General features: G+C 51.8%; 1 pseudogene; it reads left to right on the forward strand.

Annotated features, from left to right (window-relative positions):
• Positions 1-8,726: 8,726 nt before the first annotated feature.
• LOC133354470 (paired box protein Pax-2a-like) lies at positions 8,727-59,911 on the forward strand (annotated as a pseudogene).
• Positions 59,912-60,948: the final 1,037 nt, after the last annotated feature.

The following is a 60,948-nucleotide window of genomic DNA, read 5'->3' on the forward strand; positions in this document are numbered from 1 at the left end:
CGTGGTACTAGCCACCCACCCAATCGTTTGCCGTGCCGGCCTTCATCGGTGCTAGATAACAACACTTGCTCCAACAGTCTGTTAAGGCTACACGGGGGGATCTTTGTCTTTGTATCCTTGTGTATAAATCGTGGGGAGCGGTGGAGCAGTGGTTAGCGCATTGCGCCACGAACCAGGCGACCCTAGTTTGATTCCCGGCTGACGGCCACCATGGGTGACGATTATCTGATCCGGGTAAATGAGTACCTGGTGCGGCGTTTAAATACATCTGAACTGCGGGGAGACAAAGGTGGTCCGGGCATGGTTCTGGCCACTAACAGAGCTCTCCTTTGTACCGATGGCCTGTAAAAGGCTACACGGGGGATCTTTGCGCGCGCGCGCGTGTGCGTGCGTAATTAAAATCAATGACAGCAATTTGATTTAATTTTGTTAAACATTGAAGCCACACGGGTTAATTTCCCAGACCCGATGAGCACACGGAGACCAGGAACACACCAGGTATCCCTACCAGCCCCCACACGGCTTTGGACAGGTACATCCGTTGTTACATTCATCCCGGGTCTGCCCCAGGTGGTGTCATCCTCGATATATTTTAGTTTATACACCCGACACACCGCATCCATCAGTCGCGTTCCGTGCTTCCGCGAGCGTGCACAGCGACCACGGGAGAAAGACACAAATAACACATTCGAGTGAGAAATTAATCGCCGAATGCCAAACCGAAGTTGGGGAGTTCCTATGGAGGTATAGCCACCGCTTGCTGTGTCACATCCGCATTCGTGCGCTCGATTTAGGCTGAGTTGACCTAAATAAGCACACATACACACACAAATACAACTCAGACTTGACTTTTAAACAACTTGTATTGCCGCCAGCAGCAACAGCACTGGATGCGATTCCGATATGAAATACACAAAGTCACCAGCAAACAAATAATCGCGATAAATCCACGCGCTGTGGCGCTAAATGCACCACGCACAACACTAAAGAAAAGACACGTGGTGGTGGTGGTCATCGCGCACGCCACAGTGACGAGCGAGCGCTTCAGAAGGTGAACACCACGAAGGTGCCGTCCACGCTGGTACAGAGAGGGGCTTGTCCGGCTCCCCAGCGTTCGAAGAAGACGTGCACATCACCAACATGTGTGTGGTACATGGCGTGCTCCTCCAGCCAGAGCCGCGCCTTGAGCAGGCCCCTGAACACTGGAAGCACAGAGCAGCCGTCAGTGTCACCTTCCAGAATTTTTTTCCTCGAGCGCCGTGGGAAGGTGCGGTTCGAGAGCACCCATTAAAGACATCGCAGGATGGCGAGAAGACGACTTAAATGGGGGGACCTTCATCCAGCAGTGGATTGACCATGGCTGATGATGACCATAACGATACGGAGGTGAACTCACATTGCGAGCTACGTTAATATAGAGCATATGCGCCCTTGTCATAGGAATGTGGAATTTCCAACAATATTCGTGGTTCTTTCGGTAAAGTGACTTTACCGAAAGAACCAAGAATTATGAATCCTTGCAGTCACGAAAGCTTCAAATCGAACATTTCCAACAATAGCTCTGGGCCATCGATGAGAACCACAGTGACGCGTTGGACCAGGAAGACACTTTGAGTTGACATTCAAATGTAATTTTTTTTAATTATAATAATAAATGGAAATAAAAAAATAATTTTATTATTTCCATTCTACGTGACTTTACCGAAAAAACCAAGAAGATGAATCCCTGCAGTCACGAAAGCGTTACATCGAAATATAATAATAAACTTTAAATACTTATGCGGCATATCCCCCCTGAGTCTCGCCACTCTTTTTCGGGAGGGTCTTGCCAAGGTTTTGCAGTAGGGGGCGATGGTTGTTTTGTAATTAGCGACGTGGTCGTTTGAATTTGTCAACTTTGGACGATGACGCCGGAACGTAGTGACGTCACTCTTGCGAATGACGTCACGGGGATTTTAAACATCCGCTGTGAAACAGATGGCACGTAGTTTTATTTTTATTTTTTACGGTTAATACACTGGTAGTATTCATCAGGGCGGCCGCATGATTCGAACCGTAAATCTTTCTGACAAGCAGTGAGCGCACTACCGGCTAGAGGCCATATCGTTCCTCTCGTGCGCGTGGTGGGTAGTGGTGGTGGTGGCGTTGTTCTTCGGATTCCTCCTCTTAAAGCTCGACTCTTCTCTCTTGCCCATTCCCTACCCCGCACCTCCCCCGCCCTTCCAATTTCCTTCCCCCCCACCCCCCACCTCGGATTAGCACGGTCGGCTACGTACGGTGCGAAAGAAGTTCAGAGTACATACAGATATACATCCTGATAATTGTCCGGGATAAACATGCTGCCTAATCAGCAAGAGTAGGATCGCGGGGAAAACCAGGACAGACGACATCCATAAGAGAATCATCATCATGACGATGATGATCATGATGATGATCATCATGATAATCATCATCATCATCATACACTATGAGATATCTTTTACCAGTGGTCTCATAGTGTAAATGCTTACCCCGAGCTCTCAATACTCTGATATTGCACTGTGTTTGAGTTGTACGCCTTCTGGTGGCATCTGGTCCAACACCAATGGGGACTAGGCTCTAAAGAAAGCTGTCTCGGGTGTGGACCAATCAACTTCAAGGACAGTGCATATCATTATCATCATCAGAGTTGTTTTCTTTTTGTTTGCATTTTGACTTCTTGTGTTGAGGTTATTGCAAACATGATGCCTTGAATAAATGTGTCAGTTTTGTACCAGTTTAAAAGGGTAAAAACCTACTACTATCATCATCATAGTCATGGCGAATGGTATGTGGATGACCGATTGTAGACCACCTCTCCGCTCGCAGTGAGGTCAGCGTATTGGTCCAACAATCGTCACGGCGTGAGCAGCACAGCATCCAGCAGTGGAGAGACAATGGACCGTAAATGAGTCGGTTACTTGAAAGAGGCAGTGGGTGTGTAACATTATTGGGCTGGGTCTTTGTTGAGTCCAATTAACAATCTTATCAAATCTCGCGTTCCCTGGCCAAATACTTCGGCGTAGGCAGCATTGGCACTGTGTGTGTGGTACAGGTGTTTATGGTGGTGGTGATAGTATTGATGATGGTACGAGTGGTGGGTGGTGGAAATGTAGCTGATAGCGTACTGCGCTATCAGCTACATATGTATTCAAACACAATCACACGTGATTTAGAATAAACTTGGCCTGTTATAAACTTTGATTGTGTACACGTGCGAGATACGTACACAATGTCGTCGTGGGACAATGCAGTCCACTGTAGACAGAATCAATACAACTCAAACAAGTACGACAATGACGCCTCCATGCAGATGCGGAGGAGAACATGTTTTCGTTACCGAGTGTGACTTCCATTGTGGCCTCAGCAGCTATAAGTACTGCGTATTACAGGGGACGTGTCGGGACATGGTCCTTCTTCATATCACATCGCGAGACCAGTGATGGGCAGATCAGTCACGACTAGTATTCACTCGCTCTCGACTTTTATCAGCTCCGACTATCTGCCGCCTCTCTAGTTGTGCTATGAATAAGGGTCATTGCCCGAAACGTCGCCTATCATACGCTTTACTTGTAAGGCCACGGTGCACTATGGAACCGATGTGTTGAGTTGTGTGTTTAATTGTGCCTGTGCACGACCGCCAAACGCAGCAAAAGCATCGTTTGGTCGACGGGAACACTGCCGGCGACGAGAGGTCCCATCGCGTGTTCGCCTGTCGCGAACGAAGGCCGTCAGAAGCGAGCCGAGCCGTATCCTGTCGGGGAGTCCTGTGCCAGGCTAGGTGCACTTTGAGACCACGTGAAGTGTCGAAGGCTCGCTGGCAGGAGGAGGTCTCGGGACAGACCCAGTAGGTGCCATGGGTTGGCTGACTGAGATGACTGGTCCATGCACCACCAGCTGTACCCCCTACTGTGCCAACTTGTTCTATTTTAGTCGCCAGGCGCTCCGGTCGTTGTTGTGAGCGTCGCTCCTCTGCCTTCAATTGTTGATAGAGGGCGACTGCCTCCAATTGTCCAGCAGCGTCCTTCACGAGCCTCCTCCATAGAGGCCGATCTTGACACCGCTGGTTACCAGTCTTCAGCAAGTCCACTCAGCTCCACATCCTCCCGTACCGCATCAGCTCCATCTCTTCTGCATGATAAGTAAATACACACACACATACATACACGCGGCCTGTCTCTCGCCTGTGACATCCAAAGGCGGGCGGTCGATGTACTACTTACACTTGGAAATACAGCCAGCGGACATGCACAGGCTGTTGGTTTTACAGCTGTCGCCGTTAGAGGTGGGAGCAGCCCCTTCCATTACACCGTGGCACACGGATTCATTAAACCACCGCCACTTGAACTGCGTGCAGGATAAAGCGCGTTCACCCTAACCGTAGTGGAACATTGGAACATTGCACAGGGTCCCCCCCCCCCCTTTCCTCCACAATCCACTGCTGGATGATAAGGGTCACCTCCACCCTTCACCTCCATCTCCACCCCCCGCCCCCACCTATGCATTGAGAAATGTATTTCAGCACGCCAGCATCATTATATATATTTTAGTTTTATGCATAGAGTCTCTTCGTCATCGTTCATACAAATAGCATCTCCCACAGTCGCCGAGGACACACGGACAACTCTGGAAGGGAGCAGCAGCAGCAGCCAGGCAGCGCTTTCAACAATTGCCCAAGCTCTGCAATCCTCCGTATTATGAAAATGTTTTCAGTCACTCAATGAGTGTTTATCATACACGTGGGAGAAAAGCGGAGCACCCGGAAAAAACCCCACCACGCGTGCGAGGGCGTAACACTCTATCCCATATGGGAGGGACGGATGAGCCACGGTGGCTAGGATATGTTAACTACCTCGGCTGGTCTACAGGAGGTCGTGGGTTCGATCCCGACTCTGACGATGCCTGCCGTTATATATTTGGAGTCTCCGTGGCTCTCTCATCATCTTCACGGTGGCTATGAGATGTTAACTACTTCGCTTGATATACAGGAGTTCGTGGGTTCGATGCCGACCCCTGACGCCTGCTGCTGTATATTTGGAGTTTGTGTGTCTCTCTCATCATCATCACAGTAGCTAGGAGATGTTAACTACCTCGCCTGGTATACAGGAGGGCGTGGATTCGATCCCGACCCCTGACGCCTGCTGCTGTATATTTGGTGTTTGCGTGTCTCTCTCTCTCCGTGGTCGCGTGGATTTATTTTCTCCAGGCCCCTCCGGTTTTTCCCTCCACATTTAGAAACGTGCGCTTCGGGCGTTTGGCTGCTGTACATTTTACGTGATAATCCACTTTGTTGAGCTATCATTTGTCGCTTCTGAATAAGACATATATAGCTCAGTGGGCCTTACCCGGTAAAATAATTTAATAGTTTTAATAGTACCGCCTTCTCCTGTCGAGCCATGGCAATGCCAGGGCCCTCCATGATAGGATTTGGGGGGGGGAGGCGACTCGCACCGCGTGCCCCCCCCCCCCAACGCCTTCAAACTAAACCGTCAGTATGACGCCATCGTCGTCGTCATCATCAGACACCGTGACGTCGACGGCGCGGGGCTCCCCAAAGCGCGGGGCCCAGGGGGGCGTCGCCCCGAGGATTCGCCGTGGCCTGGGGACGCCTCTGGCCGCGGGGTGATGCCACCTCCCCGACGCGCGCCCAGGAGAATGAGAGTTCCCCAGCATCTGCGCCGTGATCCACCAATCCCAGCCGCTGCCGCCTCCACGGTGCTGAACTGCAGGGCGCGTCCATAGCCGCCACCGCTTCGTTCAGAGCGAATCAGAATCGCTTCTGGTTGTTGGTTCGGGATAAGAATTCACATTTGTTTAGCGGGTAAATTGCAATCATCATCATCAGCAGCAGCAGCAGCAGCCATGATGAATCCGCTGCTAGATGAAGGCCCTCCCAAGTGGCCTCGTGACGCATTACGATGTAACAATCCACGCAACTCCTCCTGCAGTCCCCGCATCGCTGCACTTCTACCCCGGGCCGTGTTCCCTCGTTGTGCCTGACAGTCCGCCGTCCGTCTCGACCACGTGCATCATCGTCCCTTCGAAGCCATCTTCCGCAAGACCCGCTTACCTTTGCTAACCTACGCCTCGTTTGCGGTTGTCCTCTAAGGCGCGTCTTCCTCTCTCCGTGTTCACACGCGAGAGCGCGCGACTTGCAAGGCGCAACGATAACGATGATGATGGTGGTGGTGGCGGTGATGGAACGACAGCCGCGCGTGACACAACGCGACCGAGCGGACGGACAAATCGCGGAGACTGAGAGACACATTCGGCCATCATCGCCGCAACCTCGATCCGTGACGGCTTTCCTCGAGAGAGAGAGAGATCGATGGCGGGTGGTTGGGACGGAGACCACAACGGGAGCGAGTGGGGCAGCCCAGCAACAGAACGCGTCCGATGGGACGTGCACGGGGGTAGACGGAGCGATGAATCAGCTCGTCGCGTTGCAGGCGCACGCGGGATTTTTAGATTTCAAGCTTTCGTGACTGCAGGGATTCATCGTCTTGGTTCTTTCGGTAAAGTCACGTAGAAGGAAAATAATAAAATAATAAAAATAAAACATAATAAAATAATTCTCACGACGTTTCGGCCACAACGCAAGCAGCCGTCTTCAGGTGGAGAACAGGTCTGTCAAGTAGACAGAGAAAGAACCAAGACGATGCACGCGGGATTGTTTACTAGAAGCGAGATGGCGCGAGACGGTTTGTGCCTTTGCGGGATGCCTTCATCCAGCAGTGGATAGAACAGCTCCCGGACGCTGCTCATCTTGAACAAGGATCGCATCCCCTACAGCGCCTGCCTAATGGCTGTCACCGGACACATTAGGAGGCTAATTGCGTATCAGTTAGATACCGAAGTCGGGTTACCATTGGTCAGAGATCCCGTGACGCTTTGGCCCATTCCTCCTCCTCTCTCTCCCTCTCCTCATCGCTCTCTCTCTCTGTGCACAGATCCCTTCCCCCAGTGCGTCTCCCTCCTCCCCGTGCCTCTCCCTCTCTCTCTCGCCCCTCTTCCAGCTCATCCCACCCAGCCGTCTCACGTCGCTCGCATCCCCATTGACGCGCGCGCGAGCTGAGACCGCACGGGCGTCCCCATGCCCCGTTCGGATCGAGACGCGAGCGAGCAAACGACACCGTCGAGTGAACGTCAAAGAAGTTAGCGGTGGGGAAAAGCAAATACTTGTTAATCTCAGACTCGGGAGTGGAACGCAAGACGCGCGGAGGAATTTGGAAGAGGCTTCGCGGCTCGTCGTCGTCAGCATCATCTTCATCGCGCTCCTCTTCCTCCTTCTCCTCGGGATTCGCGACTCGAAGACGAGAAAGATTTTTTTTTTTTCAAATTCTCAAGTTGGACGATACATCCGTTGCTATTGATGTTGTTGGTGAAGGTCTTCGGGGTGTGATTTTGTAAAAAAATATTTTGTGAAATATTTCGCAGTTTTATAATGGACGAGATTAATAGCACGTGTTTAACTTAACGCAGTTCCACAGTTTTTTTTTACCATTATTATGAAGATTACGATGGCAGTGGTGGGTGGTTGCGATGGCAACGATCACGAACGCGGTCGTGCAACCTGTCAAGTAGCCGAATCGGCGGATGAGCTTTAAGGAACTCCATCGCAATCAGCGAGCAACCATCCAACTCAGACGCGACTTGTTCGAGTTGTAACAGCGTGGACTCGGAGCAAGGGGAGAAGTTAACTCGGGGGCTGCAGAACTCTCGCGATGTCTCCCTCGATTCAGACACGTCTCGACCGCCCGAGTTCGCGCCGAGGCGACGTAGTGGCGACGATGAGCAGAAGACGGGAACACGTGCGTCGGTGAGACACGGAGACAGAGAGAGAGACACGGAGACAGAGAGAGAGACACGGAGACAGAGAGACGGAGACACGCAGAGCCGCAAACAGAGTGGGAAGACATCGGAGGGAACGCACAGAGCGAGAGAGACACGGAGGGACAGACAAAGAGAGACACGCGGAGATTATCGGAAGACGGAGGGCACGAAAAGACGCGCAAAGCCACGGAGAGAGACACACGGTGCGAGGGAGACACGCGGTAGATAGACACGAAGAGACATGTAGAACTAGAGAGTTAGAGACACGCAGACACACGGCGAGTTGCAGACAGAAGCTGTAGAGCGGGGAAGACGTGGGGGGAGAGACGTGGGGGGAGAGACGTGGGGGGAGAGACGTGGGGGGAGAGACGTGGGAGAATAGACGTGGGGGGAGAGACGTGGGGGGAGAGACGTGGGGGAGAGACACGGGAGAAGTCTTCCCATCACGAAGACGCGGGTTGCCCAGCGGTGTTCCACGGCTGAGTTGGCGCAGTGGCGTGCGTGGCGAGGAAGGAACGGACGAGCTCTCGGCCTGGAAACGTTCCCCGGAACGAGAAAAAGGAGGGGGAGGCGTGTCGATTCGAAGAAGTGGCGGTTTAAGATTTTTGTTCAGCTTTCGCCGCAACTCAGCTAAGAGACCCACCACCACCACCCACCACCACCCACCACCACCACCCACCACCACCCACCACCACCACCCACCACCCACCACCACCACCCACCACCACCAAACCGCCTCGAGGCACGTCCTGGGTGCTCCCGATGTAACGGACCCGATGATGACCCCCGAGTCTCAAGACGCGGGTTTGGAGCGGAGCTGAGCGAGGAATCAAACTTGGCTCCTCTGCGGTTCGCGGCACCTCCCTCCACCGGTGCCCCCCCCCCCCCCGCCATTTACCCCACCACCACCAGCAGCATCATCTACCCACCCCGCGCCCCCCACAACGACTACGAGCCCGCCATTATGGACCTCCACTGTAAGGGGGACCCCTTCGTCAGCATGCACAGTGAGTACGCCCTGGGGTCGCGCGCGGATGGACGAGGTGGAGATGGAGGAGTGAGCTGGGGACGACGCATGTGTGTGTGTGTTGGTCTGAGTGTGTGTGTGCGTGTTGGTCTGAGTGTGTGTGCGTGTGTTGGTCTGAGTGTGTGTATGCGTGTTGGTCTGAGTGTGTGTGTGTGTTGGTCTGAGTGTGTGTGTGCGTGTTGGTCTGAGTGTGTGTGTGCGTGTTGGTCTGAGTGTGTGTATGCGTGTTGGTCTGAGTGTGTATGTGCTTGTTGGTCTGAGTGTGCGTGTGTGCGTGTTGGTCTGAGTGTGTGTGTGTGTGTGTTGGTCTGAGTGTGTATGTGCGTGTGGGTCTGAGTGTGCGTGTGTGTGCGTGTTGGTCTGAGTGTGTGCGTGTGTGTTGGTCTGTGTGTGTGTGTAGAGGATGAGCTGTTAGCGCTGTGCTGTGCTACGAACCACGGTTATCCCGAGTTCGATTCCCGCTCACGGCCAACACCAGTGACGATGATCTGAACGAGTGATGGGCCTCCCCTAGGTCGACTCAGTCTCAATGAGTAGCTTGTGCGGTGTGTAAACATCGCCACTGGGGAGACAAAAAGCGACCGGGCGTGGTGCTGGCCACCCACCCTCTCGTGCCCCGTCCCCACCTCCATACGTAGTCGCAAACAGCACTTGCCCGAATAGTATGTTCAGGCTATGCGGGGATCTTTGTTATTGTATCGAATGTGCGTTGGTAGTGTGGAGCGGTAGTGGCGTGGTTAGCGCACTGCGCTACGAACCCGCGTTCCATTGCCGCTCGTGTACCGTTCCGGCCTTCATAGGTGCTCGCGAACAGCACTTGTCCCAACGAGTCTCTGCAGGCTATAGAGGGGATCCTTGTCTTTGTTGCTGTAGGCACGTGTGCGTCTGAGTGCGTGTGTGTGTGTGTGCAAGTGAAGTTCGTGTGGATTGTGTGCGTACGTCTGACATATCGTGAGTGCGACTCTGCGTGCGTGTGTGCACACTTTGGTCTGTGATTGTAAGTTGTCCTACAAACGCGTGTGTGTGATGTGTGTTGATGTGAGTGTACGTATGTAGCGGTTAGCGCGCGGTCAATACCAGTGACGATTAGCTGAACTAGTCCTGGGCCTCCCCTAGGTCGACTCAGCCTGAATTAGTAAGTACCTGGTGGGGGCGTTTAAAATCATCGCCAATAGGGAGACAAAGGCGGTCGCGCGTGGTTCTGGCCACCCTCCCCCTCGTGTACTGTTCGGGCCTTCATAGGTGCTCCCTAATAGCAACAATCTGTTAAGGCTATACGGAGGATCTTTGTCTTTAAGACTAAAGTGCGAGTGAGTGGCGTGGGGTGTATTCGTTTGTTGGGGTGTGCGTGTTGTTGCGTGGTGTGAGTGTGAGTGTCTGTGTGCTATTCTGGATGACACGCGTGTGTGCACGTATTTCCATCGTTCTGCGCGCGTGTTGGTATACATGTGTGTACATGTCGGGAGCGGTGGCGTAGTGGTTAGCGCGCTGCGCTACGAACCCGCCTACTCGAGTTAGATTCCCGCTCATGGCCAACAGCGGTGACGATTATCTTGACCGGTCGTGGGCCTCTCCTAGGTCGACTCAGCCTCAAATGAGTACCTGGTGCCGTGTGTACACATCGGCCACGCAACCCCTCGTGTGCCGTGCGTGCCAGCCTTCACAAGTGCTCGCTAACAGCACTTTCCCATGTTAAGGCTATACGGGTGTCTTTGTCTTCGTTATGAACGTGTGTGTTTGCTGGTGTGTAAGTGTCTGTCGGTTACTGCTGTGTTATTTGTGAAATCGTGTTCATGGTCTGTGTGTGTTGTTGTTGTTGTCTTTGTGGGTAAGGTGGCATGCGTTCGGATGTACGTTGGTTTGCGTGTGCTTTTGTGTTGTGGCGTGTATGAAGGGCGTGTGTGCCTATATGTATCTGCGTGTGTGTGTGGTGTGTTCTTGGCGTGCCTGTGGTTATGACCATTAAGAACGTAAAATCGTTTCACCAACTCTCTATCATACTTAACTACAAAGACCACCGCCACATATATAGCCTTTAACAGACAGTTGTTAGCGAGCACTAAATACGATGCACATGTTTTTATTTTATTTTACACACCGCAACAGCTACTGATTTGAGGCCGAGTCGACCTAGGGGAGGCCCAGGACCATTTCATATATTCGCTGTCACTGCTATTGGCCATGAGCTGGAATCGAACTTGCGTCGCCACACTAACCACTACACTACCGCTCACCATGCACATTCGCATATGTAATACAATAATACCATTATAATAATGATACCGGCTGTCAATAGAGTAACACAAATATTGTCTTACATCTATCGAATTATAAGACGCACCCAGAACTTTTTTGGGAAAAACACTCGATAAAAATTCGTCTTACAATCCGGATAATATGACAGCAAGAATTATGTTAGTTTAACTCGTACGCTTTCGCGACCAATATTACCGTAAATGTTGTGGATTCACTCTTCAACACACCGGTGGGCTAAAGTAGTGAACTATTTGTCTTTTGTCAACGTGACACTTTTTTGCTGATTGGCCGTGTCGGGTGGTGGAGGGTTACGACACATTTATAAATAACGCGATCTAACCCAAAAAACTTGATTATGAAGAATTATGTTGTTTATTTTTCGAGGAAAGCCTCGCTGAGCAGAGGTTTATCTTAAGCTTAAATAATAAGTGATAACAATGTACATCCCGTCGTCAATGCACTGATGGATGAAGGCCTTCTCTGTGACGTGGTGGTCGTTGAGGTTGTTTGATCATACTTCACCACGCCGGTCAGAGTGTGGATGTTTTAGGGTTAAGTTTTAAGGTGTTAATTTGAGCAACGGTTTTAATGGACTATTTATGACTGTTATGAAGAAGGGCCGTTGCCAGAAACGTCAGCCATTATATATGTTTACTGATGAATGTGGTGTTGGTTTGTGTAGTTATTTCTGCTTTTGCATCACCGCCAACGCAGCAGCAGCAGCAGCGATCTCCAACACCGTAACTTTACGTAATTATGTTGGATATGTCAACTGTGCAAAAGTGTCGCTACATTGACAGATTTGCGTAACATCGTAACACACACATATCCTGCTCAACTATATATTTGTTTTACAATTCATGATTGCATACAAATATCAGTCTAAAGAGCGAGTATACAATTATGTTAGTGTTCTATTATCAGTAAAGTACTGGCTTTGGCTCTCAACATAATTCATTAACCTTCTCGTATGAAACACACACAACTGCGCATAACTGTATAACGTAACGGGTTGAGTGACGGGTGGAGCGGTGGCGCAATGGTTAGCGCACTGCGCTACGACCATCGGCGATTACGAGTTTGATTCCCGTCAACAGCCAACATCAGTGGCGAGTGATACCCCCCCATCCCCCACGGACCCCCCCAACAACCCGCCACTGTTAACCAACCCGCATTGACCAGCGTGGTGAAGTATGCCCAATGAATCCTCACCTATCGTGACGGCAGGGGGAGAGCTTCCGTGCAGAAAGTACATTGACAAATGGTTGTAAACGATTTGTAGTATCGTTAAGCGTGACGACAATGTATACATATAGACTTGTGATGACAAAACAATAACCGGTTCGCTAACACCACATGTTGAACACAGTAACAACAATTCAATGGGAATTTGACAAATAATGAAATTGGACAAACATCCAAATATCGGACCGTCGTAAATGCGAGTGGTGAGAATCCGTGAGATTTTCTTGCTGACAAATTATTTTTAAATAAAAATATCATCACTTTTAAATCATCATCTAGATTCATAACTAATTTCTTTAGAACCGATTTTTGTGCTTAGTTTGTTGTCCTTCCCCCAGGACCTTCGATTAGCACGGCTGGATACATACGGTGTGAAAGACGTTCAACATACATACATACATCATACATACATCATACATACATCACACATTCATCATAATCACGGGTTAATTCCAGCCGGAGTTGTTCGGGACTGAGCTTCGGAAAACATCCTTTGAGAAATGATGCCCTGATCTTAATCGAAATGTGTTATTTTTCTGCTACGATAAGATTTATGTAATTACGTTGGATAGGTTCAGTGAACGAGCGATTAATTCCCGTAAATTATTAATCAATAATTATCTCTCGTACTTAGACATAGGGCAAGTCAGATATAAAGACAAATATTGTAATTTATATGATACCCCTTAATATTAGTGACACCAACAAGCAAAACGAATATATTTGTACAACACGCATGTTATTTACGGTGTAAAATATTCGACTCGGTAAAACAATTTAATGTGTGCGTATACTATCCATATAAATATATACATTCATATATACTTGTGATAGCACGTTGGCAGTTTTACGCAAACAACTACAACTTAACACGTGACTTTTAACGCAATCTTCACTAAGACCGGCCTGGAAAACAAACATATAACGATATAAATTAGGCGACGTTTCTGGCAATTGCCCTTATTCATCGCTCTGCCATGAAGAAGGCCCATTCCCCCGAAACGTCGACTAATATACAATACATTGTTTTTATTTATTTTTTTGGATGAGTGAGAAATTCCGCTATTGCTCGCATCTTCATCCATTAACGCTCTTACAGCCAGCTGTATCTGTTGTACTGTCACGTGCTTAATGCACAGCTTGAAGCGCGTGTTACAACATTCAACATTCAGGCGGCACGCGCGATGCGTTAGTGTGCCTGCTTTGACGTGTGAATGCGTGTGAATGCGTGTGCAGTTGCGTGTCCGCACGTATATGTATATATGTAACAGAAAATAGAGCGGTGGGCCAGTGGTTAGCGCGCTGCGCTATGAACCAGCGACCCGAGTTCGATTTCCGCTCACGGCCAACACCGGTGACGATGATTTGAACCTGTCTGGGATCTCCACTCGGTCAACTCAGCCTCAAAAGAGTACCTGGTGTGGTGTGTAAACGTCGCACTGGGAAGACAAAGGCGGCCGGGCGTGGTGCTGGCCACCCACCCCTTCGTGTGCCGTGCGAGCCTTCATAGGCGCTCGCTAATAGCACTTGCCCCAACAGTCTGTTAAGGCTATAAGGGGGATCTTTGTCTTTGTGTGTTTTCGTGTTAATGTCCCCATGTGTATGTGTGCACTTGCTCCGTTAGGGGCCATCCATTTAGTAGGAACGCAAAAAATCTGTCAAAACTTGACCCCTCCCCCCCTCCCCCCCTCCCCCCCTCCCTGTACGCACGCGGACTTTTCATCCCCCCCCCACCTGCGTACGTACGCCTGACGCACCCCCCCCCCCCCCCCCCCCAGAATCCTATAGAGCGGCCGATATTTAATCCACGCAGAAACGATCAAGGATTAATCATATTAACGTGTTGAAGAAAACAGTCCACCGCCGGACGATCTAACTCATTTGAAGGCCAATGTAGACAAATTATTATCGAGGCTTCACCCCCCCCCCCCGTTTCCTATGCGTACATTGTCAGTAGACCCACCCCCCATACGCACGCGTACACATTTGGGTTACCCCCCCTCCTCCCTCCATGCGTACGCACTAAACGGATGGCCCCTAAACCTGTGGAAGATATACGGGGGGACGTTACAAACCGGCTGTTTTTATACGACATATATACTCGTAGATGCACACCAACACACACACGACACGAAGACAAAGATCCCCCGTATAGCCTTAAAAGACTGTTGGGACAAGTGCTGTTAGCGAGCATTAACGCCAAGATATGCACACGAGGTGATGGGTGGCAAACGCACCACGCCCGACCGCCTTTGTTTCCCCAATGCTGATGTTTACCCGCAGCACCCAATACTCATTTAAGGCTGAGTCAACCTAGAGGAGGCCTAGGAACAATTAAAATCGTCGCCACTGATGTTGGTGACCAAGAGTGAGAATTTAACATCGCTTCGCCCGTTTCGAAGCGCAGTGCGCTAACCACTACACCACCGCTCCGCACATATATATAATGCGCTCACATGTACACACACACATTGGTTCGTGTGTAGCCATGCACAACTCTTACAGACTACAGAGGCAAGTGCTGTCGACTTATGGAAGCTCGCAATGAGGCTGGTCTAGCCAGCATTTTGCCCACCAGCCCGCCGTTGTGTAGGCATTCAAGGCTGAGTCAGCCTAGCGGAGGCCCAGAACGGCTTCGTTTATCTGCCGTTTGCCACGGCTGGGAATCGAACTCAGGTGACCGGTTTCATCATTGCAGTGCGCTGCTAACCACTACTCCGCTAACTCTCCGCAAATAAAAAGATCCCCGTATAGCCTTGAACAGGCGTGTTGGGGCAAAAGCTCTTAGCGAGTCGCACCGAGGGGGTGGTGTGGAACAGCACCACGCCCGGCCGCCTTTGTCTCCCCAGTGCTGATGTTTACACATGTGCAAATATACATACACAAACAATGTGGATGTTATACAGCGTACACCATCAACAACTACACACACACACTCAATAAATCAACACACACTAAACGACACAATAACTCACACATACTCAATAACAAAGACAAAGATCCCCCGTGTAGCCTAAACAGACTGTTGGGGCAAGTGATGTTAGCGAACAACCTTTGAAGGCCGCCACGGCACACGAGGGGTGGGTGGCCAGAACCATGCCCGACCGCCTTTGTCTCCCCAGTGGCGATGTTTACACATCGCACCAGCTACTTGTATAAGGATGAGTCGACCTAGGGGAGGCCCAGTACCGTGTCAGACATTCGCCACTGATGTTTGGCGATGAACGGGAATCGAACTCGTGTCGCCGGGTTCGTAGCGCAGCGCTAGCCTCACACACAGACTCAACAACTCCACACATACACACTCAACAACTCCACACACACACTCAATAACTCCACACACACACACTCAACAACTCCACACACACACCAAACAACTCCACACACACACAGCACGAGTGTTACGCTAATGGATGGCTGTTGTGTTGTGAGCTACGGCTGGCTGCAAGAACGTTATGGGATGAAAATGCGAGCAATAGCGGAATTTCTCACTCATCCATTTATTAATTTCGCTTATTTCCTCGCTCTCTCTCCGTTTCATTCACTCACTCAGACCCTCGCTCGCTCGCTCACTCATTCAGTGGGTCATTCCCACAGTCGCATATTCACTCGCTGTCGTTCGCTCGATCTATCCCTCCACCTGCTCATTCACTCGCACACTCCTTCATTCACCGACGTATCCACTCAGTCGCCTATTCACTCTCTCGCTCGTTCGCTTGATCGGGCTCTCACTCACTCTTCCGCTCGCTCGCCCACTGCGTCACCCACTCTATCGTACGCAGTTCATCCGCTCGCTCGCTCATCCGCTCTCGCTCGTTTGCTCTCATTGACTCGCTCGCTCACGAGTTTCATTCATTCGCTCAACGTATTCGTTCACTCACGAGAGCGCTCGCTCGCTCACTCTGTCGCCGTCAATCACCGTGCGCTACCCACTGCGCCGACGTTCCACCCTCCCCCCCCCGTCTGCACGAGCACACGCAACTTTGCGCATCTTACGCAAGGAAATAATCTCACGCGCGATGGACTCATCGTGAACCCGAGTGGCAAATGGAGACGCTACCCCCGTGTTCGAGAAGGGCTATAGGAAGCCGAGTGACCGATGGACGTCGCGATAATGTTCGCGAACGGGGCACGCGTCAAGCTCGTTCATTGGCTGTGTCGGGTGGAGGAGGGATTTACGACGCACATTTTTAGTAGACGATCTGACCCCCCCCCCCCCCCCCCCCCCCACTTGGGCCCCAGAGAAATTAGGGCATCGAGATCGATTGACATCACTCAGAGCGCACGTTCATCCTAAAGCTCGGCGCCTGGCCAAGGCTCGTGCTGTATACACGCGTAAAGCCCTTGTGTTCGTCCACTACTAGATGACAGCCGTACCCTCTCCGTCATGTATCTGTGTGTGTGTCTGTGCGTGTGTGTTAAGACGTATGGGGAGCGGTGGTGTAGCGGTTAGCGCGCTGCGCTATGAACCCGGCGACACGAGTTCGATTCCCGCACACGGCCAACACCCAGTGACGATTTTTTTAACCGGTCCCGGGCCTCCCCTAGGTCGACTCAGCCGCAAATGAGTATCTGGTGCGATGTGTAAACATCGCCACTTGGGAGACAAAGGCGGTCGGGCGGGTTGCTGGTCACCCACCCAATCATAGGTGCTACTCGCAAACAGCTTCTTCCCCAACAGTCTGCTAAGGCTATACGGAGGATCTTTATGCGTGCGCGTTAATGTGCATGTAATGTTCTGCACGCCTGTACATTGCACGCAGTAAATATCCGTCGGGCTCGTGCTGAACGAATGTACACGCGACCAACACCACCAACCAATTCGTCTCCCGCGGAGTGACACGCTAGAGCCGATAAAAAGCAAAGTGAAGCTGGCCACTGACTACTATTGCACATTTAACAGGCCTATTATGTATAAATGTGGTGTGGTTTTTTTGCTTACATTTGAACGCCAACACATTCTTAACATGAATATAACGCCGCTGGTGTTCACAATAGCCCCCTGTAGTCCGTAATGACGTGTTTGGGTTTTATTTTTTATACACGCAAATTAACTTGAGCCGAATAATTATCGTACGCGCCGGATTATAAGACACACCGAAAAGTAAGACGCACGCAAACCTACACCGGTTTATAAGACGCATCACCCTCACTTGCAGTACAGGGGCCATATACGGGTGGGGGGCAGCGAATCTTCTAATGCGGTGATGGCGGTAACGTTTTGTTATTTCATTCAGTAACTTATTGCAAGAAGTACTGTACGTAACAATGCATTTGCTACGTAATCATGTTTCGTGGGGAGAGATGGGGGGGGGGGAGCGGTGGCGCAGCGGTTAGCGCACTGCAGCGTGCATCGACTGCGGGCGACAAGTCGGATTCCCGACCACGGCTAACATCAGTGAGTGACCAGCGTGGTGAAGTATGGTCAAACAACTTCCCATGACCGGTACGGCGTCGAGAGGTTTTCATCCAGCAGTGGATTGACAAAGGGCCGTTCATTCATTATTATCATCACTATTTAAAAACAACTGTATTGAAATTCGAATATTTAATATTTGTCATTTATTGCGGTAAGTTATGTGAAAATGTGATCTGTTTTTAACATCATCATTTGAACGTGTTTATCACTTATATTAGCATACATATGAATGAGGAGTAGCAGGTAGTGTGTAACTCTATGGGGTAACTCTATGCATCAGCCAGTCGTCTCAGTCAGTCGACCTGTGGCACCTGCTGGGTCTGCCCCGTGACCTCCTGCCAGCGGGCGTTCGACACTTCACGTGGCCTCGAGGTGCACCTAGCCTGGCACAAGCGTCGTGGTGACGTCACCGCCACTTCGTGGCGAATGGCGGTTGTTGTTGTTGTTGATGGGGAGCAGTAGTGCATCGGTAAGCGCTACGCTGCGTTACGAACCCGGCCACCCCAGTTCGATGCCCTGTTCACGGCCACCACCAGTGACGATTACCTGAACCGGACCTGGGCCCTCCCCTAGGTCGACTCAGCCTCAAATGAGTACCTGGTGCCGTGTGTTAAACATTGGCCATCCACCCCTCGCCATTGGGGCAAGCGCTCGCAAAGAAGCACTTGCCCCAATGGCGATTGGGGAAACAAAGGCGGGTCGGGCGTGGTGCTGGTCACCCACCCCCTCGTGTGCCGTGCGTGCCGGCCTTCATAGGTGCTCGCTAGCAGCATTTGCCCCAATAATCTATGATGCCTATACGGTAGATCGATCTTTGTCTTTGTACGTCGTAAATGCAGGCTCCGATTGAGACGGAAAATTCAGCGTTCCTCAATAACGCCGTTTGTTTAGACCTTAAAAGATATACAATAGGCGACGTTTCGGGCAATGGCTCTTCTTCATAGCACAAATTGACTAAAGGGCGGGCATTGTAGCGTCGAGCTGGGACTACGATTGGTCGTTTAAGTGAACCAATCGACTGAAATAATCATCGACTACTTTATTCGTGGTCGATTACTCGGGCAGCTTCCAACGCGACGTCAGGCCCCACATCCTCCCGAAGGCGGGAAACCCCCTACAAGCCACACCCAGCGCGACGCGGCTGATGCCGATGACGCGACCGAGCCATACTATCACCTCCCGTCCAGCGGCACACGTGGGGGGGGGGTGGTGGCGGGGGAGATGTGAGACCTTTTCTACAGCAACCTTCGTGTTATCCGATGAGTCGAGTATACTAATTGGCCAAATTCGCGAATACAGAACAACCGCTATATTACCTTTCTGTCGCCTCCGTGTCTACCCCATCCCCTACCCTGCACCTCCTCCACCACCCCACCCCAACTGGGTGTATCGCAGGGCACGGCGGGGTCAATCAGCTGGGCGGGGTGTTCGTGAACGGGAGACCGCTGCCGGACGTGGTCCGGCAAAGGATCGTGGAGTTGGCGCACAGCGGGGTGCGACCGTGCGACATCTCGCGCCAGCTGCGCGTGTCGCACGGGTGCGTCTCCAAGATCCTCGGCAGGTCGGCGGACGGACGGACGGACGATGCGGGTGGAGGGTGGGTGGGTGGGCACAGTGGCAGAGGTGTGGGCACAGTGGCATAGGTGTGGGCAGAGGTGTGGGCACAGTGGCAGAGGTGTGCGCAGAGGTGTGAGTAGAGGTATGAGTAGAGGTGTGGGCAGAGTGGCAGAGGTGTGGGTAGAGGTGTGCGCAGAGGTGTGAGTAGAGGTGTGGGCAGAGGTGTGAGCAGAGTGGCACAGGTGTGGGCAGAGGTGTGGGACGAGTGGCAGAGGTGTGAGTAGAGGTGTGGGCAGAGTGGCAGAGGTGTGTGCCGAGTGCAGGAGAGGCGGGCGGAGAGTTGTTGGCGCAGTGGCTTACAGGTGGGCGGAGTGGTGGAAGAACGGGCGTAGTTGTGCGGGGGGGGGGGGGTGACGGTGCGTGGAGTGGGGGGGATGTGAGCAATGTGTATATGTACGCTGGACTTCTTTCTCACCGTACGTAGCCAACCGTGCTACTCGGAGGTGCCGGGAGTTGGAGTTTGGCGGAATAGCGGGGCGGGCGGGCGGGCGTGCGGACAGATGGACGTGTGGACAAACTTGGTGGGCTGATGAGCGGGCAGAGAGGAAGACGAACGGGCGGGCGGGTGGGCGGACAATTGGACGGTGCGAGTGGACAGACGGACGGTCGGACGCGTGGGGAACGCGATGTGAACTGATGGACGGGTGGAAGGAGAGGGGTCGGCGAGAATCCGTGTGGGCGGACAAGAGTAAACAGGCCGGCGTGCGGGCGGGCAGACTGGCGGAGAGAGAGATAGAGAGATGGGTGGGGGGCAGAAACGAATGTTGGGATGGGCGACGAGAGAATAGGCGGACGGACAAGACGAGCGGCGGGGGTTGAGCGAGGGCGGTGGCCTGCTGATGAGGATCAGACGAGTCGAAATCGGTCTCGAGTTTGCAGATGAAGCAGGGAGTTTGCAGATGAAGCAGGGAGCAGAGAGACGACATTCCAGACGCGGAAGCAGCAGCAGAGAAGGAGCGACCTCCCTTTGAGCAGACGCTGTTTCGATGGAAATGACGACGATGATGATGATGGCGCTGATTCTGATGATGTTACTCCAACTGCTTGCTGTTGTTGCTGCTCTATTACTGCTGCTTTGTGTTTGTGGAAGTTCTTTCGCACCGTACATAGGTAACCGTGCTAATCGGGGATGTGGGGGAAGGACAACAAACTAAACACAAAAAGCAGTTCTCCAGACATGAGTTTCAATCCAAGCTATAGCCATTATCGCTGTTACTGATTCTGCTGCTGCTGTTACTGCTGGTATAACTTATCTTGCTGCTACAACTACGGCTGCTGCTCAGGGTACAAGTGCTGCTGCTACAACAGATAGTGCTACTATGGATTCTGCCACTGCCTATGTTACTCCGACTGCATCACCAGTGTCTATTTCAACAAGAAAAGTCTGGAACCCTGTATTTATTTGGATTTACACACCCCATCTCTGGTTTTAATATAAACTAAGTTCAACTATGAACTATTTTTAAAATTTACCGGGTCGGACTACTAAGCTATATAACTCTTTTGCAGAATCGACCTGGTCACAAATGATAGCTGAACAAAGTGGCTTATCACGTGGACAATTAACGACGCAATTATATGTACGCGAACTAACCCAAAACTCTCTATTATCGAAATGGCTATCAGCCAAATAAATTGATTCTAAACGTGGAGGGAAAACCGGAGGACCCGGAGAAAAATGCAGAGAGAGACACCGCAAACTTCAAACATGCAGCACCGCGTCAGGGTCGGGATCAAACCGCCGACTTCCTGTACACCAGGCGAGGTAGTCAACATCTCTCCACCGTGGTAGGCACGGGGTAGTGGGGTTTGAGGGTGTGCACGACACCACTGTGCCCCCGTACAGCTGAAAGAGATGGAGCGAACAGCCAACAGCAGCAGCAGCAGTCACTTCAGCTACTGCTGCCGCTACCGATGATGACGCCGCCTGCGCGTGACCTGCCAGGTACTACGAGACGGGCAGCATCAAACCGGGCGTCATTGGCGGCTCCAAGCCCAAGGTGGCGACTCCCAAGGTGGTGGAGAAGATTGCCGAGTACAAGCGGCACAACCCCACCATGTTCGCCTGGGAGATCCGGGACCGCCTGCTCGCCGAGGCGGTCTGCGACCCCGACAGCGTTCCCAGCGTTTCATCCATTAACAGGTGCTCCTCGCAAGAGTCTATCCGCTGCTCCCCACAAAGACAGAGATTACTCTTTGGTTCTTTCGGTAAAGTCACGTATAAAGATAAAATAATAAATGAAATAATAGCATACGACGTTTCGATTGCAACACGAGCAATCATCATCAGGTATAAATGAAAGAGCAACAAAAATCTAGCCATAAAACTATAGACAGACATATAAGCAGACAGATATCACCAAGATACATAGAGAGAGAGAGAGTAACACATGCACAGAGAGGGAGATCGTCTCTGTGGCGAGGCCTTAAATAGACAGAGGGGGGCGGGGGCGGAGAGAGGGAGGGGTTAGAAATGTTTTCTCTAACCCCTCGTATGCTATTATTTAATTTATTATTTTATCTTTATACGTGACTTTACCGAAAGAACCAAAGAGTGATTCCTGCAGTCACGAAAGCTCCAAATTTAAGAGAGACAGAGATCCCACACCACCACCCCAAGCCCCGTGTAGCATTAAGAGACCATGGCGGGCAAGTACTGTTAGCGAGTATGTGTGTATGTACGGTATTACGGAGAACTTCTTTCACGCGGTAGGTCGCCAACCGGTTCAGATAATCGTCACTGCCGGTGTTGTTGACTGTGAGCGGGAATGGAACTCGGGTGTCTGGCGGGTTCGTAGCGCAGTGCCGCTAATCATTGCGCCACCGATCCCGCGTGCTGACCTGTTGATGGCTGTGAGTGACGTGGGTGAGTGGGGTCATGATTGACTCAGCCTCAAGCGAGTAGCTGGTGCGGTGTGTAAACATCGCCACTGGGGGAGGCAAAGGTGGCCGGGCGTGGTGTTCCATGCTGGCCTCCATTAGGTGCTCGCTAACAGCACTTGCCCCAACAGTCTGTAAAGTCTAAACGGTGGCTCTTTGTCTTTGGTTCAGGGTTATAGTTACGTGGCAAGGTAGCGAGGTGGTGTAACCTCGCGTCTTCCAGCATGAAGGGGCCTGGGGTTCATTCCTGACTCGGGTGCCATTCTGCGTGGATTCCTACTCTTAGGTTTTTTTCGGTAAAGTCACGTAGGTAAAAAATAAAAAAATAAATAACAATCGGAGGTGCAAATCACAAGTGATGCAGTAAATTTAGCTGTGACGGTTCCCACCTGATGACGGACACTTGTGTTGCCTCCGAAACGTCGTGATTTATTATTTTATTTCTATTGTTTTTTATTATTTTTTTTCTTTTTTACCTACGTGACTTTACCGAAAAAACCGAAGAGTATGAATCTATGCAGTCATGAAAGCTTCAAATCTAGAATTCTGCGTGGAGTCTGTGTGCTGTATCCCTGCTTTGTGTGTTCTTCTGCTGTAGAATGTACCACCTGGAGTCAGCCAAAGCATTCAAATTCTTAAAGTTGACCTTCAAATTAATCTATTGTAATTTGCAACTCCGATTAGCACGGTTGGCTACGTATGGTGCGAAATAAGTTCTACATACGTACACACATTCATTGAAACGTCGCACCCTCCTGCAAAAAAACTTGGCAATACCCTCCTGAGAATACGAGTCGATGAGACTTACTGAGGCTTTCCTGGGTTAACAAGCGAAGTAACAATAATACAACAATAATCAGCCGTGGTCTATTCACTGCTGGATGAAGGTCTTAACCCATGTCGAACCCAACCACACAGTTTTGACAGTGAGACTCCATAAGTCAGAAGAGGCATAGCCTGAGATTTGCCACGTTTTGCAAGCCATGGTCGGAATGAGACGCGGGTTCTCTATTGGATGAGATGAAGCTTGTCTATTGGATGAGATGCAAGTTCTCTATTGGATGACACGAGGCTTTTCTATTGGATGAGACGAGGCTCCTCTGTTCGATGAGACGAGGCTTCCCTATTGGATGAGACGCGGCTTCTCTATTGGATGAGACTGGAGTGTGTCCCACGTGACACGCCAAGCAATTAACGCTGTCAAGTCGAACAAGTGTACACGCACACGTACAGCACGTGTGCGTGTACACGTGCTGTATGTGTGTACACATTACACGTGGAATACAACTTTACCGCCATTTGCCACTAAGTGACGGTAACGTCACCACGGCGCCTGTGCCAGTCCAGGTGCACTTTGAGGCCAAGTGAAGCGTCGAAGGCTCGCTGATAGGAAGTTCACGGGACAAATCCAGGTGACATGGGTTGGCTCACCGATAGATGCACCAGCTGGGCCCGTGCTGTGTTTTATCCACCCCGTGCTCCACACTTTCTTGTGAGCATCGCTCCTCTGCCCTCCGTTGTTGTTGGAGGAGCGACTGCCTGCCCAGTAGCAGCGTCCTTCACGAGCCTCCACACACACACACACAGCTATCTCAGAATCTTTATGAATTTAAACATGATCTCGGGTAACCGCGCACAATAGACCTGCGTCAGCCCGCTATCTCAACCCGAACCTACGATACGAAAGTGGATTTCCACGTGCCGGACGTGCTCGCCAACCCGGGGCGCGCGCACAAGGCCCCGTCTTGTTCGTCGCGTTTGCCAATCGGCAGATGAGCCCCGTGGTGTCGGTAGCACCGATTTACATGTGAAAGGGTAAATACAGCGAGAGGAAGGAAGATGAACCCCGTAAGGCGAGATGAAGGAGTCTGGGCTGTAGCTTAAGACGCCCCCCGCCCGCTCGCTCGCCCGCCGATACCGGCCAAAAGACAAAGATCCTCTCGTATAGCCTCACAGACTGTTGGGGCAAGTGCTGTTAGCGAGTAGCACCTATGAATGTTGTGGTTTCACGCTTCAACACACCGGTGGGCTAAAGCAGTGAACTAATTGTCTTTTGTCAACGTGACACTTTTTTACTGATTGGCCGTGTCGGGTGGTGGAGGGTTACGACACATTTATAAGTAACGCGATCTAAACCCAAAAACGTTGATTTATGAGCACCTATGAAGGCCGGCACGCGGCATACGAGGAGGTGGGTGGTCAGCACCACGCCCGGCCGACTTTGTCTCGATCTGTAAGCATCGCCACTAGGGAGATAAAGACGGCCGGGCGTGATGCTGGTCACCCACCCCCTCGTGTGTCTGTCGGTCGTCATAGAGTAGGTGCTCGCTAACAGCACCTGCCCCAATAATCTGTTTAGGTCCTATATTTGAAGCTTTCGCGACTGCAAGGATTCATACTCTCAGGTTTTTTCGGTAAAGTCACGTAGGTAAAAAAATAAAATTAAAAGTTAATAACAGTAATTTTATTTCCATTATTACTTTTATTAACTTTTAATTTTATTTTTTACCTACGTGACTTTACCGAAAAAAAAACCTGAGAGTATGAATCTGTTGAGGCTATACGGGTGGTCTTTGTGACCTTGTGCCTGTGTGTGTGTGTGAGTTAGCGTCTGTGTGTGTGAGTTAGCGTCTGTGTGTGTGTGAGTGAGTTAGTGTCTGTGTGTGTAAGTGTGTGTATGTGTGTGTTAGCGTCTGTGTGTCTGTGTGTGTGAGTTAGTGGCGGTGTATGTGAGTTTGTGTGTGTGTGTGTCTGTGTGTGTGAGTTAGTGTCTGTGTGTGTGAGTGAGTTAGTGTCTGTGTGTGTAAGTGTGTGTATGTGTGTGTTAGCGTCTATGTGTCTGTGTGTGTGAGTTAGTGGCGGTGTATGTGAGTTTGTGTGTGTGTCTGTGTGTGTGAGTTAGTGTCTGTGTGTGAGAGTGAGTTAGTGTCTGTGTGTGTAAGTGTGTGTATGTATGTCTTAGCGTCTGTGTGTCTGTGTGTGTGAGTTAGTGGCGGTGTATGTGAGTTTGTGTGTGTGAGTTAGCGTCTGTGTGTGTGTGTGAGTTAGTGTCTGTGTGTGTACGTGTCTGTGTGTGTGTGTTAGCGTCTGTGTGTCTGTGTGTGTGAGTTAGTGGCGGTGTATGTGAGTTTGTGTGTGTGAGTTAGCGTCTGTGTGTGTGTGTGTGTGAGTTAGTGTCTGTGTGTGTAAGTGTGTGTATGTGTGTGTTAGCGGCTGTGTGTACGTGTCTGTGTGTGTGAGTTAGTGGCGGTGTATGTGAGTTTGTGTGTGTGAGTTTGTGTCTGTGTGTAAGTGTGTCTTAGCGTCTGTGTGTACGGGTCTGCGAGTTAGTGGCGTCTGTGTGTGAGTTTGTGTGTGTGAGTTAGTGTCTGTGTGTGTAAGTGTGTGTATGTGTCAGTTAGTGTCTCTGTGTGTGAGTTATTGTCTGTGTGTGTACGTGTCTGTGTGTGTGAGATAGTGTGTGTGTGTGAATTAGTGACTGTGTGAGTTAGTGTATGTGTGTGAGTTAGTGTCTGTGTGTGTGAGTGGGTAAGTGTCTGTGTGTGTACGTGTCTGTGTGTGTGAGTTGATGTCTGTGTGTGTGTGAGTAAGTGTGTGTGAGTGAGTAAATATCTGTGTGTGTGAGTTAGTGACTGTGTGAGTTAGTGTATGGGTGTGTGAGTGAGTGTATGGGTGTGTGAGTGAGTGTCTATGTGTTTCTATATAAACCAGAACTGAATTTCATTGTAAACGCGGCGTTGAGTCACAATGTGCATCATGTGTTCGAGCGATGCCAGCGACTTTATTATCCACCAAACTTCGTTTGGCATAACTGCACTCGGACTAAAATCTCTCTCTCTCTGTATCTCGCTCTCTGTACCGCTCCCCCCATCTCTCTGTGTCTGCGTCTCTGTCTCGGTGTGTGTCTCTGTGTGTCTGTCTCGGTGTGTGTCTCTGTGTGTCTGCGGCCGGGCGCGGTGCTGGCATGCCGTGCCGGCCTTCATAGGTGCTCGCTAACAGTCTGTTAATGCTATATGAGGGATCTTTGTTTTCGTGGGGGAGCGCTGGTGTGGTGGTTAGCGCGCTGCGCTGCAAACCCGGTGACCTGAGTTTCGATTCCTGCTCACGGCCACCACCAGTGACGAATATCTGAAACGGTGCTTGGCTTTCCCTAGGTCGACTCAGCCTCAAATTAGTACCTGGTGCGGTGTGTCAACATTACCACTGGGAAGACAAAGGCAGCCGGGCGTGGTACTGGCCACACACCCCCTCGTGTACCGTTCTGGTCTTCATAGGTGCTCGCTAACAGCTTTTTCTGTTTTTGTTTCTCTTACGCGTGCATTATTCGTGCGTGTCTATGTATCTCCTCTCGAAGTCTTTGTCTCTCTCTCTCGCTGTGTGTCCTCTCTCTCTCCGCAGGCAACTCTCTCCCTAGCACTCTCACCAACCCACACCACCACCACCATAACTCCAGCAAATTTGCTTGTAATTTCCCGGCTTGCCGCAAACACGCGCGCACATAAATCTTTATATCCTTGCCGTATCGATCACGGCCAACGCTTCATTTATGGCTTGCAAGATTGGGGGGGGGGTGGTGGTGGGGGAGGGAGAGGGAGGGGCTGATAGGGGTGCGGGCATGAGGGGGGGCATGAGGGAGGGGGGGCACTGGGTGTAGGGGAGGGAGTGACAGGGCTGGTGGGGTTCGTGACAAGAAGATCCAAATAACAGCGCCTTCACGCACTCACAAACACCCTATAGCCTAACATCGACTGTCGGGGTCAAGTGCACGCCTATGTGACACATGCTGTTTGCGAGCACCTATTAAAGCCTGCAACTTTGTGGCGCGTTCTTCAACAATAACGCTTTAAATATGCGGGGCCCCACCGTGGCGAGATGTTAACTACCTCGTTTGGTACACAGTTAGTCGTGGGTTTGATCCCGACCCTGATGCCTGTTGTATGATTGGAGTTTGCGTCTCTTTCTCTCCCCGTGGTCTCGTGGATTTTTCTCCGGGTCCTTCCGGCGTTCCCTCGACATTGAGAGTCAACGTGTGTTTAGAGTGTCTGGCTGCTGTACATTTCCACGAGATAAACCACTTCGTTGGGCTATCATTTGTCGGCAGTTTACTTCTGAAAAAGAGCGATATGACAGCTCAGTGGGCCTTACCTAGCAAAATAAAATACAATTTTCATATCTTTAAATTTCGATTTAAAGCTTTCGTGACTGCAGGGATTCATCTTCTTGGTTCTTTCGGTAAAGTCACGTTATAGAGGCCCGAGCAATGACGGAACAGACGCAGCGTGGCGCTGTGTGGTTTTATTTGTTTGTCAGGGTGGATAAAGTCCCCTCTAGAACCCGATTAGTGTGGCTAAGACGCTCGCAGTGACGGGGATTCATATTGTTCGCAGACATTGCAGGGCCCCCTTCCTCCTGCTCTATCCGGATTATATTTATAGTTTATATTTTCATAAGCAGAACTCTGCTCTATGTCTACGCATACATACGGATTGTTATTAAGTTAGTCGGCCTATGGGTTTTCCAGACCGATGCTATCCATCAACAATTGTTGAAGAAATAAAAAGTCTGAACTGCCCATAGACTCAACACTGCTTATGGACTCAACACTGCCATAGACTCAACACTGCCCATAGACTCAACACTGCCATAGACTCAACACTGCCCATAGACTCAACACTGCCCATAGACTCAACACTGCCATAGACTCAACACTGCCCATAGACTCAACACTGCCCATAGACTCAACACTGCCCATAGACTCAACACTGCCCATAGACTCAACACTGCCCATAGACTCAACACTGCCCATAGACTCAACACTGCCCATAGACTCAACACTGCCCATAGACTCAACACTGCCCATAGACTCAACACTGCCCATAGACTCAACACTGCCCATAGACTCAACACTGCCCATAGACTCAACACTGCCCATAGACTCAACACTGCACTCAACTGCCCATAGACTCAACACTGCCCATAGACTCAACACTGCCCATAGACTCAACACTGCCCATAGACTCAACACTGCCCATAGACTCAACACTGCCCATAGACTCAACACTGCCCATAGACTCAACACTGCCCATAGACTCAACACTGCCCATAGACTCAACACTGCCCATAGACTCAACACTGCCCATAGACTCAACACTGCCCATAGACTCAACACTGCCCATAGACTCAACACTGCCCATAGACTCAACACTGCCCATAGACTCAACACTGCCCATAGACTCAACACTGCCCATAGACTCAACACTGCCCATAGACTCAACACTGCCCATAGACTCAACACTGCCCATAGACTCAACACTGCCCATAGACTCAACACTGCCATAGACTCAACACTGCCCATAGACTCAACACTGCCCATAGACTCACCTGCCCATAGACTCACACTGCCCATAGACTCAACACTGCCCATAGACTCAACACTGCCCATAGACTCAACACTGCCCATAGACTCAACACTGCCCATAGACTCAACACCCCATAGACTCAACACTGCCCATAGACTCAACACTGCCCATAGACTCAACACTGCCCATACTCAACACTGCCCATAGACTCAACACTGCCCATAGACTCAACACTGCCCATAGACTCAACACTGCCCATAGACTCAACACTGCCCATAGACTCAACACTGCCCATAGACTCAACACTGCCCATAGACTCAACACTGCCCATAGACTCAACACTGCCCATAGACTCAACACTGCCCATAGACAACACTGCCCATAGACTCAACACTGCCCATAGACTCAACACCCCATAGACAACACTGCCCATAGACTCAACACTGCCCATAGACTCAACACTGCCCATAGACTCAACACTGCCCATAGACTCAACACTGCCCATAGACTCAACACTGCCCATAGACTCAACACTGCCCATAGACTCAACACTGCCCATAGACTCAACACTGCCCATAGACTCAACACACCCATAGACTCAACACTGCCCATAGACTCAACACTAGCCCATAGACTCAACACTGCCCATAGACTCAACACTGCCCATAGACTCAACACTGCCCATAGACTCAACACTGCCCTAGACTCAACACTGCCCATAGACTCAACACTGCCCATAGACTCAACACTGCCCATAGACTCAACACTGCCCATAGACTCAACACTGCCCATAGACTCAACACTGCCCATAGACTCAACACTGCCCATAGACTCAACACTGCCCATAGACTCAACACTGCCCATAGACTCAACACTGCCCAGACTCAAACTGCCCATAGACTCAACACTGCCCATAGACTCAACACTGCCCATAGACTCAACACTGCCCATAGACTCAACACTGCCCATAGACTCAACACTGCCCATAGACTCAACACTACCCATAGACTCAACACTGCCCATAGACTCAACACTGCCCATAGACTCAACACTGCCCATAGACTCAACACTGCCCATAGACTCAACACTGCCCATAGACTCAACACTGCCCATAGACTCAACACTGCCCATAGACTCAACACTGCCCATAGACTCAACACTGCCCATAGACTCAACACTGCCCATAGACTCAACACTGCCCATAGACTCAACACTGCCCATAGACTCAACACTGCCCATAGACTCAACACTGCCCATAGACTCAACACTGCCCATAGACTCAACACTGCCCATAGACTCAACACTGCCCATAGACTCAACACTGCCCATAGACTCAACACTGCCCATAGACTCAACACTGCCCATAGACTCAACACTGCCCATAGACTCAACACTGCCCATAGACTCAACACTGCCCATAGACTCAACACTGCCCATAGACTCAACACTGCCCATAGACTCAACACTGCCCATAGACTCAACACTGCCCATAGACTCAACACTGCCCATAGACTCAACACTGCCCATAGACTCAACACTGCCCATAGACTCAACACTGCCCATAGACTCAACACTGCCCATAGACTCAACACTGCCCATAGACTCAACACTGCCCATAGACTCAACACTGCCCATAGACTCAACACTGCCCATAGACTCAACATGCATAGACAACACTGCCCATAGACTCAACACTGCCCATAGACTCACACCACCCATAGACTCAACACTGCCCATAGACTCAACACTGCCCATAGACTCAACACTGCCCATAGACTCAACACTGCCCATAGACTCAACACTGCCCATAGACTCAACACTGCCCATAGACTCAACACTGCCCATAGACTCAACACTGCCCATAGACTCAACACTGCCCATAGACTCAACACTGCACCCATAGACTCAACACTGCCCATAGACTCAACACTGCCCATAGACTCAACACTGCCCATAGACTCAACACTGCCCATAGACTCAACACTGCCCATAGACTCAACACTGCCCATAGACTCAACACTGCCCATACTCAACACTGCCCATAGACTCAACACTGCCCATAGACTCAACACTGCCCATAGACTCAACACTGCCCATAGACTCAACACTGCCCATAGACAACACTGCCCATAGACTCAACACTGCCCATAGACTCAACACTGCCCATAGACTCAACACTGCCCATAGACTCAACACTGCCCATAGACTCAACACTGCCCATAGACTCAAGCACTGCCCATAGACTCAACACTGCCCATAGCTCCACTAGGCCCATAGACTCAACACTGCTCATAGACTCAACACTGCCCATAGACTCAACACTGCCTATAGACTCAACACTGCTCATGACGCATCACTGCTCAAAGATTCAACACTTGCTCATAGACTCAACCTGCACCATAGACTCAACACTGCCCATAGACTCAACACTCCCCCCTGTACATGAAGCAGTCCGCCTTCTTAACCTTCTGTTCCTCCTCAAAGCCTCGCCACCTCTTCTCCGTCGCCCATCCCTTTCCTCTTCCCTCCCCTAGCCCCTCCACTCGGTCCCGTCACCTCCCCTGTAGCCTTCTCGTGACCCCCCCCCCACGCCCCCTCTGTTAGGGTCACTCATTCTCGGTCAATGCACTGCCCTGCTAACTAAATCACGACATGTTTGTTTCCCGTTTTGTTTGCTATGTTATCGAGCGCTATTTGAGCTGCTAATGCTTCTCGATTAATATGAAACAATACCAGGAGTGAAATCAACCCGCATATGCAGCGAATCTTTGGGTAGGCGCAGGTTTTCCGCACGAGGAGCATCGACTCACACAAATGGAACCCGCGTAAAGAGAGGGGGGCAACCCGCGTTTGCTTTCGCTCGTGATGTTACACACGGACGCGTGGCGTTTTCGCGGTCACCACGACAATGACAGACGGCGTGGTACCCCCCCCCCCCTCCTGTCACTCTTCCTTCTCGCCTCTGCCCCCCCCCTCCTTACCCCCCCCCCACTCCCAGGATAATCCGGACCAAGGTGCAGCAGCCGTTTCATCCCAGCCCTCAAGACAGCCCAGGACAAGGACTGCCCAGTGGACACACCATAGGTGTGTGTGTGGGTGGCGACCCGGGTTCGATTCCCGCTCACAGCCAACACCAGTGACGATTATTATCTGAGCCGGTCCTGGGCCTCCCCTAGGTCGACTCGGCCTCAAACGAGTACCTGGTGCAGGGTGTAAACATCGCTACGAGGGAGACAAAGGCGGCCGGGCGTGGTGCTGGCCACTCACCCCCTCGTGTACGGTTCCGGCCTCCATAGCTGCTCGCTAACAGCACTTGCTACTAGAGTCTGTTAAAGCTATACGGGGGATCTTTGTTTAACCAGACTCGATTATAGTGTGAGGAGCTCAGATCATTGAAAGATCTGAGCACAGTTCCATCTGTGAGATCCCCTGCAGGCGAAGCTGTGTTTGGTTGGGTCACGTTGCCCGCATGCCCAGCAGCTTCTGTTTGGCCAGTTAGAGGGCCTAAATGGGCACGGTACAGGCTAGAGAAGACATGGAGGTGATGCGGTAAGCAGTGGTGGGGAACGTCCGGTCCGCGGGCCGTACGAGGCCCACGAAATCATTTGGTGTGGCCCTGCCAAGGCAACCGCAGGCGGGACTCGAAATTCAGTAAATCTAAGAGCAAACCTAGAAAAGCAGTTGCGAGTAGCAACATCATCAATACCAGCTAACATCACACGCCTCGCCAAAGAGAAGCAGTTCCAGCCATCGCATTAGGGGTGAGTTGATTAAACGTTTGACCAAATATAACGGGCTAACTTTTAAGTTGATAATTTTGTATGGCCCGCGAATGATGTTATAATATCCAAATGGCCCTTGGCAGAAAAAAGGTTCCCCACCGATGCGGTAAAGGATGTTCTGGAGCCGAGTGGACTTGCTGACGGCTGGTACCAGCGGTGTCAAGATTGGCCTCTGTGGAGGAGGTTCGTGAAGGACGCTACTGGGATAAAACTAAATTCAATTATTGTTATTTTACCAGATAAGGCTCACTGAGTTATATAGCTCTTTTTCATAAACGACCTGGCCACAAATGATAGCTCAACGAAGTGGCTTATTACGTGGAAATGTATCGCAGCCAAATACTCTAAACGCGCGTTTGTACATTTTGTAAAGGGGAAAATCGGAGGACCCGGAGAAAAATCCACGTAACCACGAGGAGAGAGAGACACGCACACTCCAAATATCCAGGGGCATCAGCGTCAAGATCGAACCCACAACCTCCTGTGTACCAGGCGACGTAGTTAATATCTCACCACCATGGGCATTTGAAGACATTCGGCCACGTGGATTAGAGACCACGTGCATGATTAATGACTTCATCCGAATTGAGAATAAAAGCAGGGAGGCTTGGGCAGGAGCTGTCACTCAGAAGGGATGATGGACGATGGTCGAGACAAGAGTGGTAGCCATGGGATCCGAGAGGACATCCGACAGGGAGATGGAGCGATATAATCAGCTCCTCGCGTGCTGGTGTTATACATCGCGGCGGGACCCTCACGGAGGTTACTGTGGCCGATGGGGAGGCCTTCATCCAGCAGTGGATTTTCCATCACTGGCGATGGTGACGACGACGATGGTGATGACGACGATGGCAGAAGAGATGTCGTGAAACGATAGCGAACTTCCTGGGCCCTACACCCGTGCGTGGTTTGCGAGAGCCGAGCGCCGTTCCCGTGTGGTCACTGTGTGATCTCCATGTGTCCCCCGTGTGGTCTCCGTGTGGTCTTCATTTTGTCTCCATGTGGTCTCCATATGTTCCCCGTGTGGTCACCACGTGGTCTCCATGTGTCCCCCACGTTCTCTCCTTGTGGTCTTTATTTTGTCTCCATCTGGTCTCCATATGGTCCCCGTGTGGTCCTCGCGTGGGCCCCGTGTGGTCACCGCGTGGTCACCATGTGTCCCCCGTGTGGTCTCCGTGTGGTCTTCATTTTGTCTCCGTGTGGTCCCTTTTGTGGTCTCTGTGTGGTCCCTGTGTTGTCCCCACATGGTCACTGTGTGATCTCCATGTGTCCCCCGTGTGGTCTCCGTGTGGTGTTCATCTTGTCTCCGTCTGGTCCCCTCTGTGGTCTCTGTGTGGTTCCCGTGTGGTTCCCCGCATGGACCCCTTTGTGGTCTCTGTGTGGTCCCCGTGTTGTCACCGCATGGTCCCCGTGTGACCTCCATGTGGTCTCCGTGTTGTCCCCACATGGTCCCCGTGTGGCCTCCATGTGGTCCCCGTGTGGCCTCCATGTGGTCCCCGTGTTGTCCCCACATGGTCCCTGTGTGGCCTCCATGTGGTCCCCGTGTTGTCCCCGCATGGTCCCCGTATGGCCTCCATGTGGTCCCCGTGTTGTCCCCACATGGTCCCCGTGTGGCCTCCATGTGGTTCCCGTGTTGTCCCCACATGGTCCCCGTGTGGCCTCCATGTGGTCTCCGTGTGGTCCCCGTGTATTGCAGTGTCCAGCGGGGCCATGACGCCCGTGGAGAGCTCCCTGGGGCCCAGTTCCTACTCCATCAGCGGGATCCTGGCATCCCCCGGGCCAACGGAGATGCCAAGAGGAAGCGAGACGAGGGTACGAGCTCACACCTGACGCCCCCCCCCCCCCAACCCCCCCCCCCCCCCCGACAAAAACATTCCAACATCGTTGCTCGTCGCAATGTCCGATGTTCCGTGCCACGTGCTGCAGAGTGACTGCGACAAACCTACGCGGTAAGGGAATTCCAACATCGCCCCTCCGGCCCTGTTCTTACGTCTCACAACCAGGCCCCCTAACGTTCCCAACTTTTCTATGATGGTTCTCTGTAAGTAAATAAAAAAGAATACCATCTTGAGTTAGGCAGCTCAGAATCCGATGACAATCAAAATCTTTATTTAGATCAGGACGAAGCCGACGGAGTAAGTCTGTGTGTTCAACTTCTTTCACCGGTTCCATGGGCCTAGAAAGTTGGGCCCTCTCCGCTGCACCTCCTCACGCTGAGCCAGCGGCGAGGAACCATTCCCATGCGAGGGCTTGGGTTAGCGTGGCCCTCGCCTAAGAGTCAGCGACTCGAAGCTCCTGACATCACGCGTCTCATCGCAACCACCCTGATGCCCAGCTGTAGTCGAGCCAAGGTGACTCCCAATCAGTGTTAACCATCCCTACGCGACGCAAGGTGGAGGTAGCTATTGCTCTGCAATTACGGGGAGACGCCGCGGTGCTTAGTGTGTACCGTGTGTGTGTGTCGTGGGTGTGTGTGTCGTGGGTGTGTGTATGTGTCTACGAGTGGGGAGCGGTAGTGCAATGGTTAGCACTACGCTGGCGCTACGAACCCGGCGATCCGAGTTCGATTCCCACTCACGGCCAACATAAGTGACGATTATCAAAACTGGTCTTGGGGCTCCCCTAGGTCGACTCAGCTTCAAATGAGTACCTAGTGCGGTGTGTAAACATCGCCACTGGGGGAGACAAAGGCGGTCGGGCGTGGTGCTGGTCACCCACTGCCTCGTGTGCCGTGCCGGCCTTCATTGGTGCTCGCTAACAGCACTTGTCCCAACAGTCTGTTAAGGCTTTTTTGGGGCTATTTTTGTCTTTGTTACATATACGAGTGGTGTATGTGTATACTGTGTTATTCAGAGCCAATTGCCATTACCGTACATGAGATGAGACTAAACTAGGATCAGACGAGGACTGTGTACATTGACTTGGTGCTCAGAATTATCTGAAAGTCAACAGATTCCTGAGCGCAGTGCTTAAATGAGAAAGGCAGTGTTACCAGGTCGACAATGTAAGTCTGTGTGTTCAACTTCTTTCACAACATTCGTGGCCGACCGCGCTAATCGGAGGTCCGGGGGAAGGACAACAAACTAAACATGAAACGCAGTTCTAAAGAAATGAGCTTTCAATCTGGATGATTAAAAAGTGCATCGCTTCAGTGGCTTCCTATATCGGAAAGGAAGAGCGCTCCAGACGTACGCAGAAGCGCATCTGAAACCGTCCGGGGCGGTGACCGTCTTTGTGCGATGGCCAGTCAAAATCCACTGCGAGGAAAAATGTCCCCCTCTAGTACCCAATTAGTGCGTCTAGCCCTGATCACGTCTGGACCACATTCCATGAGCCACGTTCTAGTCCAAACCTCAAATGTTTTGAACCCTTATCCTGCCATGAAATTCCCAAATTGTTTACCAGAAGCTTCCATTCCACACACGCGTCTCACCCATCCGCAAAAATCCCCTCTACTTGATCGCATGCACCTAGACGTGTTCCAAAAGCCCTGAACCTCCTCCACGCTTCTTCTTGGTTCTTTCGGTAAAGTCACGTAGAAGGGAAATAATAAAATAATAAAGATAAAACAATAAAATAATTCTCACGACGTTTCGGAAAGACAGCGTCTGAATGACAGACCTGTTCTTCACCTGAGGACGGCTGCTTGCGTTGTGGCCGAAACGTGGTAAGAATTATTTTATTATGTTTCATCTTTATTGTTTCATAATTTCCCTTCTACGTGACTTTACCGAAAGAACCAAGAAGATCAATACCTGCAGTCACGAAAGCTTTAAATCGAAATTTAAACTCCTAACACGCTGTCGGGCCCTGTGCCCTGCCGTGAAATCCCGGCCACCCTCCGCAATCCACCTGCACTCGAACATCCAGAAGCGCCGTGGATTCCTCGCAACCCCCGTTTTTAATTTCCTTGGCAGTCGAGTAGAGTTCGAGGTGCCCAGGTGGGGGTAGGAGGGGGGAGGATTGGGGGTAGAGGGGGGGGTAGAGACCAGGTGAGCAAGCCCCGGGATTCATTGTCAGCCGGCTGAGAGGCAACACAGGTGCGGACTTTGAGCCACTCCAACGGACGTCAACTTTTAAAATTAAAACGATGAACAAAAAATAATGGGGTCCGCTCTGCCCAAATACCTTTCCCACCAGCGAACCCCCTCCACCCCCCCAGTCGTTCGCTTCGTGACGCCAGCCCCTCCATGAATCGGAATCGCCACCCGCAGCCCCGCGTCTCCTCCTAGCCCGGTATCAATTACAGAGAAGGGAATAAAAAAAACATTCATCGGCTTGGCACCGAGTCCTTTTGCTTCAACTTACGGGGAAGGCCCATGACGAATGAGCGAGTGTGGCGTTGCGTGGCCTGCAGTCTCGAGTGTGCAGATGACTATTTACTTTAAAATCATGGGACCTCCTTTGCCAGCACCAAAATATGAGAATAGGTTTTTCCCCTTTTTTCTGGCAACAAAACAAGTGTTAAGTTGTTAAAACACCAAACTTAAACCTTCTACAAGGAATCATGTCTGCATTAAACGCAATGCTTGTGGTCAGAATGCAAACAAAAAAACATACTCTGATAATATATGCATTGTCCTTGAAACTGATTGGTCCACACCAGAGACGGCTTTCTTTTGAGCCTCGTCACAAACGGTGTTAGACCAGAGGACGCATTCTGACCACAAGTATTGTGGTTAATGCAGACATGATTCCTTGTAAAAGGTTTCAGTTTGGTGTTTTAACAACTTAACGCCTGTTTTGTTGCCAGAAAAAAGGGTAAAACCCTATTCTCAGATTACTATTTACTTTTAATTACATTTTACTAAGTAAGGGTTCACTGAGCTATATAGCTCTTTTTCAGAAGCAACCTGGCCACGAATAATATCCTAACGAAGTGGCTCGTCACGTGGAAATGTATAGCAGCCAAATACTCTAAACCAGGGGTCGGCAACCAAAATAACAAGAAGAGCCATTTCTTTCCAATTCGGTACAAAATTCAGTATTTCAAGAGCCGCAATGCATCTGAGTACATACTGTACATACCGTCAAGAAGCAGCCCGTAAAGAGCCGCATGCGGCTCCGGAGCCGTAGGTTGGCCGACCCCTGATCTAAACGCATGTTTCTACACGTGGAGCGAAAACCCGGAGGACCCGGAGAAAAATCCACGCGACCACGGGGAGAGAAAGACTTGACTTCTAAACAACTTTTATTGCCGCCAGCAGCAAAAGCACTGGAGGCGATTTCAATATGAAATACACAAAGTCACCAGCAAACAAAATAAAATTAACGCTACAAATCGACGCGCTGTGGCGCTGAAAGCACCGCGCACAATACAAAAGAAAAGTCACGTGGTTAGAGAGACGCAAACTCTAAGTATACAGCAGCAGGCGTCAGGGTCGGGATCGAACCCACAACCTCCTACATATATCTCGCCACCGCGGCGCCCTCGTGTGAACACGAGACGGCGGTCCTTGATCAATAACGTCACGAGGCAGCCCTGAAAGAGCCGCGTGTTGCCGAGCCCCATTGACGGCATCCGCGATGGGCGAGACCGGGGACGCAGTGGCAGTCAAAGACACCGCGAGAAAACGTCTCAGGAGGCGGGACGAGACGCCCGTGGAGATGGAGCGATGAGATCGAGACGCGTTGTGGAATCGCTGGACCATGAAAGGGTGGCGACTGGTATTGCAAATGCCTTCATCCAGCAGCGGATAGATCATGCCCGATTACAGTGACACAAGATGATGATGATGATGACGATGGTAAATTATTTACTTCAATGCAGCTGCCGCTCGATCTGCTCTAGGGAGGGTTTGCGAAGCGAAGTTGTGTAATGCACGGCTAGGAGAATTAGAGACTTTTTTGACTTTTAAACAACTTTTATTGCCACCAGCAGCAATTGCACTGGAGGCGATTTCAATATGAAATACACAAAGTCACCAGCAAACAAATGAAAATAAACGCTAAAAATCGACGCGCTGTGGCGCTAAAAGCACCGCGCACAAAACAAAATAAGTATAACCCGTAAAAACAAAGTTTTTCACTATAAATCCTTTATATGCGTCGCGGCTCGAGTCCTCTCGTCCTCTGGCTTGAGATGGCTGCCACCTATGGGTCAGATGATTGCATTGCACCATTAAGCAATTGGTAATTAAATATAATATTTTTGTCCTAAAAAGTGGAAAATTTTGGAACAAAAATTTACACCAACATTAATTGTCACGCACAACGAGTCTGTCTGCAAAATGTCAGCTCAATTGGATCACGGGAAGTGGGTTAAAAACGACCGAAAGATTTGCACGGTCCTAAGCAAGCAAGCAAGCACGCGAACTTAATATAAAGGATTTAAAAAGGAGAGGGTGAGAGAGATATGAAGAGAGGAAGGGAGTAGAGATGGGGGGGGGGGGGGTGACCGCAAAGACTCTGAATAGACGATCGGAGCGCGTTCCCCCCCACCCACCACCACAATTTGCGAAGTGCCCTGCACGCGAATTCACTGTGGACCCTCTGAGCCAGAGCAGCTGCGGCAGAAACTCTCCCGCAAGGCGCCTCGCCATCGCCCAGACGGACGGCGCAGATTCTGGGTGATGCGTAGGGGCGGGGTGGGTGTTTGTTGTGGGTTAGGGGGCCGTGTGTGAAGTTACAATCTTTCTTTTCTCTCTTGCTCTCTCGCTCTCTCTCTCTCTGCGTGGGTGGGTGCGGAGAATGAATGAATCGCGATAAAGTATCGATGACCGATGCTACCACATCGATTGGTTCTCGAATTGAATCGAATTTCTGAATTGTGATGGTGAGGGGAGGGTTAGGGAAGGGTGGGGGGAGCGGGATGGATAACTGGATGGTTGGGGTGTGGACAAGCCGCTTGTCATTGTAATATCGCACACAAACCCATTACGCATTGCCATGGAAACTAATGTGTATAGAGTGAACACACAGGCAGACCTCGCTTAGCGCTCGAGACGCGCGTTCCTAACCGAATGAGAGCTAAAAGGGGTCATTATCTGGGATGCGTTCCCGGCAGCGTTATTTCTTTCGTGTGAGCAATATGAGGGCTTCATTTGGGCATCAGTAATAGCGCTAATAATAATACAGACGGTAAACATTACTTCATGTTAAAAAATATTTATACAAATATAAAACATTTTCCTAGAAAGCATTATCGACTGCACTCAGGAGTGGATTCTACGATACCCATGGAAGGCAGAATGAGCAAAACACCGTGTTGCCTTAAAATGAATCCAATATATAATAGGCGACGTTTCGGACAATGACCCTTCTTCATAGCGCATGAATAGAGAGGCCATAGATACATAGTGGGCTGTAAGAGTTGGAGATTGGACGTTACTTCGTGGGGCCTGATAAGAATTCGGTTTTTAAAACAAGCTTTCTGATGGCCCGTTTTTAAATTGCCGTGTGAATAGTTACTCTCGATTTGTGTGCTATAGAAACAGGCCCATTGCCCGAAACGTCGTCTACAATATTACGTGTGTTTTTTCCTTGTAATGCCACACACGCAGTGTCGGTATTGGCGAACGCGTTGGGGAGATATTGATATTCACAATCAACATTTTTGGGTTAGATCGCGTTATTTATAAATGTGTCGTAACCCTCCACCACCCGACACGGCCAATCAGCAAAAAAGTGTCACGTTGACACAAGGCAAATATGTCACTGCTTTAGCCCACCGATTTTGATATTCGCACCACTGCCAACACAAGCGGCATCACCAATTGCTTTACACGTCTCAGCAGATCCTCTCGCATATGAACATCGGGCAGTTTTCGCCAGCATTGCTTCAAGGAAGTCAGACCGCTGATGAGACGCTGCATGTTGAAACCCGTGCAGCTGATTGTGTAAACACAATTGACGTGTAGAGACTAATGTGTGCAGGATGCGTTCTCTCTTTAGCCATTGACATCCTACATAATGGCCCTCAACGATGAGTTCGTGACATAGGAACACAACTCTAATTCTAGATTTGAAGCTTTCGTGACTGCAAGGTTCATATTCTTAGGTTTTTTTCGGTAAAGTCACGTAGGTAAAAAAAAATAAATTAATGAAAGTAAAATTAAAATAAAATAAAAATCACGACGTTTCGGAGGCAACACAAGCTTCCGTCTTCAGGTGGAACCGTCACAGCACGATAGACTTCACCGAAAAAAACCTAAGAATATGAACACAACTCTATTCTGTCTAAAAGTAAAGCCATGCTTTTGTCCATAGGCTCTCTCGGCCACGTATTATGACGCAGCATTTGTCGAAGCATCCTCGGTCTCATCAGCAGTCACGCTTGTTAGTGAAGTGAACAACGTCAGCTGGATTGCCAGATGTTATTGGCAAGAGCACGCCCATTGCATCCATTGGACCATTTTCAACGCAAACAGCCGTGCCACGCCACGAACTCATTTTTCTTTGCCGCGGAGAATTCTGTGTACAAGCAGAGCTCAGCTCAGCATCTCCGCGCACAGATGAACAGCTGTCTTAGTCAATCATCCAATCGGATTAACAGACCAACATTGCCCAGCAGGCAAGGGGTTTACAAAATATATCCTGCAGCCACCTGGCACCCCTCCAACTCATAGGCAACGACGCAGGTTCACCGCCTGCGCACTCAAGACTGTAGCCCAATCACTGCCGATGCCATTCCCCCTCGCCCCCGCTCCACCCCATCACACCACGGGGGCGCGGCGCTACGGGTTGGATGCGTAGATTGTTACGGCCCTAAAGATGTCACGACGTCAAATATGATTAGCGGCGTCACCACCCCCCCACCCCACCCCTGGTTGTTTTTTTTTTCTTCCTTTGCCGTTGGCTACGATGGCGCAGCGGCTGACTCGAGCACGCGGGCGACGCGCGTCACAGTTAGGGGCGTGTGACGCGTCACAGTAGGTGGTGACGTCACAGATCAGCCGGGGAATTCGCCGATTGGGGCGAGCGGCTTGGAGAATCGCAGTTCAGCGCTGGGAGGGAGGGGAGGGAGGGAGGGGGTGGGATCGCGCTCGTGGACAAGAAGGAAAAGCGAGCATTTTTATTTTTTGATACAAACGTACCGCGTCCCACGATTAATGGACGCCTCTTTAACGCGACGCGGTTCCTCACTCGTCGAGAGCAACTCCGGTGACTTACGCGACAGCAAAGGTGCAGGCCAAGCGAGACGATGACTTGCAGAAGCGATACAAGAAAACAGACGATGCATCCTGACGTCTCGCCCACACACCTGGAGCTCACTCACTCACCTGTCTCACTCACCTGTGTGTCACTCACACACCTCACTCACACACCTCACACACACCTGTGGCTCACTCACCTGTGTGACTCACACACCTCACCCACACACCTCACCCACACACCTGTGGCTCCCTCACCTGTGTGACTCTCACACCTCACCCACACACCTGTCTCACTCACCCATGCCTCACCCACACACCTCACCCACACACCTCACCCACACACCTCACCCACACACCTCACCCACACACCTCACACACTCACCTCACCCACACACACCCGTGCCTCACCCACACACCTCACCCACACACCTCACCCACACACACCCGTGCCTCACCCACACACCTCACCCACACACCTCACTCACTCACCTCACCCACACACCTCACCCACACACACCCGTGCCTCACCAACACACCTCACCCACACACACCTGTATCACTCACCTGTGTGTCACCCACACACCTCACCCACACACACCTGTATCACTCACCTGTGTGTCACTCACACACCTCACCCACACACCTCACCCACACACCTCACCCACACACCTCACCCACACACACCCCTGTGTCTCCCCCACACCCGCAGTGGACGCGGCGCTGCACGGGGGCGAGGGGCGCTGTGGGGGGGTGCCCCACGCGGGAGGCCGCAAGCAGCTGCGTGTCGACGCCTTCGCCCAGCAGCAGCTGGAGGCGCTGGAGCGCGCCTTCGAGCGCCAGCACCACTACCAGGAGCCCTTCACCAACTCCGCCGCCGCAGCCTCCGGCGAGCCCGTCAAGGCCGAGCAGGTGCCAGACGGCACAGACCCTACTATCTGCTATCCTATTATCCGCGATCCTACTATCTGCAATTCTACTATCTGCGATCCTACTATCTGCGATCCTACTATCCGCAACCCTATTATCTGCGATCCTACTATCCGCAATCCTATTATCCGCGATCCTACTATCTGCAATTCTACTATCTGCGATCCTACTATCTGCGATCCTACTATCTGCGATCTACTATCCGCTATCCTATTATCCGCGATCCTACTATCTGAAATCTTACTATCTGCGATCCTACTATCCGCAATCATACTATCTGCAATCCTACTATCCGCAATCCTATTATCCGTGATCCTACTATCTGCAATCCTACTATCTGCGATCCTACTATCTGCAATCCTACTATCCGCAATCCTACTATCTGCGATCCTACTATCTGCGATCCTACTATCTGCGATCCTACTATCCGCTATCCTATTATCCACGATCCTACTATCTGAAATCCTACTATCTGCGATCCTACTATCCGCTATCCTATTATCCGCGATCCTACCATCTGCGATCCTACTATCTGCAATCTACTATCTTCAATCATATTATCCGCGATCCTACTATCCGCAATCCTACTATCTGCGATCCTACTATCTATGATCCGCGATCCTACTATCTGCAATCCTATTTTCCGCGATCCTACTATCCGCAATCCTACTATCTACGATCCGCGATCCTATTATCCGCGATCCTATTTTCTGCGAACCCGAGTTCGATTCCCGCTCACGGCAACCAACACCGGTGACGATTATTTGAACCGTTCATGGGCCTGTCCTCTAGGTGCACTCAGCCTCAAATGAGCACCTGGTGCGATGTATAAACATCGCCACTAGGGAGAAAAAGGCGGCTGGGCAAGGTGATGTTGGACGCCCACACAATCTCGTGTGGCGTGCCGGCCTTCATAGGTGCTACTCGCTGACAGCACTTGCCCCAGCAGGCAGCAGCAGCGGGAGTCTCGCGTTGAGCCAATGCCACCAACAATTGATTGTGTTGGAGGAAACTCTATCCCGTACAGATGTAACAGACGGAGTCCACGTTTCTTGCTTTGCTGTACCACATTCTCCTGTCAGTGCTGGACTACAAGACACGTGCCTAGCCACCACGGGTACAATTCAATGTTACACAATGCGATGCTTAAGTAGGTCCTCGTTTAACGAGGTAGATGCGTTCCCGAAAAGTGCCGCGATAAACTAAAAACGCGTTAAGCGAAAACAATTTCCCCAAAAAGAATGGAACGGTAAAGTTTGGCGAGATACGATGTCCTACTACCACGCACACCACGCGACGCTCTTCCTCCACTTATTAAGAAACGACCGGAGCTATGCACTTCTAATCATCTCGATTGAGAACTAATTTATTTCTAACTTCTTTTCGTGTTTAGTTTGTTTGTCCTTCCCCTACACCTCCGATTACGTACGGTGCGAAAGAAGTTCAACAACAACAACTGCCGCTAAGTGGCGGTGACGTCACCACGACGCCTGTGCCAGGCCATGTGCACCTTGAGGCCACGAGGCCTCAAGGTTCAACGTACGCACAGAAACACACACACGCGCATTTCGTGGTATCGCTCCTGGTTAATGGCTGTCCCCGCAATCGTAGCAGATGTCTGCTGGGGCCCTTGTATTGAAGAGAGGTCGCCACCTGAGACCAACCGGGGTTCCATGGGATGGGGGGTGGGGGGTTAAGAGGGGTTGGAGGAGGGGAGGGGGGTTCCTCAAAGGGGGATAAGCGACCGTTTGGCCTCATAAACCCATTAGCGGAACGAGAGAGTCTATTAATAACGAGCGGCACGGGCTCTCCCGCGGGGCGTCTGTGGGTATGGCAGCTCGCCACCCCAGACCCCCCCTCTTCCCCCTCCTGCCCACCGCACCCCAGACCCCCCCTCCTCCTCCTGCCCACACCACCCACCACCCACACACCATCGTGCAGCATCCCTCACTCATTCGCAGCCCCCCCCCCCAACAGAGCCAGACCACAGAACCCCCAACCCCGAGCGCATCCCAAGTCGGCACACCACCAACAACACCACCAACAACAACAACCACACCACCAACAAAAACAACAACCACAACCCTAACACCCCCGCCCCCCCCCCCCCCCACCAGTTCATCTCTCACTCCCTCCCAGATCCACAACCACCGACTCAGCCACCCAGCCTCACTCGCAGGCTCGCTGTCTCTTAGGCACTCTGTGCCCCTCTCATTGTCTCGCTCACTCACTCGCCCTCTCGCTCACTCCCCTTCTCTCTCAGTCACTGCTTTACCGTCTCACTCAGTCTCACACTCTCTCACTCTCTCATTCCCTCCTTGGCTCACTCACTCTTAGGCTGTCTCACTCCCACGTTTACTCTTTCACTCTCTCACACTCCCTCACCCTCTCACTCCCTCCTTGGCTCACTCACTCTCTCACACTCCCTCACCCTCTCACTCCCTCCTTGGCTCACTCACTCTCTGTCCATCCCCTTTACTCACTCTCACTCTCCTTTACACTCTCACTCAGTCTCACTCTCTCACTCACTCACCCTCACACTCTCTCACTCAGTCTCACTCTCTCACTCACTCACCCTCACACTCTCTCACTCTCCTTTACTCTATCACTCAGTCTCACTCTCTCACTCTCTCACTCTCCTTCACTCAGTCTCACTCTCTCACTCTCCTTTGCACTCTCACTCAGTCTCACTCTCTCACTCTCTCTCACTCTCCTTCACTCATTCTCACTCAGTCTCACTCTCTCACTCTCCTTTGCACTCTCACTCAGTCTCACTCTCTCACTCTCTCTCACTCTCCTTCACTCATTCTCACTCAGTCTCACTCTCCTTCACTCAGTCTCACTCTCACACTCTCTCACTCTCCTTCACTCATTCTCACTCAGTCTCATTCTCTCACTCTCTCACTCTCCTTCACTCAGTCTCACTCTCTCTCACTCTCCTTCACTCAGTCCCACTCTCACACTCTCTCACTCTCTCACACTCTCCTTCACTCAGTCTCACTCTCACACTCTCTCACTCAGTCTCACTCTCACTCAGTCTCACTCTCTCACTCTCCTTTACACTCTCGCTCAGTCTCACTCTCACTCTCTCTCACTCTCTCTCCTGTAATTGACTTCATTTTAATTTCCGCGCTCACGCGCGCGGCGATCCATCAGGCCTGTCGCGCCGATAATGAGTGCCAAGCCTCATCACTAATTAGCGTCGAGGTTCGTGGGGGGGAGGGTGGGTGTGCAGTGGGGAGAGAGGGGGGGAGAGAGGGGGGAGAGAGGGGGGAGAGAGCGAGGGAGGGAGCGAGGGAGGGAGGGGGGAGGGAGGGGGGAGAGAGTGGGGAGAGAGTGGGGAGAGAGTGGGGAGAGAGGGGGAAGAGAGGGGGGAGAGAGGGTGGAGAGTGAGGGGGGAGAGAGCGAGGGAGGGAGGGGGGAGAGAGGGGGGGGAGAGAGTGGGGAGAGAGGGGGGAGAGAGGGGGGGGGAGAGAGTGGGGAGAGAGGGGGAAGAGAGGGGGGAGAGAGGGTGGAGAGTGAGGGGGGAGAGAGCGAGGGAGGGAGGGGGAGAGAGGGTGGAGAGAGAGGGGGGAGAGAGGTGGGGAGCGAGGGGGGAGAGAGCGAGGGGGGAGAGAGTGAGGGGGGAGAGAGGGAAGACGGCCAACATGTGAATTGAGCAGAGTGAATATTCAACTCAATTGGAAATGAATGTCGGCATTGCTGCTGTCGACGCTGCTGTCACTGCTGTATGTACTGTACGTTGGACTTCTTTCGCACCGTACGTAGCCAACCGTGCCAATCGGAGGTGCGGGGGGAAGGACAACAAACTAAACACCGCTGCTGTTGCTGATTATGATGACGTGGCCTAATGGTTCAAATCCAGCGGCCCGCCCTGGTTAATACTGCGGGTGTAGTGACCCTGACAATTACTGCGACGCGCAGTCTGCTTCACTCACAGCGGACTTTAAAGATTCTTTGACGTCACTCGGAAGAGAATCAGAATATGCATACTGAAGGAGGAATCCGATGAGCTGTAAAGCTCTTGTTCACAGAAGTCCAGTATGGGGCGCGAGTTTTAGAACGTTACAGCAACAAATAATACAACACGTGATAGGCGTGCGAAGTATGGGCAAAGGTGAACAACTCATTCTAGATTTGAAGCTTCCGTGACTGCAAAGATTCATATTCTTAGGTTTTTTCGGTAAAGTCACGTAGGTAAAACATTAAAATTAATAAAAGTAAAATAAAAATAAAATAAAAATAACGACGTTTCGGAGGCAACACAAGCTTCCGTCTTCAGGTGGAACAGTCACAGCACGATAGCTGTATCAAGTGAGAGAAATTCCAAAAAAACCGAAAGCTTCAAATCTAGAATTAAATGAAGATTATCATCACCCCCATCTATCGGCAGACTACCCGCCCAGGGCTCGCTTGCCGATGGGACTTATCCTGGCCTCCTGGGTCCTCACCTGGTTCAATGAAACAGGATGCTTCAAAAAAATGTTAACACTTGAGAGAATTTGAAACAATGCCACAAGAAGTGGGCCTCCTCCTGGCTCTGGAGACCACCTGGAGAAGATTCCAGGCACGTGTTGACAATGATGGCGAAAAAGTAGAGACTCTTTGACTTTTGAAGCTATTAACATACATTTTTTTATAATGTTGCAGTGTATTATCCGTTCTATTTACGTTCTACTTTCCATTAAAAACTATAGTCCCATATAGGTGTCAACATTTTTTTGAAGCACCCTGTATAATCTGTGGTGGGAGGTTTAACGACACATTTATATTTACGCGATCAAACCCAAAAAACCTTTGTTATGGATGAAATTGTCCATTAAAGATCCCCCATATAGCCTGGGGAGCACCTACATAAAGACAAAGATCCCCCATATATTCTTTAACAGACTGTTAGGCCAAGTGCTGTTAGCGAGCACCTATGAAGGCCGGCATGGCACACAAGCGGGTGGGTGACCAGCACCACGCCCGGTCACTTTGTCTCCCTAGTAGCGATATTTACACACCGCATCAGGCACTCATTTTAGGCTGAGTCAACCTCGAAGAAGCCCAGGACCGGTTCACTGGTGTTGGTGGCCATGAGCGAGAATCGAACTTGGGGTCCGCCAAATTTGTAGCGCAGCGCGCTAACTGCTGCCCCACCGCTCCCCGCCACCGATGCAACGGCATGCATTTGTGCACACGCCATGACCTCCACGCGTGTTGACCGCTCACCCCGTGCCCTCTGTGCGTGCGTGTGGGGTCAGGCCGCGGAGTTCTCACCCCTGTCGCTGGCAGGAGGAGGGGGAGGAGGCGGGGGGAGTCTGGAAGACGGGAAAGGACTGAGTGGGCCTCACACGGCTCACCAAGCCTACCCACTCGTGGCAGGTGAGAACCCCGTGGACAGGTGATGGAGGGGCTCAAAGACGAGTGCGGATGGAAGCCTCCTCTCGGTTGAGGGACGCAGCCACGAACAGAGAGAAGTGGACAGGAGAGAGAGACTTTTGACTTTTAAACAACTTTTATTGCCGCCAGCAGCAAAAGCACCGGAGGCGATTTCAATATGAAATACAGTCACCAGCAAACAAAAGAAAATAAACGCTACAAATCGACGCGCTGTGGCGCTGAAAGCACCGCGCACAATACAAAAGAGAGAGACGGGTGGCAAGGAGATTAAGTGTAAGAATGATTTGATGATTGCCCGATGCTGCTGCTGCTGCGTTAGCAGCCGTGCACAAGCACAGCAACAACACGCAGCGCATTTGTTCAAAACTCTGTGGAATCATTATTATCGCGCACTCGTTTTGCCGAGCCAAGCAATAGCCACTTCATTAGCGGCGTGGGAGGCCCTGCGTCCACCCGAGTCGAGGCCACCTGGGTTCACCTGAGGCCACGTGAGTTTGTTTGAGTTCACCTGAGACCACCTGGGTTCACCTGAGTCCACGTGACTTTGCTTGAGTTCACCTGAGTTCACCTGGGTTCACCTGAGGCCACGTGACTTTGCTTGAGTTCACCTGAGTTAACCTGGGATCACCTGAGGCCACGTCAGTTTGTTTGAGTTCACCTGAGTTCACCTGGGTTCACCTGAGGCCACGTGACTTTGCTGGAGTTCACCTGAGTTCGCCTGGGTTCACCTGAGGCCACGTGACTTTGCTTGAGTTCACCTGAGTTCACCTGGGTTCACCTGAGGCCACGTGAGTTTGCTTGAGTTCACCTGAGTTCACCTGGGTTCACCTGATTCCACGTGACTTTGTTTGAGTTCACCTGGGTTCACCTGGGTTCACCTGAGGCCACGTGACTTTGTTTGAGTTCACCTGGGTTCACCTGAGGCCACGTGAGTTTGTTTGAGTTCACCTGAGTTCACCTGGGTTCACCTGAGGCCACGTGCGTTTGTTTGAGTTCACCTGGGTTCACCTGGGTTCACCTGAGGCCACGTGACTTTGCTTGAGTTCACCTGAGTTCACCTGGGTTCACCTGAGGCCACGTGACTTTGCTTGAGTTCACCTGGGTTCACCTGAGTCCACGTGACTTTGCTTGAGTTTACCTGGGTTCACCTGGGTTCACCTGAGTCCACGTGACTTTGCTTGAGTTCACCTGGGTTCACCTGGGTTCACCTGAGGCCACGTGACTTTGCTTGAGTTCACTTGAGTTCACCTGGGTTCACCTGAGGCCACGTGACTTTGCTTGAGTTCACCTGAGTTTACCTGGGTTCACCTGAGTCCACGTGACTTTGCTTGAGTTCACCTGGGTTCACCTGGGTTCACCTGAGTCCACGTGACTTTGCTTGAGTTCACCTGGGTTCACCTGAGTCCACGTGACTTTGCTTGAGTTTACCTGGGTTCACCTGAGTCCACGTGACTTTGCTTGAGTTCACCTGAGTTCACCTGGGTTCACCTGAGGCCACGTGAGTTTGTTTGAGTTCACCTGAGTTAACCTGGGATCACCTGAGGCCACGTCAGTTTGTTTGAGTTCACCTGAGTTCACCTGGGTTCACCTGAGGCCACGTGACTTTGCTGGAGTTCACCTGAGTTCGCCTGGGTTCACCTGAGGCCACGTGACTTTGCTTGAGTTCACCTGAGTTCACCTGGGTTCACCTGAGGCCACGTGAGTTTGCTTGAGTTCACCTGAGTTCACCTGGGTTCACCTGATTCCACGTGACTTTGTTTGAGTTCACCTGGGTTCACCTGGGTTCACCTGAGGCCACGTGACTTTGTTTGAGTTCACCTGGGTTCACCTGAGGCCACGTGAGTTTGTTTGAGTTCACCTGAGTTCACCTGGGTTCACCTGAGGCCACGTGCGTTTGTTTGAGTTCACCTGGGTTCACCTGGGTTCACCTGAGGCCACGTGACTTTGCTTGAGTTCACCTGAGTTCACCTGGGTTCACCTGAGGCCACGTGACTTTGCTTGAGTTCACCTGGGTTCACCTGGGTTCACCTGAGTCCACGTGACTTTGCTTGAGTTCACCTGGGTTCACCTGAGTCCACGTGACTTTGCTTGAGTTTACCTGGGTTCACCTGGGTTCACCTGAGTCCACGTGACTTTGCTTGAGTTCACCTGGGTTCACCTGGGTTCACCTGAGGCCACGTGACTTTGCTTGAGTTCACTTGAGTTCACCTGGGTTCACCTGAGGCCACGTGACTTTGCTTGAGTTCACCTGAGTTTACCTGGGTTCACCTGAGTCCACGTGACTTTGCTTGAGTTCACCTGGGTTCACCTGGGTTCACCTGAGTCCACGTGACTTTGCTTGAGTTCACCTGGGTTCACCTGAGTCCACGTGACTTTGCTTGAGTTTACCTGGGTTCACCTGAGTCCACGTGACTTTGCTTGAGTTCACCTGAGTTCACCTGGGTTCACCTGAGGCCACGTGAGTTTGTTTGAGTTCACCTGAGTTCACCTGGGTTCACCTGAGGCCACGTGACTTTGCTTGAGTTCACCTGAGTTCACCTGGGTTCACCTGAGGCCACGTGACTTTGCTTGAGTTCACCTGAGACCACCTGAGACCACCTGACGAGAACGATGGCCCCCAGGTGTGGAGGTCGTCTGCCCCCTGGCCTGAGTCCGGCGTGCTGGCGCGCGAGAGCAAAGTCATTCATATCGACTGGGTATTGATGTACGATCGAGATGATATTGAGAGCGTATTGATTCGCAGTTAAGCTGCATTTGCTGCAAGGTGACGAGGGTTAGCGGGAAGGACGAGGAGTCACCTGATTCGCACTGAGACACGGACCGTGTTGTATGTGTATGTACGTTGAACTTCTTTCGCACCGTACGTAGCCAAACCGTGCTAATTGGAGGTGCAGGAGAAGAACAACAAACTAACACACACGAAAACAACTGCCCTAAAATAAATGAGTTTTCATTCTAGATGTAAAAGTGCATAGCTCCGGTGGCTTCCTAATGTCGGAAGGAAGAACGTTCCAGACGGCCGCAGAAGCGCGTCTGAAAGCGCAGCGTGCGATGCGGTGACCACAGTCTTTTGCTCGATGGCTGGAGTTCGCAGGATGATGGTTTATGCCCCTTTGACGAGATCAGAAAGGTATTGTGGTTAATACTGGTAGGAACCTCCTGGTTACACCAGCCCACAGGAGATTATTGTGTCCGTCGTGCAGGGAGGGGCTGGGTGGGGAGGGAGGGGCTGGGTGGGGAGGGGAGGGTGGGGAGGGGCTGGGTGGGGCTGGGTGGGGAGGGGCTGGGTGGGGAGGGTGGGGCTGGGTGGGGGGTGGAAGGGGAGGGGCTGGTCACCCCGTGGTGCCCTTATAAAACTCAACGTTTAACCTACTCACGCCGGCTTGTGCCCGCCCTCACAGTCGGGCATATTTGCGGAATACACCACGCCGCCGTTGACCCTGGCCATTGACCGAGCAACCCAACGTTCCTACCAGCTCCCTCCGCAGGAAAGTGTTTTGTAGCAAGCATCATGGCAAATGCGTTTGCATATCGACAAATACTGTCATCCTCTTTGCTTTTATTTGTTTCCAAGTCATCAATAGGGCGAGTCTCACAACACAACGTTGTGGGAAAACTTCGTTCATATCGGATCGTCCTCATGAGAGTTATGGATGAACGGAGTCAATGCATAAACCCTGGACACGAACACTTGCCCTGACAGTCTGAATCGGATACACAGGATGGTGTGGTTATATGGACGGTGTGTGTGTGTGGACGTGCATGGGGAGAGGTAGTGCAATGGTTAGCACGCTGCGCTACGAACCCGCCGACCTGAGTTCGATTCCCGCTCATGGCCACCAACACCAGTGCCGATCATTTGAATCGGTCCTGGGCCTCCTGTAGGTCGACTCAGCCTCAAATTAGTACCTGGTGCAGTGGGACAACATCGTCACTGGGGAGACAAAGGCGGCCGGGCGTGGTGCTGGCCAACCCACTCTATCGTGTGCCGTATCAGTCTTTATAGGTGCTACTCGCTAGCAGCACTTGCCGCAACAGTCTGTTAAAGGCTATACGGGGGATCTTTGTCTTTGTGTGTTCAACAGGTAGAGAAATGGGCAACACAACACTGCCCGGGTACCCGCCACACGTACCCCCAGGCGGGCAGGCTGGCTACACGACCTCCTCCCTGGCTGGCATGGTGCCCAGTGAGTATACAACGCTGCCCACTCACCCACCCACCATCAGTGAGTATACAACGCTGCCCACTCACCCACCCACCATCAGTGAGTATACAACGCTGCCCACTCACCCACCCACCATCAGTGAGTATACAACGCTGCCCACTCACCCACCCACCATCAGTGAGTATACAACGCTGCCCACTCACCCACCCACCATCAGTGAGTATACAACGCTGCCCACTCACCCACCCACCATCAGTGAGTATACAACGCTGCCCACTCACCCACCCACCATCAGTGAGTATACAACGCTACCCACTCACCCACCCATCATCAGTGAGTATACAACGCTGCCCACTCACCCACCCACCATCAGTGAGTATACAACGCTACCCACTCACCCACCCACCATCAGTGAGTATACAATGCTGCCCACTCACCCACCCACCATCAGTGAGTATACAACGCTACCCACTCACCCACCCACCATCAGTGAGTATACAACGCTGCCCACTCACCCACCCACCATCAGTGAGTATACAACGCTGCCCACTCACCCACCCACCATCAGTGTAGTACTCAACCCACCCACCCACCATCAGTGAATTCTCAATGCTGCCCACTCACCCACCCATCATCAGTGAGTATACAACGCTACCCACTCACCCACCCACCATCAGTGTAGTACTCAACCCACCCACCATCAGTGAATTCTCAATGCTGCCCACTCACCCACCCATCATCAGTGAGTATACAACGCTACCCACTCACCCACCCACCATCAGTGAGTATACAACGCTACCCACTCACCCACCCACCATCAGTGAGTATACAACGCTGCCCACTCACCCACCCACCATCAGTGTAGTACTCAACCCACCAACCCACCATCAGTGAGTTATCAACGCTACCCACTCACCCACCCACCATCAGTGAGTATACAACGCTACCCACTCACCCACCCACCATCAGTGAGTATACAACGCTGCCCACTCACCCACCCACCATCAGTGAGTATACAACGCTACCCACTCACCCACCCACCATCAGTGAGTCCTCAATGCTACCCACTCACCCACCCACCATCAGTGAGAACTCAACCCTACGCACTCACCCCCCCCTCCCCCCGCCATCATTGTAGTACTCAACGCTACCCACTCACCCACCCACCATCAGTGAATATACAACGCTACCCACTCACCCACCCACCATCAGTGTAGTGCTCAACGCTACCCACTCATCCACCCACCATCAGTGAGGACACAACACTACCCACTCACCCACCCACCATCAGTGAGAACCCAACGCTACCCACCCACCCACCATCAGTGAGGACACAACACTACCCACCCACCATCAGCGTAGTACTCAACGCTACCCACTCACCCACCCACCATCAGTGAGAACTCAACCCTACGCACTCACCCCCCCCCCCCCCCCACCATCAGTGTAGTACTCAACGCTACCCACTCATCCACCATCAGTGAGGACACAACACTACCCACTCACCCACCCACCATCAGTGAGTATACAACGCTACCCACTCACCCACCCACCAACAGTGAGAACCCAACGCTACCCACTCACCCACCCACCATCAGTGAGGACACAACACTACCCACCCACCCACCATCAGTGTAGTACTCAACGCTACGCACTCACCTACCCATCATCAGTGAGAACCTAACGATACCCACTCACCCACCCACCATCAGTGTAGTACTCAACGCTGCCCACTCACCCACCCACAATCAGTGAGGACACAACACTACCCACCCACCCACCATCAGTGTGTACTCAACGCTGCCCACTCACCCACCCACCATCAGTGAGTGGTACCCAGTGAGTCGTCAACGCTACCCACTCACCCCCCCCCACCATCAGTGAGGACACAACACTACCCACCCACCCACCATCAGCGTAGTACTCAACGCTGCCCACTCACCCACCCTCACCATCAGTGTAGTGCTCAACGCTACCCACTCACCCACCCACCATCAGTGAGGACACAACACTACCCACCCACCCACCATCAGCGTAGTACTCAACGCTGCCCACCCACCCACCCACCCACCATCAGCGTAGTACTCAACGCTACTCACTCACCCCCCCTCACCATCAGTGTAGTGCTCAACGCTGCCCACTCACCCACCCACCATCAGTGAGTGGTACCCAAGAGATATACGAAAAGATTATTGATCTCGTGATGACGCGCCGCAGATAGTTGAGATCACGATGACGTTGGGGGGTGGGGGAAGGGGACGAGGGGGGGGCGATAGGGTGCCGGGGGAAATTACCCAAAAAATTACCCACAAATGAAAAAAATGAACAAAAATTACCAAAAAATGACTAAATAAATGCTGTTGCGTTTTGATTTCTCCTCTAAAGCGCCCGAGTTCTCCGGGAACCCGTACCCACACGCGCAGTACGCCACCTACAACGACACGTGGAGATTCACCAACTCGGGGCTTCTGGGTGAGTTCTCACAACAAAGACAAAACAGATTCCCCCGTGCAGCCTTCACGTTGCGTTACCGCTCGCTCAACAGCACTTGGGCCCAGCAGTTTTGTCATAAAGTCTACACGGGCGCATCTTCGTCTCTGTGTCTGGGCGTGCGCAGGTTCCCCCTATTACTACAGCACGGCGACACGCGGGGCCGCAACCCCGGCCGCCACAGCCGCGTTCGACCGCCACTAGTCGCGGTCAAGGTTCGACGCCCGCACCGTGGACGATGCAGAGAGCACGGTCGACGAGGTGGACGTCGGTGACCCCCCCCCCTCCATCACCCCCCCCCCCCCTCCCAACTCACTCGGCCGCCACCACTCAGCTCGCAAGAAAGCGGAACGACGTCCTTTTGATACCGAGCGCGGCTTTGTGCGAGACACCGCCCGCCACTGGCTCTCAATCCCGAAAACTCAACCAATCGCACGGTCAGGACAGCTCACGTCGGTGCAGTGGTGCAGCCCTTCGATTGCCTTCCCATGCCAGAGAGAGAACCCCCCCCCCCCCCACACACACACACCCCCCACCTTCTCTAGATGTCATCTTGGCCTACTCTTCCACGCTGGGCAGACGTCTTGGAGGAAGCGGAAGGGGGGAGTGGCCCGTGCAGTTACCCCGCGGAGCGCACGGTCAGCCCTGACGCTCACCTCGCAGCTCGGATCGACCGCGTCGGAAGCGTCCATCGCTCGCACGGCTCGGAAAAAATTGTCAATCTTGAATTGTGCTCAATCAGAAACGTGGACCATAACGGGGGCCACAATGGGATCGGTAGCGAGGACATAACGAGAGCACATTGGGACACCTTGCAGCGAGAGGGAGAATCTCTCCGATCGCGCTCTCTCCGATGGCGTCACCGCACCCCGAACAACACGCGGCGAAAAAAAGCACGGTGGGTGCTTTAAGAATATGAATCCTTGCAGTCACGAAAGCTTCAAATCTAGAATTGGTGCTTCAGTCGCCCGGCACGGAACAAACGGTGAGGATCCAACCCCGCGTGGAGCTTTCGAAAGTGGAACGTAGAAAAAAAAAGCGAAACGGGTGGCGGAATGCGGCCGTAGCCTCATTTTCTCTCACGTTCAAACTCAAGGTCTCCGAAGTGGTTCTGTGATGTCTGCTTCAGTGGGCTTTCTTCTGTGCTCTGAGAGAGTTCCAAAGGGGATTCTTCGTCTCAAAGACACGGCAAAGCGACCGATGGCGCAGTTGGAATAAAATTGCAGGGGAGGTGGGGGGGACGGTGGGGGGTGGGGGCAAGAAATTAAACAACACTTTTCACAATTAAATAACTTGACGTCGTCACAATTAGGCAACTATCCACAACCCAAAATCCCGACATGGAGTTTCTCAGCTCAGGAGCCGGAGCCACGATTGTCCACAGCACTGGGCGAGTTCTTTACAACCAACCGAGGAGTTTCTTTTTTTTTTTGGGGGGGGGGGGGGTTCTGCTCGGCTCTCAACGACGGCACGGTGTCCGACGTTTCACCACCCACCTCCTGGGAGCTTCTTCAGCAAGCGAGTCGTCGAAGCTGTCGGACACAAAGTCGCGGCACACAAAACGCGGGAAAAGAACTCCTACGCAGTCTCGTTAATTCTGTTCATTTTGCGAATTTCAATTATTTTTTTGGTCTTTCACCGGTGGCGTTGCACTGCGGCACAACGACGGACGCATCCAGGGCAGGGCTGATCATCGCGGTTCTTCGTGTGGAATTCACCCCAAAAGCCATTTCATCGTTCGGCTGAGTCAACCCGCGCAGCGAGATGAGAAGGGCTGGACACGCCGGACGTGCGGGTGGAGTGGAGTGGCCGAGTGATCGGGGCAGTTGCTCCGTACAATCCAATCAGAATCGAGAATAAGTGGATCATTCCGGCCTCCCCTCTTCCAAACAACGGAGCGCTCCCATCAGCCTAGCCTTCGAAGAAGAACGGAAATTATCTTACAGGTGAGAGCAGACAGGTGACGTCACTGCATCCTCATCAATTATCATCAGCCATGAGCAATGCACTGCTGGGTGAAGACGCGAGTCGATTTCATCGCTCCATCTCCTCTGGGACGCGTTCCATTCCTGGGCTGCTGCTCCGTACATTGTTAAGACATAAATCACGGATCGCCATACCAGGCTTAGTCACTTCATTCAATAATGGCCAGATCAACGGGATTCCACCCAACCACCCAACCACCCAACCACCCAACCACCCAACCTTGGTCAGATGTCAAAAGCCGAGCAGTGGCTCATCGTGTGGAAATTCTTAGCAGCTACCGGATCCGGAGAAAAATTCACGTGACCACGGGCAGAGAGATACGCAAACTCCAAATATACAGCAGCAGGCGTCAGGGTCGGGATCGAACCCACGACCTCCTGTATACCAGGCGAGGTTGTTAACATTTCCTAGCCACCGTGATGATGATGATAGAGACACGCAAACTCCAAATATACAGCAGCAGGCGTCAGGGTCGGGATCGGGATCGAACCCACGCCACGACCTCCTGGGTACCAGGCGAGGTAGTTGACATCTTGCTACCGTCACGCCCATTAATGGCATTGGCCAAACATCCCAATGGCGCAGTAGGACCCTCATTAAAACAACAATTTAAATTCGATTAGGCTTTTCTTGTGTATATAAAGGACATTGTTAATAACTATTATTAGAATATAATTATTCCTTTTCTGACCATTTTTTTTATTTTCTTCACGAGAGAAATTTTAATTCGGCCACTACCCAAAAACACTCAACGTGTACAGGGATATACTACACACAAACAAAAAACGAAACTAGTTCCTGTTCGCGCCTTAAATTGCTCCAATTCAACTCGGGCGAACGCTGCCACCCACCGTGGTGTAACGGTCATCAGCGCGCTGGACTTGCGATCCAGAAGTTTGCCGGTTCGATTCCATCTCCCTGAGCGCGGTAATTGATGGATGGTGCGAGTTTATTAACCCCCCACAGCCCCGGTGCGCCACAGTCCACCCAGCAGTGTCAGTGGGTTCATCGTAGCGGTGGGGTAAAGTGGCGGGTTACGTCCACCTCTTTCAAAAGGATGTCCAGCCGACGTGCGAGAGGTGGTCGCCTGCTAGAACTTCTTCCAGTGGGAGGTGCCTCTCTTTACAGACGGGGCTTGAGAAAGACACCGCACGCTTTCTTCACGTGTGCCCTTTAGAAACTGCTGCAGTCAGATCCGACCAGACGCGATTCTCAAACGTCTCTCCATCACATCACCACCCCCCGCTCACCTCTCTGCCATCCCCCACCACCGCTCAAAAACAAACAGCAAAAAATTACCAACAACAATAACAACAAAATACAAACACCAAGATCTCTGTCGCCACCACCACCATCGCCGCAGCCGGAATACACGGTCGTGTGTTCCAAACACAAACATCTCCATTATCGCCATCCACCTACTCACCCCCCGCCCCCTATCCGCCACAAACAACAAAAAATCGGCCAAAAATGTACCAACAACAACAACAACGAATACAAACACCACGATCGGCACCACCAGCACGGCCGCTGCGCCGGCAATCCGTGACCTTATCTGCGACCGCGGCCACTGATCCGTCCCAAACGAGCCACTCCGCAGTGTTCCCGAAAAAAATCCAATTCGCGGCGCCGCGCGTTTGTAAATTCGCCCTGGTAGACGTGACCTTAGCGCGCTCCGAGGCTCCCGCAGACGCGGCGAGGAAACGCTCATTGGGGCAGTGGGGGATGGGGTGGCTAGAGTGGTTTCGAGTGTGGGGTGGGGGAGGGAGAGATCCGTAGTGCTTGTCAAACATGACGAAGTACGTCCATTTGTCAACGACGCCGAGAAATCTCCCAAACTTCACGACGGCGGTGGGCATCGCGAGTCTCCATCAAGCTCGCGGCAAAACGTCGGATCGACATCGGAGCCACGAACCGGGGGGGCCGCTCCCTCTCGCCCCCCTCTCGCCCCCCTCTCGCCCCCCTCTCGCCCCCCTCTCGCCCCCCTCTCGACGGGCTCCCAAAGCAATTCCGTTCGTCGTCGTCGTCGCAGTCGCAAGCCGCGGCCGCCAGATCGTGATCAATCAAAATGCGATGCAAAAGTTTGTCAAAAGCGGTTTCGGCAGCTGTCACGTTTTTTTATTTTTTTGTCCGCGAGACGGAGAAATGTCATCGTAGGAGCCCGGACCACGACGTCAACGAGCCAAAGTGGCGAAGAAGTGACGTGCTGATGAGAGGGCTCATGCCGCTGGAGAGGACTTTGACTTTGGCACGCGATGAGAGAAGTCTGCGAAGGGGACGGTGTGACCATGTTTGAGACTAATTTAAGCCCACCACCCCCACCTCAAGTCGCTCGCTCTCTCTGTCTCTCCGTTTGCCTGTGGATATTGCTCAAGACGGTCGCCGGCGCAGGAAGTGTTGCTGTGAACGTTTTCATTTTTCATTTGCGTCGTTGTTGTGTCGGTTGGGTTGTTTGTTTGTTGTTCGTTTCTGTCACACCGGTGTCATCACTTTCGTCATCCGACCGCATCACGATCCTCGAACGAGAATACGCTAATTATTGAGCGGAGCGGTGGCGCAGCGGTTAGCGGCGCTCTCTCTCGAGGGACTTTCAAAAGGCGCCCTCCAAAACCCGGCGACCCGAGATAGAACTCCGGCCACGACTGACTCATCAGTGGTAAGCGATTTATCTGAACCGATCCTCATGTACGCCCCCCTCCCCTCCCCTCTCTAGCTTTTACCGATTACATACCCGTGTGGTGAAGTATGGTCGAACAGCTCCCCATGGGGGGAGGAGGGGAGGGGGGTGGGAAGCCTACATCCAGCAGTGGATAGACCAAGGGAGCTGCTCATTACCGTATTCATACAAGTTGAACTTACAGAGACATAACGCATTTGGGAGTGGGGGGGGGGGGTTGGTGGTTCGCGCAAAGAAACACAGCCACGTGTTGCCGCGCGCCAGCCACCTCCTGCTACGTGAAGGACAACCAAGTGGTTGCGCCCCTATTGTACACAGTACAGCAAGTAGGCTGCTGACGGTTTCCTCTGTGCACCTACGGTTTTGTGTGTGTGTGTGTTTGTGTTTCTCCCTCGTACGCGTGGATTTTATTTCAGGACAATCTTGGCTCCATCACGCAAGGAAACTAAAAGAATAATAATAAAAAAACGACTCCTACACATTTTCAATTGGGGGCGAACATCGCGAATCACGGTCGTCGAGGGGAGGAAGTTCCCACCTCTCCGATGCACTCTCTGTTGTTTTCAATCTCTCTCTCTGTGTGTGTTTCATTTTTTTTGTATTTAAATTGTGCGGTCGCGCTACGCGACGGGCTCTGAGCTGGGCACGCAAGATGTTGCAGTCGAGTCTTTAATCAAACTTTGTCTGCTACCAACTCCGAACGTTTACGAGTTGTTTATCGAGTTATCGGTGCACGACCAGAACCTCACGAAGCACGCCTTGCACGCCATCGGTGGCAGTGGAACGCAGCCCAGTTCGTGTGGAGGGTCCCGCACGCAGTGGAGAAAATGGCCAGCACGCTGGACTTGTAACCAAGAGGTGGGTCACCGGCTCGACGAGATCTCCACACACAAAGATCCCCCGTATAGTCTTCAACAGGCTGTTGGGGCAAGTGCTGTTAGCGAGCACCTATGAAGGCCGCAATGGTACACGAGGGGGTGGGTGGCCAGCACCACGCCCGGACGCCTTTATCTACCATGTGACGATGTTTACTACACCGCACCAGGTACTCATTTGAGGCTGAGTCGACCTAGGGGAGGCCCAGGACCAGTTCAGATAACCGCTACACTACCGCTCCCCAAACACAAACACAAATGCACACAAAGACAAATGTCCCCCGAATGGCCTACAGAGACTGCTGGGGTAAGTGCTTTTTGCGAACACCTAATCACATGCATGCAGCACACACGACTACACATCCATAGACACGCACACAGGTAGAGAGAGACAAAGATCGCTCCTATAGACATACAGAATTGTTGGAGCAAATGCTGCCATATAGCAAGCATACAAACATATACAATACATGTCACACACGAGCACACATATGTACATTTATAATAAGACACATCCACCAACACGTATCGTACATAAATATAAATATACAAGACAAAGATCTCCCGCATAGGCTTGACAGACTTTTGGGTCAAGTGCTGTCAGCGAGCAGCACTTATGAAGGCCGGCACGGCATACGAGGGAGTGGGTGGCAAGCACCACGCCCGACCACCTTTGTCTCCCCAGTGGCAATATTTACACATCGCACCAGGCACTCATTTGAGGCTGAGTCGACCTAGGGGAGGCCCAGGACCGGTTCAGATAATCGTCACTGGCGTTTACCGTGAGCGGCAATCGAACTCGGGTCGCCGGGTTTGTAGCGCAGTGCGCAAACCGCTCCCCACAGTACACACATTCACACATACAAAAGACAAAGATCCCCCGTATATCCTTAACAGACTGTAGGGGCAAG

Source organism: Lethenteron reissneri, chromosome 47, assembly GCF_015708825.2.
Source record: "Lethenteron reissneri isolate LAM-NWPU_2019-01 chromosome 47, ASM1570882v1, whole genome shotgun sequence".
In the NCBI taxonomy this organism is placed as follows: Eukaryota; Metazoa; Chordata; class Hyperoartia; order Petromyzontiformes; family Petromyzontidae; genus Lethenteron; species Lethenteron reissneri.